At 40.9% G+C, this 71891-nt stretch overlaps 1 protein-coding gene and 1 pseudogene across 1 annotated transcript; both read right to left on the reverse strand.

Annotated features, from left to right (window-relative positions):
* Nucleotides 1–5728: 5728 nt before the first annotated feature.
* Nucleotides 5729–48942, reverse strand: LOC136174282 (fatty acid desaturase 2-like protein FADS2B). Its single transcript, XM_065944325.1, has 12 exons — nucleotides 48353–48942; nucleotides 33226–33336; nucleotides 26429–26626; nucleotides 23805–23906; nucleotides 20463–20588; nucleotides 16248–16308; nucleotides 13554–13630; nucleotides 13296–13393; nucleotides 11791–11887; nucleotides 9836–9915; nucleotides 8480–8605; nucleotides 5729–6192 (listed from the first exon to the last, which is right to left on the reverse strand). The coding sequence occupies exons 1-12, from the start codon at nucleotides 48671–48673 to the stop codon at nucleotides 6132–6134; spliced, it is 1458 nt and encodes a 485-aa protein (XP_065800397.1). The 5' UTR covers nucleotides 48674–48942; the 3' UTR covers nucleotides 5729–6131.
* Nucleotides 48943–52262: 3320 nt separating this feature from the next.
* Nucleotides 52263–54005, reverse strand: LOC136174635 (solute carrier family 25 member 3 pseudogene; annotated as a pseudogene).
* Nucleotides 54006–71891: the final 17886 nt, after the last annotated feature.

Below are 71891 nucleotides of genomic sequence, written 5' to 3' on the forward strand. Positions count from 1 at the left end.
GAACTCTATGCTTACATTAATAAAATGATAGAAATTTACTTTTATTATTTTTTTATTGAGATACAGTTTACTCATAATATTCTGTTAGTTTCAGGTGAACATCACAGTGCTTAAGCATTTTTATAGTTTTTTGTTGCTGTTGTTTAGTTGCTAAGTTGTATCTGGCTCTTTGTGACCCTGTGAACCTTAGCTTGCCAGGCTCCTTTGTCCATGGTATTTCTCAGGCAAGAATGCTTGAGTGGGTTGCCATTTCCTTCTCCAGGGGATCTTCCAAACCCAGGGATCAAATCTGCAACTCCTTCACAGGCAGGTGAATTCTTTACTGCTGAATCACCTGGGAAGCACTTTTATAGTTTATACTCCATTAAAAGTTATTACAAGATAATGGCTATGATTTCATGTGCTATGCAGTTTCCTTGTTCCTTATCTGGAAAATTGTTTTTGAATGCCTCTGAAGAGCCAAGGCAAAATACACTGAAGAAATGAAGTTGAAAAGTATATTATCAAGGGTGAAATAGATCACCAACCCAGGTTGGGTGTATGAGACAAGTGCTCAGGGGTGGTGCACTGGGAAGACCCAGAAGGATGGGATGGGGAGGGAGGTGGGAGGGGAGATCGGGATGGGGAACACATGTAAACCCATGGCTGATTCATGTCAATGTATGGTAAAAAACCACTACAATATTGTAAAGTAATTAGCCTCCAACTAATAAAAATAAATGAAAAAAAAAAAAGAAATGAAGTTGAAGTGACAGTGAGGGGAAAAACCTGGGACACTATTCCATAGTCATATGGGCAGCTGTGTTCTTTGAACAGAAGTTTGTTACCATCTCAAAGCCTTTGCACTTGCTTCTAATGATGCTGTTCATCCAGACCTCATGGCAGTCTTCTTCACATTCTTATAGTCACTTTTTCATATCCCCCTTATTGAAACTAGTCCCTGCTTATCACTCTCTCACACAGCCTTTTGTTTTCTTCATTTGTGATGATCTTGGTTTTTCTTCCATTTACCTTTTCTTAATGACTTTCCTCACCCACCCACCCCCAACTAGATTGTAAGCTCCAAGAGCCCAGGCTGCTGCAACTCTTTTTCATATCAACAAGTGACCAATAAATACTGCCAAGTGAGAGAGAATGAAGGAGTTACATATACATCAATAATCAAAAAATAGAGAAGGATAAATGCATGCACAAGAAGGTTTATTCTGTTTTGAGTTAATAATTTCTTTTGCACAATGTTAACCATGTTATATTCCCTTCACATAGCAAAATTCCCATAAAACTCCCTTAAAGATGAAACTGCTACACAATTCTTTATTGAAGATGAGAAATGAACTTTGTTGTTTGTATAATCTGAGGTTTAGTTTTAAAAATAAGCCTCTGGAAATTTACTTTGAAGCACATAAAAAGGATAGAGTAATGGATAGAGAGGTAGATGGATAGATATAAAATAAAACAAGTTTACTAAAAATGTAACTTCAAAATTTTGATTTTGGTTAGACAGATGTTCATTGTAAAATCCTTTCAATACTGCACATTTTCATAAATGAAGTTTAGGAAGAAAGGGTATCTGAGTGTTCCTTCTCTCAACAGAATTTATGTTTAATCTTTATTGATGTTAGTAAAGTACATTAAAATTTTTATATTTAATTTAGTACTTTCTGTATCTTTAGGGTAGATGATTAACAGGGAAAGAGTCAAGAAAATCCTTTACAATATACTGATTAAGCAACAAGTGGATATACTTCTCTTTGGTATGATTTCCAGTAGAGAATTGTACACTTATATGGATGACTAGAAGTTTGGAAAACTAGAACCCATGACTCTCTACTATTCTTCCAGCCTGAGATCTGCCTGCTGGTTCCAGGGGACTGAGTAAAGTTAGAAGTGGAAGGTGACTCCCAGGTGTTGTCTGTGGTAACAGGAGAAATCATTTTCTCACTTGTGACTCACAATCCTCTCATCTAAGGAAATGTGCCCTTGTCATCATTAAAATGGTTCAGTGTCTTTCTGTCCCATGAGCCTATTTGACTTTATGGCCGTTCTTGCTGTTGATGGGGCCAGGATGGAAGGAAACCTTGTTACATTAATAACAACAACCATGATCTGAATGGGTGTTCCTGGCTTATGAAAGTATTTTTATTTGCTTACTTTAGTTGGTTGCCCCAACAAAACTATGATGTAAATAGGCCAGGTAATATTATGTACCCATCTGTTTTACAGATCAAGGCAATGTGTAAGAGACATGGCCAATTTCATAGTAGAGTATTGAGGAGCTGAATTAGGACTGAGGTTCCTGCCTTCTAATCCAGTCAGTCATCCGTACTTAATGCCCAACTGAAAATACGATTTCTCACTGCCAAAATGTTTCACATTTGGAAAAAAGGGAAGCTTTTGAGGAAATAGGATATCAGAGAAAAGCCATGTGAAGGTAGTCACAGGTAAGTTGGACTTTCCCTGGGTTGAATTCATGCCATGTCACCACCAAAGCTCAGATCCATTTCTCCATTCCATTCTTCCATGTTTAATGCAGTGTCTCTCCCTTGAAAAGTTAAATCTCTGCTTGATTCTCCCCCAATGAAGAATCTGAGCTGGATAATACTCTTTTAGGATGGGGAGTAGTTGGTCAATGGGGACTGTTTCTATCTTGCCATATGTTCCTCCAGTCTTCCCCTCCTCACATGCCTGTTCTTACCAAGGTGGAAAGATAGCTACCTTTATGCTAATTCCACCAGCTCCTGGGAAGCTATTAGAGCCCAAATGTGTCCATTGCTCATGATTGTAATACCACTTAATTCCCCTTTATTTTTGGTTTCTTGGCATGAATGTTAATGAGTATTGACTATGGAGTCAGACATACCTGTGTCTGAAACTCTCCTCACCCCCTCCTACCTATGCCACTGGGCAAGTTGCTTGGCCTCCCAGAGTAACAGGTTTTTATCTATAAAATGAGATTAATTATAGGACTTGCCCTGTGGAGCTGTTGTGAGGGCTAAATGGAATAATACCCATTCCACACATGAAGGGTGCAACTCAGTACTTACTGCTTGGTAGATGCTCATAAGTATTGGTAAGCATTTTAATAATTCAGAGTTAAAATATAGAAGCACTCTTCGTATACTTGATAAAATTCTTCTTACCATCTGGGCTTCCCCAGTGGCTCACTGGTAAAGAACCCGCCTGCTAATGCAGGAGATACCGGTTCAATCTCTGGTGGGGAAAATCCCCTGGAGAAAGAAATCTTACTGTCCAATTAGAAGGAATAACATTTACACACAGCTTTTTCCTCCTCCTTCCTTCCATCCCTTCCTCCCTTTCCCTTCTCTCCCTCTTCTTTCCTTCATTTCTTCCCTCCCTCCCTCCTTCTCTCCTCCTCTCAGCCTTCCCTCTTTTCTTCCGTCCTGTAGACTGAAAAAAAGGCACAAATGAGAGCTGTGACTTAAGTTTTACTGGAGGCAAAATGAGGACTATTGCCCTGGAGACAGGATTTCAGGGAGCTCTAAGGAACTGTGCCAAAGAGGTAGCAGGGGAGTCAGTATACCTGTGACTTGAGTGAACAAGGGTAGATGCAATCAAGCACACCTTTTGGCAGAAGCTTGCTGCTAGTCACAAGGAGCAGATGTCACCATTAATGATCTTAGTGTTTTTCTCAGATGTGAGGAGTTGCAAGATTTGGGCTCATAAAATCTTCTCCTGGAAATATCTAACTATCTGAGTAACCCTTCTGCCAATTTTTTCCCAGAACACAGTGCCTCATTCCTTATCTCCTCCCTGAACTCATTTCAGAGGGTGTTGAAGGTCAGTGGCTGCAATGGCTCATGATTTATTGCTTGTAGAGGTAGCAGGCAAGTGCCAGTTTTAAGTTGACATTTCATTTTTCCCCTCCTTCCTATCCTCAGCCCACCCCCTTCCTTCCTTCCTTATTCACATCTTTACTGAGCATCTCTATCATGTGAGGCAGTCCCTACTCTCATGGATGCTGCAGGTTACTGTAGAAGACAAATTATTAATTACACAAATGGATGTAAAATTATATCTCTAGTAATTACTACAGAGCTACAGAGTATATCACAGGAGGTCTTGACTCAATAGGAAAGCTTCCCTGAAATTGTTACCAGGCAAAGGGCTCACTGCTTGATGTGCATAAAACCCAACACTATATTTACTCAGTTGTTCAGTCATGTCCAACTCTTTGTGATCCCATGGACTGTAGATGACCAGGCTTCTCTGTTCATGGGATTTTCTAAGCAAGAGTACTGGAGTGGGTTGCCATTTTGGTACCAGCTTTTGAGAAGCTTTATTTTTAGGCTAACTGGCAAAGAGATGGGGGGTAGGGCTCAAATCTATGTCTTTGATCTGGGGTCTGGTTAAACTTTTATGAATTAGTGGTGGCTGGGTTGGTCTGCAGAAATGCTGGTGGAGCAGGTTGCCATCAGTGAGCTTTGGAACATGGTCATCTATGGTAAAATATGGTTCAGGCTTCAACATGGGATCTTCAAGGACCATGGGCCCTTCACTTCTAAAAGTATTCTGGCATTCAAGTTCCAGCCATGCGCTGATCCTTTGGTTTCCTAGGGGTTGTGGTGGGACCTTTGGTTCTGGGCATTATTTGAGGTCAATGATTCTCTCCTCTGCACTCACCTTGGCTGCCTGGCTTGCATTTGGTTCTCTTGTCTTTGAAAAAGTGTCAGAGACTTGTTAGAAACAGAACCAGTTAGGGGTGGTTCTGTGGCTCCAGGATTGCAGGTAAGTGGCAACTAACCAGGTGAGGAGTGAAGGCAGGGCTGGTGACAGAGCAATTCAGACACTGGATTCAGAAGCCAAGACCCTTCAGCAGAAGAGTGTGTGAGCCTGGAAGGAAACCACCTGGGCTGAAGAAGAGGCAAGTAGTATAAGGTGGGGCAGGGCCCACGGGGAAGGACTGATATGTATAGTCTGTTGGCAGTCACCAGGTTTTCGTCTTCATTTCAAAAGCCACAGGAGTCTGTTGAAGAACTGCAGGTAGGGCTGCAACATAACTTTCATGAACCACTTGGTATACACGCATGTCAACACAAGTTCCTGTACCTGATGCCTAGTGAGGCCAAGGAAACTCAAATGGAGTTTGGAGCAGAGAAAGTTCATTGCAGGGCTGTGCCAGGAGAGGAGGTGGCTCAGGCCCTGAAAAGTTTAGACTTCCCAGAAGGATTTTGGCAAAGCAGTTTGTAAGGGCATGTGAGGGGGAGGTCCTGGGGTTTGGGATCAGCCTGTGTACAGTTCTCTGACTGGTTGATGGTGAGGCAAAGAGGTTCCCATCCTCAGTTCTTGGTCAAAAAGTAGTTCCTCCTTTTGGGGGGAGGGGGGAATAGTTTCCTATATGCAAAACAATTCAGGAAATTTGCATCAAGTACTATTTTCTGGCCCCTCAGAGAGGAGCTAAAGCAGAGGATGTGCCATGATTGCCTTTTGCGGGAAGCTGTTCCCAAGACGCCCCATAGGGTCCTGCTTGGTTACAGAGACAGAAGTCTGGCCAATCAAACCATGTTTATTCCTGTGGCCAAAGAGCGGAGGGTGGAAATGATCTGCAGCATGGATAATCTGAATTCTAACCCAGTGCTCAGTGATCTGGGGAGTCATGAAAGTTGCAGGCCTTGGGTCTCCTCCTCTGGGGAGATTATTGAACAAGCTGTTAGAAAACAAAAATTCAACTGAGTAAATTTGATGATTAAATTGGCTTTATTCAGTGACATGAATAAAGTTAATCAAATGGGGCTTTGAGAGGCTGGGCAAATGGAAGGCTTTTATTGGAAGAAGGGGGGGCAAGGAAGCTCTCAGCAAAGTATATTTAGGGCAGACACCATTTTTGGTGGTGGGGAGAGGATGACAAGGGTTTTATCCTCTTCTTCCTCTGGGCTGGGGGCAAGGATGGAGAAGGGACAAAACATAACCGATTACCTCCTAGATAACTGATCAAAAAAAATTACAGATAGTTGATCAGAAAATTACAGGCAGTTGATTAAAATTACACCTTGGGGAAGGTTGAAACTGCAAGTAAGTCAGGCGTTATAGAGGTTTGGTATCATGACCTTTAGCACAAGTGACACTTTGGGGCCTGAGGCTTCCTCTTTAACACAGACTCACGCACATCCACATCATATTTCTGGATGCCTGTAGTAAGCATCCATCCAGAGGGCTGCGGACTTCTTCAGGGCCCTGCGAGAGGAGCAGACAAAACTGTGAGTAGGTGAGACTCAGGTCAAAGGGGCTACTTGAGGGAACATTTGCTTTTTTACTTAATTCAGGGCAACATTGTCATTTTCAGCTGTATCTGAAAAATGTCTTTCTATTTTGCCAGTAGGGAGAGTCAAATACGCTGACTTATGTATTAGAATGTGAGTCCACCTTTTCTGGCTTCCCAGGTGGCTCATTGGTAAGAATCCGCCTGCCAATTCAGGAGATGCAAGAGATGCAGTTTCTATCCCTAGGTTGGGAAGATCCCCTGGAGAAGGAAATGTCAACCCATTCCAATATTCTTGCCTAGGAAATCCCTTGGAGAGAGGAGCCTGGCAGTCTACAGTCCATCACCATTTCTATATGGAAGAGATTGAATTTTTCTTTCAATTATTTTTCTTCTGTAGTCCAAAACATCACGTTTCTCCATATTAAAAGAAAAATCTCTACTGAGCCTCTACAAGATAAACCATATACCTATACCAACCTATCCTGTATCCACCTACCTCTCCTACTTTATAAAGTTAAAGACTTTTCTAGGCTCTGGTGATACAGCTGTGAGTAGGAGTGGTGAGAGTCTTTCCGCCTGGAGCTCTGGTCTACATTGAGAGATACATATCACATAATTTATTACCCAATATGCTATTAAATCATGATTGTAACAAGGATCAGAAATGAAAAGAAACAGGTGCTGTCAGAGCATGTGATAGGTTTAGTCTTGGGGGCAAGGGAGAACCACGATGGAGAAAAGACGTTTCAGGTGAGCTTTGGAGAGTGAACGGAACTTGAGAAGATGACAGGAGGTAGGTGGGGCAAGTCGGGAGATTAATTCTAGGTAGGAGAAAAGGTGACCAAGGATGCGTCATGGCAAGGGGCAGGGAGTTCTGTAGCAGCTGAAGGGAGGTCAGATATCTGGAGGGCAGGAGAGGAGGAGGGCAGAGGTAGAAAGTGAAGATGGGTCACTGCTCAGGGATCAGATCTGACCAGGTCTAGCCTTGATGGCTTGTTTATTTGTTTTAAAAAGATACTTTGGCTTTTCTTTTTCCTAATTTTAAGATAAATTATACAACCAAAGTTTTGGCTGTTAATTTGATGAGCACAGGATTCTCTAGGGAACTATGAATGCTTCAGGATGAGTATGGATTCTCAGTTCTTATAGAAAGAGTCACCCCTGCCTGTCCCACTGAAAGGTTGTTGCTGAACGATAAGACGCCGGGATTCTTGGCCTCCGGAGGAGACGAATTCAATCCGGGCCCAGAGACGAGACTGGATCGCTCAGAGGTTTTGTGTAATAAAGTTTTATTAAAGTATAAAGGAGATAGAGGAAGCTTCTGACACAGGCATCAGAAGGGGCCAGAAAGATTACCCCCTGCTACTCCTCAGCTGGATGTTATAGCAGTCTGCTAATGAAAAGAAAGGAATGTCTTAAAACTCAGAATGGCACCAGATAATTCATCCCAGGCCATAAAACGATTGACTTGAATCTTGTAGAAGGGCAGATTACCATACAAATAGTTTCACTTACATAGATTAGGGGAACAATATCTGAGTATAACATACCGGTTTGTCAAGTAGGTTGAGCCATTTGACGAACCAACTTGAAGACAGAGTCTGGGGTACATTAACAGAGTTTAAGACAAACATTTCCATAAGAAAAATGTATTGGTTAACTCAAGGTTTGAGAATAGTTAGCTTCAGGTGGAACCAGGTGTCATGGCAACACAGCATTTTAAGAGAAACCTCCTTTTAAATTTGTAGAGAAGGAAAAAAAATATCTAGTTTGTTTCCTCCTGCCGCTTAAGACAGATAAAAATGTCTGGCACTTGCAGCTTATTTCCTCCATTTGGAGACCCCTGCCTTCCTGCCTGTTACCCCCTCACCACCAGACCCTGCAAGCATCTTAGTCTGCAACCCTGGACCAGATAATTTGAGAGTCCCTCCCATCGGTTAAGTTCTAAAGCATGTCAAGGCTCTGTGGGTGATACAAAGGCAAATAATACAGAACCCTGATTTATAAGAAGCTTGAAATTTAGTAGGGCATCAAGGCATTTTCACTAAGAAGTACCCAGAAGGCAGCAGGTAAATGGTGGGAATTACTGTTATCATTTCTGTGTTAGTGTTGCTCTTTATAGAGCCTCATGTCCATGCTGGGCACACAGATGTTCCTTAATAAATAGCCATTGGTTGAATGATTCATAAATGCAGTGAAGAGTCTGGGGACCAGCAGTGAAGGGAAATGAGAGCTGTGGGTTGGAGGGACTGTTATTACCTGGCAATATCTCCAAATGCCTTCAACATGGGCTTATTCACATATGGCAGTCCATGCTTGGCACACAGTGACTTCACCAGAGGTGCCACCTTGTGGTAATTATGGCGTGGCATTGTGGGAAACAGACTAGGGAAACACAGAAAGGAGATATAAAACTTCTCAGACCTAAGGAGATACCCAAAGTTTGCATTCCCTTTTACAAAATAAAATGATATCAGCCACGCAGACCCAACCTTGACCTTGCACAATACTTTTGTTCTGGAATATTAAAAAACTTGCTGGCAGACTCATCTTATCCCTTAACCCACTACAAGCCTTTTGAGTGGCACATGTTTAGGAAGAACTAAGAGAATATGTTTTAGCTCCCTCAGCTGTTTATTTTTGGCCTGATCAAATGAAAGTATATCATTTAGAACTTTCTACCATTTAGAACTACCCAGAGAACTGGAGATACTGAACTGCCCACCCCGCCCCTACTGATCTCTGTCTTAGTCTCTGTCTTTCTAACTTCCTTAGCAAGAACAGATGAATGTATATTAAGTCATGGTAAATAGTTAAAAGTCCTAGGAAAGGAATAGAAGTGAGAAGAGATGGATTTTTAATCCAAAGTTTTCATTAGTCAACCAGATGGCCATCTTGGATATAAACCTCTCCTTTAATAAAACTATGAGGAGTAATTTTTTTTTTTTTTTTGCTGAAATTTTCAAGCCCTAATATGAGAAATAAAATGAAAAAAATTCCTTGAACAAATAAAGGTCTTGTTCCTTCTTTGACTATCATAGACTCACATGGCTTAGACAAAGAGAATGTGGAAACCCTCTTCCCTGATACTCTGGAGAAATTGCCTCTCAATGTTTTAACTTGCATCAAGGTGTGAACTACGCATTTCCTCTCTGTAACTGACCAATAGGTAAAGTACTTCCAGATACCATTTAGAAATTGCAGCAGGAACTCCACTTCATTTATTTTGTAAACTTGGCTCTAAAGACACAGATAAGTAAATATTTGAATTATAGCATAGTTAAGTTTGAACACAAGTTGGTTAGCCAAGTGTCCTGATATTTCTTAGGTTTTGCCAACAAAGCAAATGCAAAGAAATCACCAATTCCTAAGCCCATAGGAATCTGGGAACTGAGTCACTGATACTTTTCCAAGATTTCACTCCATTTACTCGCAATTGTGACACTTCCTTCATTTCTTTCTTCCTTTCTTTATCACTGTTGTTAATCCTTTAGAGAGCCCTGGTTCATTTTTTTCCCTTCAGATGGTGAGTCTACTGCTCTGCTCTGGAATATATGGAGGGCAGTTATTAGTGGTAGCCCTTGCCCTTTATCGTGAACTATTTCTCTTACTCACTGGTGCTCAATTTGGAAGTTCAAGTGCCCAGTGAACCAGTCATTGAAAAAGGACTGTTCGACATTACAGGTGGCCAAGACCTGCAAAGAAAAAACTTACGTTAGATGTAAATGAAACCATGTCAATCAAGAGATTTAGTTACTCTGTTATTCATCCATCATTCAGCAAGTGCTGATTGAGTGCACATTTTGTGTAACAAACCATGAGGGATAGAAATAAGTCCCAGGTCTCAGGGACCTGACAATTATAAAGGAAATAAGGCATTTTGCTAAGAAGTATAGATAAGGCAATAGATATGAAGAAGTGAATAGGATCTGAGAGGACTAAGTCACTATCAGCCCTCAAAATCGGAAGACTAAGGTGTCGTGAGTAAGGACTTTGGCAGATGGAAGTGGGATTGTAGGACTCTGGTAGAAATTATAGGAGTTTGAATGCTATTACCACAGAATAGATTTAAAGGACTTCTAAATGGGGAATAAAGCATGCAGGGGCTTTAATCAAGGGCTTTGTGCCTAGAAATACATTTATTAATATATGCAAGTAGCTTCCTTTTTAATCTAATGTATTTTATTTTATACAAAGACAGACTGAGAAGAAGTTCATGGGATTCTCCAGACTACTTAAAATGCTTATGAATGTGACTTTTATTCAGTGCCTTTCTAAGATTTAATTCCTGTTAGGGTTGTTGCCATTTTGAATGTTATTTTTGCAGTTGCTCTATGTCAGGGTTCCTCGAAGTGTACGTTAGAGTACTTGGGGTTCCCTAGGACACTTTCAGGGGAACTTCAAGGTCAAAATGATCCCCATAATACTTCTGAGACAGTATTTGCCTTTTTCATTCTCATTCATGCATGCTTATAGATGGGTTTTACCAGAGGCTATTAAACATAGGATGATGTCATCACTCTGATGTTAACCTTTATTGACTTTAAATTAATTAATAGATACTTTAAAACTCTGTTTCAATTTCAAATACAGTAAGTATCAGTGGATATATCCTCCACAAATGAAAGCTCTTTGATGTTCTCAGTAACTTTTAAGAGTGGTTTCTTGACCAAAATGATTGAGAACCACTACTGTGTGGAGTGTCCACTGAATCTGGAAATGGGCATGGAGAAGGAAGCAGTATGATGACTAGATTCTTCAGGTAATCACGGCACAGCCAGTGTCAGGCTTAAGAGGCAGTGGTATTCTGCATGGGTCACAAATCTTAATTGTTAACAGCAAGCTTGCAGAGAATGCAGAGTCTATTCTCTGGGCTATCTATACAATGAAATGAGGGGGATTCCAGGGTTCTTCCTTCTGTTATTCTAGGAGTGTGAGATTTGTTGAAAGACTGTATCATGTTGAGGCAGGTTTAGTAAACCTTGCCTGTAAAGTGCCACACAGTAAATGTTTTAATTCTGCATCACAGCTACACAGTCTGCTGTTTTAGAATGAAAGCTATCATAGAGAATATGTAATATATGAGTGTGGCTGTGTTCCAATAAGACTACAAAAACACAGACTGAACTAGATTGGCCCTCTGACTGTAGGTTATTAAGCCTTGGTTAAGAGCACAGTTTCTGAAATCAAACTGCTGAAGTTTAAAACCTGCTTCTAGGGAACTTCCACTAGTCCACTGGTTAAGACTGTATGCTTAACACAAGTTTGATCCCTGGTTGGAGAACTAAGACTTGCATGCCACACAGCGTGGCCATATAAATAAATAAAATCTGCTTCTACCACTTATCAGCTGTATGATATTACACAAGTTATGCAACTTCTTCATACCTCAATTTTCTCATTTGTAAAGTGGGAATACTCTGAGCATGTAGCTACATGTAGCTACATCTAATGTAACTACATGCAAAACAGTTGATGTGCCTGGCAAGCCTCCAATAAATATTATATGAGGTAAGCAGATGGTAATCAGGATGCTTTGGTGGATGCTTTCCCAAGAACATCATTATTACCTGAGTGCTGAACCAGTCCTGGTTCTCCTCTTTGCTCATTTTCATTGGTATGTGGCTCATCTGGGTAACATATGCAACCCAGGGACTCTCAAGAAAGCTTTAAGAGAACAAAAGGAAGATATGATCACTCCTTGGGGAGTTTCAGTTCCCGTCACTGGGCTTGCAAAACCACTGGCAGATCTGGCTGAGCATTAGAGCAAATGGCAGTGACTCAGAGGTTCCAATAAAGTGGTGGTTATTTGATTTTCATCTTTGCAGACCTTTTATATATAAAGATTACACTCTAGGTATCAGTCACACTCCCTGTCTTGCAGCCTACTGTACCAGAGCAGCGTCCCCAATATTTTCTGTAGGCATTGGTGCAAGGCTCAGAAGACCCTAGATAACTGAAGGTCAGGCTTCCCTGGTGGCTCAGTGGTCAAGATTCCATCTGCCAGTGCAGGAGATCTGGGTTTGATTCCTGGGTCAGGAAGATCCCCTTGACAAAGAAATGGCAACCGACTCCAGTATTCTTGCCTGTGAAACACCCAGAGCAGAGGAACCTGGCAAGTGACAGTCCATGGCGTTGCAAAAGAGTCAGACATGACTTAGCAACTAAAGCAACAACAACTTAAGGATATATGCAATGTGATTAACAGCTGTTGTCATCAGATAGAGCTGGGTACAAGTTGTGATTTGGCACTGCCACTGACCCTTATTAGCTCTTGAGTAAGTGATTTCATTTCTCTGAACTTTAGTTCTCTTACCAGAAAAATGAAATTGATACTATCTACATTGCCTGGCTGTGCATTTTTGATTACATCAAATAAGATAATGCATGTAAAGCCTTTAGCAAATTGCCTGATGCATAGTAGCTATTGTTATTGTTATGAATAGTAATGCAAATACATGATGAAGGAATATACTGGGAAGTTGAAGAGGGTTATTAAGTTTAAAGTCATTCTGATTTGGGGAAAATCTCTAGTCATAAAATAACTTTTTAAAAACTGGGCTCCTATTATCTTCGGTAAGAATTATGATGTCCAGCTGGATTACAGTTTGAAGGGCTCGGTGACCAGGCAGAATGCAGTTGTCCTTTGAGAAACACACAGGCCCACTTAAATGTGGATAGTTTTAAGTAAACACATACTCTACTACAAGATTAGTGGTTGCCTGAATTCTCAGTTGTGGAACCACATATATGGATAGATGACTATAGAGCTTGAACATCTTTGGGTTTCGGTAACTTAGGTAGGTCCAGGGACTAATCCTCTTCAGATGCTGAGGGATTACTATACTGCAATTGGGAATTAATCATGTGGGAAAAAAGGCAAGATTGGGCAAATTCAGTTTCCAAGAAACTCAACTATTTCATCTGTTTTATCCTACATTTTCTTGGAAATGTCTCAGCTACAAGAATGAGGTCTGGTGTCATAATCTGCTAATCATTGCTAATCATAAATATCAGAAAAAGGTAAGAGGACCATCCGGATAATAAGAGTAGGATAATATTATTGTTTTCTTACTTGACTAAGTATATGAGCACCATGGTTCCGAAGATTCCATAGAAAGGACCAAATGTGATGAAATACCGAATGTAAAAGCTGCTGACCCAGGCGATGTCCTGCGGAAAGAAGTGCTTGAAAGTTAAGCTAGTGAAATAAAACTGGCTAAATCTTATATCCTGGTACTCAAGGAAGCTACATCTGGAAAGGACCAAGCATTTACATTTTTCCCTTTCTACCAGCTTGATCTAGCTTTAGAGAAGGAATCGAGTTACTCACCTTCCAGTCCCTTCCGTGGTACATCTCTAGAATGGATTTCAGGTTGAAATAAACTGGCATGAGAAGGGGGACCGCAACTGGAAAAAAAACAAAAAACAAAAACAGAACAAGAAGATGGTCAACAAATGAGCGGATATGATTTCTGTGGAAGCTAGTGGGAGTTGATCTCCTTAGCATGCTACCCCTGGAATATTGCCCCTGAGAAGGGGTGGAAGGTGAAGATCCACAACCACATTCTGGATGCTGCTGGGCTTTTAGAGCCTCTGAGGCTCAACCAGGACTTTGGTTCAAGCTCCCTTAAGGAGACTAAGGAAGCTTTGAAGATCCGAGTCATTCTTGATGAAGGCATCCTGGAAGGGCTTCTGCTCTGAGCTTTCAAGTTTTCTCAAGGTCCCTGGAGTCCTTCAATCCTTCATGATCCTTTGTGTTGAACCCTGTCACAATATGTCAAGGTGGCAGATACAGAGCAGGCATACTGTGTCTGGCCAAATAGTTATTTACCTGTATCTCTCCCAGGACCAGTGAAGTTGCTTGGAGCACATAGGAGTCATATGGACAACCTTCAGATTTTGACAACTCTCTCCTTGATCAAACTTGAGTCGGATGCTCTGGACCCCCTTCCTGACTAGGCTTCACACTTGACCTGTAAACTTTCAAAGCCTGCGAACTGTCAGCACAGATGATTTTGTCCACCCTACACACTAAGAGACTTGCACAAATGCTATAAATAGTTTCTAAGAACAGTTCAAGGCCATGCTCCTGGGATGACTCCAGCCCCCTTAAAATTCTTGAGAAAGTTCAAGACTGTCCAAAGAACTTACTACTTGTTCAGTAGGCTTCTGACCTTCTTTTTATTCAATCATTTGTTAGAAAACTTATAAAATTCTTAATCTGTCCCCCTGGGATGAATTGTCCCTGATCCAGAAATGTCTTTCTCAAGGATATGGGAGTCATTTCTTTGAAGTACAATCTTGGAGGATCGGGCTCTGTTCTGCAGCCTTTGGGAGGGTAAGGAGTTTGACTTTGACAAGCACCAGTGAGAAGACACACATGGCTTAACCACATGACCAGCTTCCCCTCCCTTTATCCTCTTTCCCTAATTTCCTTTAGCATGTCCCAGTGTTTTAAAAGTCTCCCACCTTTCATTTCTGACAGTTGAATTCAGCTTATACTGAAGTACCTTTCCTTACTAAAGGTGTCTGCATGAAAGCTGTCTTACTACCTTTATGAAATGTTAAACTTCATCTCTCTTTGACGGGTTGAGTAGGACTCATATGTACCTGTCATACTAAGTTGAAGACATTGGAAAGAAAATGACAAAATGAAACATCTTCTGAGGAAGATGTGGTTTGTAAGCTGGGCATTCTGCAAGGAAGCTACAATATTCATCCATTCCTCATAAACTAAGGCTGTATTGTTTTACTACACACAGGGGGAGTTCAGACAAGAGACTCCAACACTTTTTTCTTATATGAATACACATCTGTCTGGGCTGGAATAGTTACCTTTCAAACAGGGGCACCAATGTCCTCCACACCCTTTTTGGTCATGAAAGAGAACAACCGCATTAGGAGGAGTCCTCAGAGTTCTAGCACTGGAAGAGGCTGCAGTGGTGGTTGAGCCTCCTGTCTTAAGAAATGGACTCACAGGCCACCCCGGTCAGGCAGGAGACAGATGACCACTGGTGGCCATTGTTTGGGCGAACCAGATCATCTGCAACCGTTTCTTAATCTTAACACTGTTGACATCTTATGGTCAGATAATTCTTTATTGTTCAGGGCTGTTCTGTGTCCTGTAAGACATTTCATAACATCCCTGGCTTCTGCCCCATGGATGTCAGTACTGTTCCTACGCTTTGTTGTGATAATCAAAAAAGTATCTATACGGTGTCAAATGTCCCACTGGGGGCAACTATGCTCTTAGGTGAGCACCACTGATTTACAGAAAATGTTTGGAATCTTCCCTCATTTGGGTTTCTTTTACAAATGAGTAAGCATGTTTTAGATGAGCATATTTTGGGGTCCTAAACTTTTCTTTGTGATCTATCATGAGTTTGACTTGGTTAAAAGTAGAACATTTTTGCTTCTAATATTTTCATTGGTATTAGCATTATTAAGCTACCCTATTTTCTCTCAAGCCTAGAACATGCACAGATCTAAGTTATATGTGTGTGTGTGTGTGTGTGTGTGTGTGTGTGTATCTGTCCACTAAAATACCTTCTCCAGCTGTATGTAAGCTGTGGGAACAGTCAACTTTCTTCCACACAGAAGCTCTGCAGGGGACTTTTATTCATGAGACTCTACCTAGAGTCAGTGCTTGAGCATTCTTTTCCTGTTTTTTCTCCCTATACATATACCACTATCCTTTCCTTATTGATAAGTATTGTATCTATCTAGAATCACAGATACCAGACCCCTTCATTGGCATCCTGCCTCCCATCCTTCTTGGAACATCTCCTTCCCTGTACAGTAGCCAGAGTGATGAGATGCCCATTAAGAATGCCTAATCGCTCTTCTATTTTCCTCTTCAGATTTCACCCAGGTAAGTCTGAAATAAAACATGTTGCTTTTTTGAGGCACAACTGGACATGAGATCGTCTCTCTGTGGGAGGATTTCAGTCATGCCTTCTGGTTTGACAACAGTTTGCTTCAAGGAAATGGGAAGATAAGGATTGTGGCTCCCTGTGTGACTCACCCATGTAGAAGTACAGGTGCTGCTTCTCGTAGTTGATGTATTTGATTTTGTTCTTCCCATACTGAATGAAGAGAGAATAAAACTAAAATAAGAACAATATAGATGTCTGTTATTATACTCAAGGTTGTGTGTGTGTGTGTGTGTGTGTGTGTGTGTGTGTGTAGAATCTCTATAGAAAGAGCCATCTAGTCAGAGTTCATTTACTGTCAAACTGAAGGCACTGAAGAAGCAGAACTGAAGGGGGAGGAAATATTGTGGTGCCTTTTTTCTTTACTTAAATATGGGCAATTCTTGCAGGGATGGTTTATTCCATTTGACTTCAGGGATTGTAATCATTTATTAGTATATCCATGGGAGCCATTTTGAAATTTTTGTCCTGGTGTGGAATGGAACAGCAATGGAGGAGAAATATTTCTGATAAGTTTTCAAGTTCTTCTTCAACCTATGTGCTTAGAATTCTGTTTGAAGCTCAGTTTGCTTGTATCCATTCATCCATTTAACAGATATTTGTTGAACGGTTATGTTATAAAACACATAGTCATAACCTCTAGTATCTACTTCATCTTTCCTCCTTTAATTCCATCGTGGATCTCATGCTGTGATTTACTCATTTTTAAGACATGATAATATATAATCTTACCACTGGAAATTTGAGTCATTTTCCAGGGGTCTTCTTAGTCTGTACCTAAATGCACAAGGGCAGCAAATATCTTGAGAGGAGGCATAGAAGTAATGGTTTATCTCTATTACCTAAGAGACACTTAATAAATGTCTAGCTGAAGGAATTAATGAATGATTGATATTTCAAATCTCTATAATTTTACCATATGTTCAGTCAGTTAAAACACTGTGAGCCAAAAAAAAAAAAACAAAAAAAAACAAACAAAAAAAACCCAACAACAACAACACCATGAGCCATGTTTGATTTTTGCCTTTCCTCTTCTTTTAATACTTTCCCTTCTACATATTTCTTCTGTTATTTGGATATTAGACTTGACCTTTCTTTCTCTTACTATCATGAATAAAAATAAATGTCATGGTGCTAAAATAATGATAGTTATTTACGTTACTCCCATCTGGATTTAAGTGGTAGGAAACTACAAACAAAGCTAGTCGAGGTGACGGAATTCCAGTTGAGGTATTTCAAATTCTAAAAGATGATGCTGTGAAAGTGCTGCACTCAATATGCCAGCAAATTTGGAAAACTCAGCAGTGGTCACAGGACTGGAAAAGGTCAGTTTTCATTCCAATCCCAAAGAAAGGAAATGCCAAAGAATGCTCAAACTACCACACAATTGCACTCATGTCACACACTAGTAAAGTAATGCTCAAATTCTCCAAGCCAGGCTTCAGCAATACGTGAAATGTGAACTTCCAGATGTTCAAGCTGGTTTTAGAGAAGGCAGGGGAACCAGAGATCAAATTGCCAATATCTGCTGGATCAATAAAAAAGCAAGAGAGTTCCAGAAAATCATCTATTTCTGATTTATTGACTGTGCCAAAGTCCTTGACTCTGTGGATCACAATAAACTGTGGAAAATTCTGAAAGAGATGGGAATACCAGACCACCTGACCTGCCTCTTGAGAAATCTGTATGCAGGTCAGGAAGCAACAGTTAGAACTGGACAAATAGGAAAAGGTTCCAAATAGGAAAAGGAGTACGCCAAGGCTATATATTGTCACACTGCTTATTTAACTTATATGCAGAGTACATCATGAGAAACGCTGGGCTGGAGGAAGCACAAACTGGAATCAAGATTTCCAGGAGAAATATCAATAACCTCAGATATGCAGATGACACCACCCTAATGGCAGTAAGTGAAGAGGAACTAAAGGGCCTCTTGATGAAAGTGAAAGAGGAGAGTGAAAAAGTTGACTGAAAGCTCAATATTCAGAAAACTAAGATCATGGCATCCTGTCCCATCCCTCCATGGCAAATAGATTGGGGAACAGTAGAAACAGTGTCAGACTTTATTTTTTGGAGCTCCAAAATCACTGCAGATGGTGATTGCAGTTATGAAATTTAAAGATGCTTACTCCTTGTAAGGAAAGTTATGACCAACCTAGGCAGCATATTAAAAAGCAGAGACATCAATTTGTCAACAAAAGTCTGTCTAGTCAAGGCTATGGTTTTTCCAGTGGTCATGTATGGATGTGAGAGTTGGATTAGACAGAAAGCTGAACACTGAAGAACTGACGCTTTTGAACTTTGGTGTTGGAGAAGACTCTTGAGAGTCCCTTGAACTGCAAGGAGATCCAACCAGTCCATCCTAAAGGAAATCAGTCCTGGGTGTTCATTGGAAGGACTGATGTTGAAGCTGAAACTCCAATACTTTGGCCACCTCATGCGAAGAGCTGACTTGTTTGAAAAGACCCTATTGCTGGGAAAGATTGAGGGAAGGAGAAGGGGACGACAGAGGATGTGATGGTTGGATGGCATCACCGACTCAATGGACATGGATTTGGGTGGACTCTGGGAGTTGGTGATGGACAGCGATGCCTGGCATGCTGTGGTTCATGTGGTCACAAAGAGTCAGCTGTGACTGAGCGACTGAGCTGAACTGAACTGAACTGAAACTTGAAAGAGGGAGTTGGTGGGAAATTTTGGAGGGTTGACTAATATAGGTGAAGGATTGATTTTTGAGTATTGTTCCAAAGGAGAAGTCTAACTTTTCCAGAGTATGAACACAGGACCTGGCCCCTACAGGATCTAATTAATACTTGTTGAAGGAATGAATATTTGAAGAATGTGGTACAAACTGACAGTAAAATGGGAAGAACAGAAATGTTTAGGTCTTATCCTTGTTAGTTTTGTTGTGAAACAACTGAATTTTAGAGATTAAATGATTTTAAGTAATGTGTTGTGCAGTTGCTTTGAAGTGAAAGTATACAGAAACCTAAGGCTCGAGGGATATGTCTCTAGAATGCTGGAGAAGTGATGATGTCTCCATCCTCTGTGAAGAGGCAGCATGTGAACTAGATACAGTTCTACAGAAGGCACTTCTGGAGGGAGTCAGGCTACCTCATGAACTCCAGTGAGACAAATCTCCATTGCTGTGAGGGAATGAGGAGAGAAGTCAAAATGTCATAAGTTTAGTGGTCAGCCGAGGAGTTCACAGGGATTCCCTGGTGGCACAGACTGTAAAGAGTCTGCCTGAAATGTGGGAGGCCCAGGTTGGATCCCTGGAGAAGGAAATGACAACCTACTCCAGTATTCTTGCCTGGAAAATCCCATGGGTGGAGGAGCCTGGTGGGCTACAGTCCACAGGGCCTCAGAGTCAGATACGACTGAGTGACTTCACTTCAGGAGTTTACAAACTTTAAAGAGTTCTGACTTGTTTGTGGAGTCGTTGTGAAGAACAACTGACTGAAGACTACAGTCAAGGTTTCTTTCTTTTTTTGTTTATATCTTGGCAGGAGACTTTTTCTCCTAATTTGAAGAAGGTTGTCTTCCAAAACTGGGAAAACCTATTTTGAGAAAGTTGCACAATTCTGGTTACCACAAAGTTGATGCAGCAACTGACCAAGCTACACTCCTTTCTTTTCAGAAAGCTCCTAAATTCTTCCAGAAGGAGATAGAGCCTCTGCCTAAGCCCTTAATTCTCAGGATTCATCATTTCCTCTCAAGGAAAGATACCTTTCTGTGGTTATCCTTATACCTTCTATGTTGAAAGCAGATTCAAAAAATCTTGGTAATAATCCTTACATGCTGGTTTTTAAGCTGAGGTTTAAGAAAGTCAACAGCTGAGACATTCTGGAGTTTGTCTTCCTTTTTCTGTTGCTTAAGAAGTTTGAGTTAGAGGTGAGGTCCTAAGTGTCTTATGAGGCATTTGAGCTGAGTTTCATGTGTAAATGAACCAAAATGAACATAGAAATAAAAATAACAGCTTAGTTTCTTCCAATAGCTAGAATTAGTTGACATATGTAGACGTTTTGTGATTTAGCACTTGTTGAGTGTTCTGCCATGCCTTCTATGAGTGATTTAGCTTGAAAGACTTTTAAGATCATTTAGTCATTCATTCCACATTTTGTTATTTTCTTTCAATACTAGATTCACTTATTTCAAATCTATATCCTGGACTTAAAAGAAGAGATGCTCTGAAATCATGCTTGAAGTCAAAATCTCCAGCCTGATGTCCTCAAGACAAAGGTGTAGACCTTTCCAAGAACCACTTCCTGAAACATTTCTCTAGTGCTTAGGATTTCTAAACATACCTTGACAGGTTGTAAATCTCCAATAACAAAAAGTGGGCCTACATCAATATCTGGGTCTTTGGGGTAGATGTTTGTTTTGACATGATGTTTGAAGTGCCGGTTATTCCACCATTTTGCAGATAGGCCCTGAGGAGAAGAGAACATTCATTAGCTGCAAGATTTCTCTCCTGAAATATCTTTCATTGTCAGAGTTTTCCAAAACTAAAGAAAATCAACCCTGAATATTCATTGGAAAGACTGATGCTGAAGCTGAAGCTGAAGCTCCAAAATACTGGCCACCTGATGTGAAGAGCCAACTCACTGGAAAAGACCCTGATGCTGGGAAACATTGAAGGCGGGAGGGAAAGGGGATGGCAGAACATGAGATAGTTGGATGGCATCACTGACTCAATGGACATGAGTCTGAGCAAACTTTATGTACTGGTGAAGGACAGGGAAGCCTGATGTGCTGCATTCATGGGGTCGGAATGAGTTGGACATGACTAGTGCATGAATAGTAACAATCAGTTTTCTGCCTACATCTCCAAAGTTTAATTAAGATATGGATTCCTGGAACATGCCATCCCTCATGCCTGGGTCACAGAATGATTCATTGGCTAGAGGTTTTAAAAGCAAATAATTATCTTATCCAGGAACACAAATTCCAGCGTAAAACAACTTTTGATAATGAAAAAGAATAAAAACTGTTGAAATGTCTTTCCATCTTTCTTTTTATTGTCCTCCTTTTAAAAAGAAATATGAAATAGGTAGAGCAGAGAGTACACTTCTTATTTTATAAATAAAGAATCTTCAGCTCTAAAACTAATTAATTCTGGGAGGGAAATGGCCCCAGGGTTCCTACTTCAATGAATATTTTAAAGAGTCATGGATCTGAAGTCATCTCCTATGGGGGCTTGCCTCTGATCATCACATGTTCAAGCTTCAATGATCTCATTATATATAAGTGACAATAAAAGTATTTTAGTTGATGCTGAGCTCACATCACCTCTAATTAAGTTGTTTGGGATTTTCTATCTTTCAGTGAATATCTGAACGTTTTAACAGAGAAAAGGATTTGGAAGCACATCAACTTAGTTGCATCCACTGGATGTATAAATGCTTCTGTGTGGTTTGGGAAAATTATCTACCCTTTGATGTTCAACTTCATCTTCAGTAAATATAGTATAATATAATGACATTTACCTGTATGGGTTGTGTGAGGAGACATGTGCTCTAAGTAGAATGCTGGCATATTGAGATATTCAATTTCTCTTCTCTTCCCCTATTATGTTAATCATTTATTGAAAAATAAGCAGTAGTCATAGTTTTTATTGCATATTTGACATCTCTCAAAAATTGATTAATACGTTTTTTAGATCTGCAGTGCTCAATAGAGTAGCCATTATCTATGTGTGGCCACTGAGCATCTGACCACTCAAATTGAGGCAGGCCGTGTAAGTATATAGTGCATACTAGATTCAAAGCCACAGAATGAAAAAAGAAATGTAAAATATATTAATAATTTTTATATTTCTTTCATGTTAAAGTGAAAATATTTGGAATATATTCAGGAGTAATAATGTTGGAAGAGGGTGTTTGCTGTGATCATTGTGTTCTCTTGGCAAAATTCTTTTGGCCTTTGCCCTGCTTTATTCTGTTCTCCAAGGCCAAAGTTGCGAGTTACTCCAGGTGTCTCTTGATTTCTTACTTTTGCATTCCAACCCGCTATAATGAAAAGGGCATCTTTTTTGGGTGTTAGTTCTAGAAGGTCTTATAGGTCTTCATAGAACCATTCAACTTCAGCTTCTTTGGCATTAGTGTTTGGGGCATAGACTTCGATTACTGTGATATTGAATGGTTTGCCTTGGAAATGAAGAGAGATCATTCTTTCATTTTTGAGAGTGCATCCAAGTACTGCATTTTGGACTCTTTTCTTGACTATGATGGCTACTTCATTTCTTCTAAGGGATTTTTGCCCATAGTAGTAGATACAATGGTCATCTGAATTAAATTCACCCATTCCAGTCCATTTTAGTTCACTGATTCCTAAAATGTCAATGTTCACTCTTGCCATCTTCTGTTTGACCACTTCCAATTCTCCTTGATTCATGGACCTAACATTCCAGGTTCCTATGCAATATCGCTCTTAACAGCTAGACTTTACTTCTAGCACTAGTCACATCCATAGCTTGGCATTGTTTTCACTTTGGTTCCATCTGTTCATTCTTGCTGGAGTTATTTCTCCACTCTTCTCCAGTAGCATATTGGATACCTATTGACCTGGGAGTTCATCTTTCACTGTCATATCTTTTTGCCTTTCATACTGTTCATGGGGTTATTAAGGCAAGGATACTGGATTACAAAACGAAGCAGGGCAAAGGCTAGCAGAGCTAACTAGACTTTGATTACTGTGATACTGAATGGTTTCCCTTGGAAATGAACAGACATCATTCTGTCATTTGGATTCTCACCAAATCGTAGAACATCATAGAAAAACTGAGATCCAGCTGAAGTCCTAATTTTAGAGATGAGAACTCTGAGAGCCAGAGATGGAATCTGACTTGTTCGGGGTTGCACAGTGAGCGTTATCAGAGCCAGGGCTGAAACCGACTTTCATCAATCCTTGTACTGTTATCAGGTTTCCATCCATCGTTCCATTCCTCCATCCATTCCTTCATGCATTCCACAAATGTTAATGGAAGGCCTACTGCGCGTTAGGCACTCTGCTAGGTGCTGCATTTCAGGGGTGCATAGGACAATGTGCATATGTCCTCCTGGAGCATATGTGAGGGGGATAAGACCAACTGCCCCTGCTTTTTCTGGCAGACTGGGTTTTGCAACCCTGAACTCTTAAACAGAGCCATCTAGCTTTCTGTGGTTTCTCTCTTTTGTTAAACTTTTCTCTATTCTGCATCTTTTCTTTTATTTATACATAGTCCTCCCAGGACTAAAACATTTGGGTCCAAGAAACATATGTCCAACCCCTACTCGTAACTTTATATCCCTACTCATGACTTTATAGGGTATATCTCCTGAGAGGTGGTTCTTTAGTGGTGTACCAGGGATTGGGCCAAATAGTTTATTGGCTAAGAAAAAAACAGAACTTCTTAATAAAAATAAACCTTTCCTCCTAAACAGTTAAAATTCTAATTTTAGCATATATGTTATAATGCTATGTTATATCTATATCTATATCTATATCTCTCTATATATATACTTATATATATAGTCACTACATTGTTTGTATATTTACATTTACTTTTGGGGTGTGTGCTAAAAATTTTTGCTGATAAGCGTATGTAGAAACCACTGCTTAGTGAAGTGACTTTCAGAATCCCATCATAGTCCTAGAACATGCTGTACCTGGATATGACACATCAGAAATTTTTGCATCAGGTGGTTCCACTTGGACTTCTTAAACATGGATAGGTGTCCCATGTCATGTTGCAGAAATGCACCCTGAACCTAGAAGAGACAGGGTTGCAGTCAGAGAAGTTGACAAGGAAAGAAGAAAGCAGTAAGTGGGCCCGCTGGTAGGTTCAGGACCCCATGAGAAAAGTGGAGATCTCTGTATCTGTCACACTTGCTGAGTGCTTTCCTGTCCCTGTACATTTGCACAAGTGGCTCTCTAAGCCTAGAATGTTCTTCTCTTTATTGTCAGAATCATCCAGTGTGGACTGGAAGGAGGATGCCTTTGGAGTCAGGCTGACTAGGGCTCTGAACTGTCCTTCACCACTTTACAAGTTATACAACTCTTGCCAAGCTAGTCAGTGGCTCTGAACTCAGTTCTTTGTCTGAGAAGCAGGGATTATAACATTATACCTTGCTCATTCAACTGTCTTGCAGGCAAAATACATGTAAAATTCCTGATAATCCTAAGCAGTCAAACAAGTATTTGTTTCCTTTCTTGACTCCAAAAGTTGCTTCTCAAAGAATAAAGCAGGTTGACTTTTCAAGAAAAAAATTAGCATATAAAATTTTGTAATTAACATTGATGTTAATTCTCCATGAAATCATCCCCAATTGCCTCAATTAGAATTAAATGCCTCTTTCTGCTCCAGCAGCACATACTTGTTTCTTTCCCTTCTGCCTTGTATTGTGTCTAGATATTTAAATGACCATCTTCTCTGCTGGATGACTGTTGCCCAAGTGCAGGGTTAGGTGTGTTTCCCTTTGTGTCCACAATACAGTGTTGTGGGCATAGATGGCCATTTTCAGAAGTCTGTGCTTCATTCAAAGGATTTATCAATTGCCCTGCTACACTCCAGTTGCTGATTGCCATTTCTGGCAGAATACATGATCCAATTATCATGTAATAATAAATAGATTCTCTTCATAGACTGATGTATTGATAAATATTGGTGAAATGAAGCTTTTGGCTAGGGTCTCAGGGAATTAAAAAAAATATATATATATATATAACATTTTTAGTAGAATCTTTTATTATGAAACAGCATGTATAAATAGTGAATACACACACACACACATAGATATATACATATAGGTATGAATTAATGCCAGGAGAAATATCAATAACCTCAGATATGCAGATGACACCACCCTTATGGCAGAAAGTGAAGAAGAACTAAAGGGCCTCTTGATGAAAGTGAAAGAGGAGAGTGAAAAAGTTGGCTTAAAGCTCAACATTCAGAAAACTAAGATCATGGCATCTGGTTCCATCACTTCATGGGAAATAGATGGGGAGACAGTGGAAACAGTGTCAGACTTTATTTTTTTGGGCTCCAAAATCACTGCAGATGGTGATTGCAGCCATGAAATTAAAAGACACTCCTTGGAAGGAAAGTGATGACCAACCTAGATAGCATATTAAAAAGCAGAGACATTACTTTGCCAGCAAAGGCCCATCTGGTCAAGGCTATGGTTTTTCCAGTGGTCATGTATGGATGTGAGAGTTGGACTGTGAGGAAAGCTGAGCACTGAAAAATTGATGCTTTTGAACTATGGTGTTGGAGAAGACCCTCGAGAGTCCCTGGGACTGCAAAGAGATCCAACCAGTCCATCCTAAAGGAGATCAGTCCTGGGTGTTCATTGGAAGGACTGTTGCTGAAGCTGAAACTCCAATACTTTGGCCACCTCATGCAAAGAGTTGACTCATTGGAAAAGACCCTGGTGCTGGGAGGGTTTGGGAGCAGGAGGAGAAGGGGATGACAGAGGATGAGATGGCTGGATTGCATCATCGACTTGATGGGCAAGAGTTTGAGTAAACTCCAGGAGTTGGTGATGGACAGGGAGCCCTGGCATGTTGTGATTCTTGGGGTCGCAAAGAGTCAGACACGACTGAGTGACTGAACTGAACTGAACTGAATGTGGGCCTTCCTTTCTTCATGGTGGCTAAGACGGTAAAGAATCTGCCTGTAATGTGGGAGATTCAAATTTGATCCCTGGGTCAGGAAGATTCCCTGGTAAAGGGAATGGCATCCTACTTCAGTATTCTTGCCTGAATAAATCCATGAACAGAGAAGCCTGGCAGGTTACAGTTCATGGGGTCTAAAAAAGTTGGAAACAACTGAGCGATTAAAAAGAAAACAAAATAAGTTCACGTATGTGCATATAGTCTTAATAAAATCATCGAACAACCATTAAAAATGTTGGTTTTTTAATGAATGAAAGATAAAGGTGAAGGTTACATGGCCCAGGACGGAACTTCAGTTGCTGACATCGTGTGGATGATATTGGGCAAAGAGTAGCAACTGTCAAGGATATTTACCACATGACAGTCTCTGTGCTAGGTACTCTACAAAGTAACTTGTTTAGTTCTCCTCAGAATATTTTCACAAAAAAATCATTACCCCGTGTTACAGATGAGAGAACTGGGGCCCAGTGGGTTTTGATAACTTGCTGGTGTCAGACACTGATGAGTAACTTGCCAGGAAGTGCCAGGCAACCACTGACACCAGTGTAAAGAGGGAAGAAAAATTCTGAGGCTTCCCACAGAGCTGCTGCCTGGGCTTAGGACACCTACTTACCTGAGCAACTGTGAGAAGAAGAGAAATGAACATTGTGATAAGCCAGCCATTGCCAAAATGCCACACTATTACCCAAGCCAGGGCTTCCAAAATCAAGATCTGGGCGAGGTGAAGGAAGAAGAACCCCAGGTTGGCATTGAACAAATTCATGGTCTCTAATGTCCTCCTCAGTTCTTGGAAATCTTCCACCAACTGGGACTGTGAGATAAACATGCAAGAAAGGAGTTAGTTCCTTCAGTGGGGAGGAGGTACAGATGAGCATAATTATTAATCTATTTTAATAATTTAATCTATGATGCCTTAATTTTATGAATATACATTTATTTATTTAATAAATATAATTAGGCATAATTTAAACAAAAAAACAAATATTAAAAAATTAACATAGAGCAAAATGCTTAAAACAAGTTACAAATTTTTTTTTCTGGAGAAGAGGCAGATGAGTAGTCATTTGTAAAGTGTCCTCAAATTGTTATGGGACTTATACTTACTTCTTTTTTTGGGGGTGTGTGGGGGGTTTCAATGAAGAGATACATAGCTCTAACAATTCTCTTTTTAAAACTGATTAATTAAAAAAATTTTGATGCAAATCATTTCTTTGGAAGTCTTTATTGAATTTGTGACAATGTTGATTTTATTTTATGTTTTTTTTTTTTTTTGGCTGTGAGGCATGTGAGATCTTGGTTCCCTGATGAGGGATCAAACCTGCACCCACTGCATTGAAAGGAGAAGTCTTAATGACTGGGCTGCCAGGGAAACCCCCTAAAGTCATTTTCTACTTTTCAAAACAAAAGAATTTATTGAACCTTCATTGATTAACAATGTTGTATTGGTTTCAGGTGTGCAGCAATATATATATATAGTTCATATACACATATTGTTTCTTCAGTCTATTTCACTGTAGACCATTATGAGATACTGAATATAGATTCCTGCCAAACAGTAGGTCTTTGTTTGTCTGTTTTATATGTAGAAGTGTGTATCTATTAATAATAGTTGCCTTTTTAAATTAACGTGTTGTTTGATCTCTGATTATACTTTGTGGAACTTTGCTATCTACATGGATCTGTGTTACTTTCTATGTTATCAGCTGATAACATAGATAAGTGGCTGGCTTATCACAATATTCATTTCTTTTCTTCTCACGGTTGCTCAGGTAAGTAGGTACCCTAAGCCCAGGCAGTGACTTTATGACTGGCATATCAATATGCCAGTCTTTAGCATGTGCAAAAGACTTCTTTATGAATGACAGAGTTCACTTAGATTAGCTCAAAGGATGTGTGTCCTGTGAGATGCTCAGAAGCTCTACAGGAATAAGACAGGGTCACCTGTGGTATTAGTGTGTGTGTCCACTGGTTGGAGTAGTCCTGATTCTGTGTAGATACACTGTGCTTTTGTGTGTAGGTAAAGTTCTAGTACTGACTTACAAACTTGCACATCAAACTTGAGAGTCAGTGAAAGACTTGGGAAGATATGTCTCCTTAGTTTAATGACTATAAAGGGCTTGAAACAGACTGTTGAGACAGTGACAAGGGTATAACGAAAACTGGATTGTTCAGATGTAAAAAAGAAGAGAACTTTGAAATAATAATAAAAAACAGCTATGAATATAATCCTAGAAGCAAGAAAATTCATTTAAAAATTCACTGATAAAACTTTTAAATGATCCAATCCCTGGGAAAAGTCTGGATGGTCTCATCTCTAGAGGCCCCATGAACATCAGAATTCTGGTGGCCATAGATAACTTTAATAGATCACACAAGTGTGCTAGTCAACAAAAGAGTCCAAAATACAGTACTTGGGTGCAAAATAAAAAATGAAAGATGATTTCTGTTCTTTCCCAAGGGAAACCATTCAATATCAGAGTAACCCAAGTCTGTGCCCTGACCACTAATGCTGAAGAAGTTGAAGTTGGATGGTTCTCTGAAGACCTACAAGATCTTCTAGAATTAATAGCAAAAAAGATGTCCTTTTCATTGTCAGTTCAGTTCAGTCAATCAGTTGTGTCCGACTCTGCGACCCAATGGACTGCTACACGCTAGGCTTTCCTGTCCATCACCAACTCCTGGAGCTTAATCAAGCTCATGTCCATTTATTAAGTGATGTCATCCAATCATCTCATCCTCTCTTGTCCTCTTCTCCTCCGCCTTCAATCTATCCCAGCATCAGGGTCTTTTCAAATAAGTCAGTTCTTTGCATCAGGTGGCCAAAGTATTGTACTTTCAGCTTCAGCATCAGTCCTTCCAATGAATATTCAGGACTGATCTCCTTTAGGATGAACTTGTTGGATCTCCTTGCAGTCCAAGAGACTCTCAAGAGTCTTCTCCAACACTGCAGTTCAAACGCATCAATTCTTCAGTGCTTAGCATTCTTTCATCATAGGGATTGGAATGCAAAAGTAGGAAGTCAAAAGGTACCTGGAGTAACACGTATGCCTGTTACAAAGTAACAAGCTTTGCCTTGGAGTACAAAAGGAAGCTGGGCAAAGGCTAACAGAGTTTTTCCAAGAGAACTAACTGGTCATGCAAACACCTTCTTCCAACAACATAATAGATGACTCTACACATGGACATCACCAGATGACCAATACCGAAATCAGATTGATTATATTCTTTGCAGCCAAAGATGGAGAAGCTCTATATAGTCAGCAAAAACATGACTGGGAGCTGATTGTGGTTCAGATCATGAATTCCTTATTGCAAAATTCAGACTTAAATTGAACAAAGTAGGGACAACCACTAGGCCATTCAGGTATGACTTGAAGTAAATCCCTTGCAGTTATACAGTGGAAGTGAGAAATAGATTCAAGGTATAAGATCTGACAGACAGTGCCTGAAGAACTATGGACAGAGGTTCATAACATTGTACTGGAGGTAGTGATTAAAATCATCCCCCTGGAAAATAAATGCAAAATGGCAAAGTGGTATCTGAGGAGGCCTTACAAATAGCTGAGAAAAGAAGAGAAGTGAAAGGCAAAGGAGAAAAGGAAAGATATACACATCTGAATGCAGAGTTTCAGAGAATAGCAAGGAGAGATAAGAAAGCCTTCCTCAGTGATCAGTGCAATGAAATAGAAGAAAACAATAGAATGGGAAAGACTGGAGATCTCTTCACAAAAATTAGAGATACCAAGGGAAAATTTCATACAAAGATGGGCACAATAAAGGACAGAAACCATATGGACCTAACAGAAGCAGAAGATATCAAGAAGAGGTGGCAAGAATACACAGTAGAATAGTAGCAAGAATGCACACATACAAAAAAGATCTTAATGACCCAGATAACCACGATGGTGTTGTGATTACTCACCAAGAGCCAGACATGCTGGAGTGTGAAGTCAAGTGGGTCTTATGAAGCATCACTATCAACAAAGCTAGTGGAGGTGATGGAATTCCACCTGAGCTATTTCAAATCCTAAAAGATGATGCTGTGAAAGTGCTGTGCTCAATATGCCAGCAAATTTAGGAAACTCAGCAGTGGCCACAGGGCTTGAAAAATCAATTTTCATTCCAATCCAAAAGAAAGGCAGTGCCAAAGGATGTTCAGGCTTCTGCACAATTGCAATCATTCCACACGCTAACAAAGTGATGCTTAAAATTCTCCAAGCTAGGCTTAACAGTATGTGAACTGAGAACTTCCAGATGTACAAGCTCGATTTAGAAAAGGCAGAGGAACCAGCAATCAAATTACTAACATCTGTTGTATCAAAGAGAAAGCAAGAGAATTCCAAAAGACATCTACTTCTGCTTCATTGACTACGCTAAAGCCTTCGACCAAGTGGATCACAACAAACTGAGGAAAATTCTTCAATAGGTGGGAATACCAGAATGCCTTATCTGCCTCCTGAGCAACCTGTATGCAGGTCAAGAAGCAACAGTTAGAACTGGACATGGAACAATGGGGTGATTCCAAATTCGGAAAGGAGTACATCAAGGCTGTATGTAATCACCCTGCTTATTTAACTTCTATGCAGAGTATATAATGCAAAATGTCAGGCTGGATGAAGCAGAAGCTGGAGCCAAGATTGCTGGGGGAAATATCAATAACCTCAGATATGCAGATGACACCACCCTTATGGTAGAAAGTGAAGAGGACTTGAAGAGCCTCTTGTTGAAGGTGAAAGAGAAGAGTGAAAAAGCTGGTGTAAAATTCTATGCTCAAAAAATGAAGATCATGGCCTTCGGTCCCATGATTTCATGACAAATCACAGTAACATTATACTGGAGGTGGTGATCAAAATCATCTCCAAGGAAAAGAAATGCAAAAAGACAAAATGGTGTCTGAGGAGGCCTTACAAATAGCTGAGAAAAGAAGAGAAGTGAAAAGCAAAGGAGAAACAGAAAGGTATACCCAACTGAATGCAGATTTCCAGAGAGTTGCAAGTAGAGATAAGAAAGCATTCTTATGCAAACAAAGCAAGAAGTAGAGGAAAATGATAGATTGGAAAAAGCTAGAGATCTCTTCAACAAAATTGCAAATGTCAAGGGAACAATTCTTTCTAAGATGGGCATTGTAAAGACCTAACACAAAAGAAAATGTTAAGAAGATGTGGCAAGAATAAACAGAATTATACAAAAAAACTCTAATGACCCAGATAACCAGGATAGTATGGTCATTCACCTAGAGCCAGACATTTTGGAGTGTGAAGTCAAGTGGGCCTTAGAAAGCATTGATATGAACAATGCTAATGGAGGTGATTTAATGCTAATGGAGGTGATAGAATTCCAGCTGAGCTATATCAAATCCCAAAAAGATAATGCTACTATAGTGCTACATTTGGTATGCAAATTTGGGAAACTCAGCAGTGGCCACAGGACTTGAAAAATCAATTTTCATTCTAATCCCAAAGAAAGGCAATGCCAAAGAACATTCAAATTACCATATAATTGTTCTCACTTCACATTCTAGCAAGGTAATGCTCAAAATCCTTCAAACTAGAGCTCAATAGTACATGAACTGAGAACTTCCAGATATACAAGTTGGATTTAGAAAAGGCAGAGGAACCAAAAATCAAATTGCCAACATCTGTTGGATTATAGAATAAACAAGAGAATTCCAAACAAAACAAAACAAAACAAAAAACCTGCTTCACTGACTACTCTAATATTCCTCTGGGTTTAGTGTTTCTTCTGATCCTTTGTGGATCACAACATGCTGTGGAAAATTCTTAACGAGATGGGAGAACTAGACCTGCCTCCTGAGAAACCTGTATGCAGGTCAAGCAGCTACAGTTTGAACCAGACTTGGAACAATGGACTGGTTTAAAATTGGGAAAGGAGTATGTCAAGGCTGTATATTGTCACCTGCTTATTTAATTTATATGCAGAGTACTTCATGTGAAATGCTGAACTGGATGAAGCAGAAGCTGGAATCAAGATTGCTGGGAGAAATATCAACAACTTCAGATAAGAAGATCATACCACTCTGATGGCAGAAAGTGAAGAGGAACTAAAGCGTCTGTGGATGACGGTGAAAGAGGAGGGTAAAAAAGCTGGCTTCAAACTCAACATTCAAAAAATGAAGACCATGGCATTCAGTTCAATCACTTCATGGCAAATAGATGGGGAATTAATAGAAACAGTGACAGACTTTATTTTCTTGGGCTCCAAAATCACTGCAGCTGGTGACTGCAGCCATGAAATTAAAAAATGCTTGCTCCTTGGAAGAAAAGCAGTGACAAACCTAGACAGCAAAGTAAAAAGCAGAGACGTTACTTTGCCAACAAAGGTCCATATAGTCAAAGCTGTGGGTTTTCCAGTAGTCATGTATACCGGGCTCTGTGTCCAGGCTGTCTGCCCGAGGGTGCACTCATTTCAAAACAGTGCATTGCTTCCTGACACACAGCCTTGAGGGATGTACATGGGCCTAAGGAGTCAGCCTAAGTATTCCTCTTCATCCTGCACATAACCAGTCCTCTTTCTCAGATTCCTCCTATCCCCTTGTGAGTTTGTTTCTTCATTTCTTAAAGTGGAAATGTAATTCTTATTCTTTCTGCCTCACAGTGATATCTAGATCACCATTTTGTACAAAGTATTTCAAAAGAATGGTACAATTGTAAGTTGTTTTAAAACATGAAGTGCAAAAAAAAAAAAAAAAATGCTGTGCTTAATATTAGCTAAAATCCCTTTAAGCTTTATGTGCAACCATTCTAGTGAATTCTAGTTTTATGGAGGCCCTGCCCTCTGAAGACAGCTTTTCAGTCAACCAAAGTCTTGGCAAAAGAAAAGTGGTGATTTTCTTGGGGAATACCCAAAGGTTTGGAGCCAGGAAGAGGTGAACTGGAGTTCCCGTTCTTTGCTTTTCAGAAGGTAGTTTATTCTCCTGGAACTGTAATTTCTCCAGTTGTAAAAAGAACTATAGTTAGGCTATAGTCACATCATTGATTCAATAGCTACTTATGGAATTCCTACTACAAGTCCAATCCTGCGCCGGTAGGTATTGAGGACACACAGTCTCTGCTCTCATGGTTTAACAGGGAGCATCAAACAGTTATAAGCAGTCATGGAAAAAGCAAAGCTATGTGTAAGTTGCGTGGCAAGAAGTAGGTAGTTAGACACATGGAATTACTGTTTGGCACAGGGCCAAGCATTCCATTCCTTTGTTTCTCAGAGGTTTAACAATTCTGAGGATCTCAGGAGGATGACATTGCTTTGAAATACTCGGAATCTACTCATTTATGCTAGTGCAGGCCCTCCCAGGCAGGATGGCTGGCTTCCCACAGAAAAAGATAAGTTGGCCCTGAAATATACCCCTTCCCCATCCCTCTGCATACTCTTGAGTCCCAAGACCTCACTCACATTTTTGTTTCTCTCCTGATTGGGCTCTTCTTGAGCAAGCTCTCCGATGAGCAGTGGTTTAAGGTACAACCGAACAATGTCAGGGTCTGGATGCATGGCTCTGAAGACGTCCTGTGAATCAGAGAGAACAGTTAGAGGCTTAAAAATTACATGCTTACACACAGATATCTCCGCTTCCTTACTTTGTTCTGTATTGATCTTAGGAATTATAACAAACCATGTTATAGAGCATTTACTTCTAACTCTAGGTTGACACTTGAAGTTCACTGATCAGAATTACCCTTGGAATTCCTCTATGAAAGCCTCACACTGGAGATCCACGCACTGAATGCATGGCTTACTAGGCAAGTCCTGGGTAGAAAGTTGATCCCCAAGCATTGGAAGAGAACATTGTTTATTTTATTAAGCACCAGAAGTAGTTGGCTTTGAGATTATGGGCCAAGGTGAATCTTTAGAGTCAAACCTCAGGCTTGGTGTGGAAGTTGCCCACATTATTTGGGGCATGCAGCAACCAAGACTGCCTATGCAAATCACATCTATCAGAGTTTCCCTTTTAGTTCTTGGTCAAGGACTAGGGGAGAGAGGCTCTTGAATTAAGTTATTTCCAAGGAAAGACAAGTTAAAGTTGATGATGATAACAAGTCTAAGAGAGCATGGGAGCAAAGCCCTCGAACCCTTAGTTGTCTAAAGTGGCACTTTCTTGGCTAAGTTTATCACTGAAGAAGCCTTAGCACTCTTCCTAAAAGAAAACACTATAGCATTCTCTGTAGGGGCTTGAGACAGGCATAAAATAGAGCTGACCCACTATATGTTTCCAACTCCATTCCCATGTTAAGTAGTAACTCCAAGTAGCTATGAGAAGCAGTGTTGGTTCCCATGTCCTGCTTAAGTTTGGAAATAAGAGACAGTCTTTTTTTTTTTTTTTTTTCCTGCAGGGATTTAAACTGCTTTGGCGGGGGGAAGGAGGCTTCTCCAAGAGAAAGATAATGGACTTCTTGCTATTATGGCTTTGAGAATAGAAATGACTAAGTATGAAGAAAAATAACCAAGGTATTAATTTGAATGTGTGGAATCCATACACAATACTTCGGAGTGGTGGTGTTGCATAGTGCTGATTAAGACACTGGATCCCCGAGCAGCCTTCCTCCACCTAAGTTCGATACTTGCGGTGTAATTGTGGACAAATCTCTTGACCAGTCCATGCTCCTGTTTTCTCTTCTTCCCTAACATGGGAGTGACATTAATAGCTACCCCATTTATAAAGTTATTATAAAAATTAAGTGAACTGATTAAAATCTGAGTGGCATATAGTAAATTCTCAGACATATTAGTTCTCTTTCCTATGTGTATATCTCTGGGCTTCCTTGGCAGCTCAGATGGTAAAGAATCTGCCTGCAATGTGGGTGAGCCCAGTTAGATCCCTGGGTTGGGAAGATCCCCTGGAGAAGGGAAAGGCTACCCACTCCAGTATTCTTGCCTGCAGAATTCCATGGACAGAGGAGCCTGGTGGGCTACAGTCCATGGGGTTGCAAAGAGTTGTACATGACTAAGCGACTAAGATAGAGGGATAAGAGTTACCTTCCTTCCTTCTCTTCAATAAAGTATAACAGTTCAGAGATTTTCTTTCCATACTCCAATGTCTAATGTGGAGTAAACTTGGTATTATTTTAGTGAATAAAATGAACCCTCCATCTTTAAAATCTAAAGCAACTTTAGATATATCTAGAACTACATACAAGCCTACACATAAAGCACTTTCATATGTGTAGGTTGTATGTGTGTGTGTATAAATATATAATGGATGAGGTTATTCAGAGGGGTGCAATAGCAACTCTTTATACTCACTTTTCTAGATTCACTGATGTAAGAAGGGATTTGCATCTGCTAGAACCAGTCCAGGCTCTACTGTTCATTCTGTCTTTGCACACTTTCTCTGACCCCCCTGGGAAATGCTCCTTTCAAAGATGTGTTTTCATTGTCACATTCAATGACTCTAAAGTTCATTTACCTAACAGGATGAGAGTCATTCGGTGATTACCAATGTGACTAAACGTTTCAGGGTGGTCCATACTGAAAAATCACATTCTGCCTGTTGTTAAGCAACAGATGAGGGTGAGAAACACTCTGAGGGATCAAGATCAGCGTGTCGAGGCGGGGTGAGGCCCTGGATTTGCATCTTACTCTGAGCAGTCATCTGGAGCCCTGGGACAGGGTGCTGATGCCAGTGTTCCTCTGGGTTCACTGCTTCTTCTGATCTTCAGCAAGATTCACAGGTCAGTACTGTGACAGCAGAGCCTGAAGACCCACAGAGTTTTCCAGAATAGTAAGAACTGCCCTGCTGTGTGGAACTCTTTTCATTGTATTATTGGGCAGTACAAAAGTGGCTTAGGTGGTCTTAGAATATTCAGTTTGAAGGAATTCCCTATTAGAGTCTGGATACTGAGTAAGTTGTATAATCTCCTCCTCGAAAGACCTTCAATAATGAATTATTTTTTAAAAAATTAACATTATTTATCAAGTATGCTCCTCCTGAAGAAAGTCTGGGCTAAATGAATGGGAGAGGGAGTAACACCTTATTTCTGTGAGGTTCCATCATTTTTGTTATACATATAAAAACCCCAAATCTCAGGGCATTTCCACAGTAAGTGGGAGAGTCAGGATTTGAACTCAAGGCTTCAGTTCAGTTCAGTTCAGTTCAGCCTCTCAGTTGCGTCTGACTCTTTGTGACCCCATGAATCGCAGCACGCCAGGCCTGCCTGTCCATCACCAACACCTGGAGTTTACTCAAACTCATGTCCATCGAGTCGGTGATGCCATCCAGCCATCTCATCCTCTGGTGTCCCCTTCTCCTCCTGCCCCCAATCCCTCCCAGCATCAGGGTCTTTTCCAATGAGCCAACTCTTCACATGAGGTGGCCAAAGTATTGGAGTTTCAGCTTCAGCATCAGTCCCTCCAATGAACACCCAGGACTGGTCTCTTTTAGGATGAACTGGTTGGATCTCCTTGCAGTCCAAGGGACTCTCAAGAGTCTCCTCCAACACCACAGTTCAAAAGCATCAATTTTTCAGTGTTCAGCTTTCTTCACAGTCCAAGTCTCACATCCATACATGAGCACTGGAAAAACCATAACCTGAACTTGAAGGCTATGTGGCTTTAAAGCCAGGAAGCCATAAGGTCCATTCCAGCCTTAACATGAACAGTTCTTTTCTTGAAAGAAGGGGGGCACGAGATTGCTTTTGGAGGATGTTAAGATAACTATACGCATGCTAGGCAGTTAGTAAAGGTGTTTCCCACCCTAGGTCTTAATCATGTGCATCACTTTGTCTGTGGCCCCAACCTGCTTCTCCAGGTTTGCCTCTCACCATACCCTTCAGGCCTCATTCTGCCCGATGTAAGTCTCCCTGTTTATAAACATTCCGTGACCCTGTGTAGTTCTGAAGCTTCGTGATACATACGGCTCCCCTTGCCTTGACTGCTTCCTCCATTTTTTTTTTTTTCTACTTAAAAGTTCCTTCTCATTGTTCACCAACCAGATGAAATATGCCTTCCTAACATAATCAGGAAAGTTATTTATGATCTCTTCTGGGCTCCCATGACACTGTGTTCCCAAAACTTTTCAAATGATGTTGCAGTGAACTTGTGTATTCACAAAGGCCTTCTTAGTGGCTTTTGACTTTTTTGAAGACTGAGACCATGCACTATTGATTAAATTATACCTGATATTTTTCGCTGCACCAAGAATATGATATGTGACCAAGAGATGTCTCATGAATAAGGGAAAGGGTGAATGAATAGAGCAGTATATGATTTCTCTAACAAGGAGAAAGTTGAGAAGTATTGAGTTCAAAGGATATGGGTCTTAAGCACTGCAGTCTGTTCCCCACTCTCAGCATCTCTATTTTCTGACCTCTTAACTACTTCACCATCTCTCATTTTTGCCTGTTATCTTTTGATTCACTTCTCAACCATCATCTCTATTTCCTAACCTACTCATAAATTTACACTGTAGTTCCTCTTAAGACTGATCATTTCCCAAACAGTATCAACACAGAGGAAAGATGTGATTGTATTTGCTTTCACAAGTGACTTTGGAAATCCTGCTGATTTTTTGCAGTTATTTAATGGGAGAGAGAAAGCTGTCCTTTATTGGAAGAGCAGTATGATCCCTAGTGGGAGAGACAAGTGTGTAAAGTGAGAAGGCCTGAGAAGGATCATGTCCTTACAATTTATCTACTGTATACAGGCTGTGCCCTGCATCAAGGCACTTGGCCTAGAGGGCATGTGTGGGTTGAAATTCAGGAGACACTCCATTTGCCAAATCTTGTTCTGCAATCAATCAAATTGTGTGCCTATTAAATTTACACCAAAATACAGCATAGGGAGCAGTGCAGTGTGTTGTTTATATTGGGGAAATGCTTATTCTCTCAAGATTCAATTTGTTTTCTAACTGTGGATACTGCTTATTCTCCCACATGGGCTCATTTATTCCTTTATTCAGTCATTACAAAACCTTGCTGAAGACTTAGCCTAGCAACAAAAAGCTGAAGCTTTGGAATCACATGCCATTAAATGATGATATTTTTATATTATTATTATTTGGTTCATCTGAAGTGGGTTGAAATTTCCCCAAATTCAGAAAAAAAACCCACCCATTGTGAATATATGTATATAGTTACAAAACAATGTAACTAGAACATAGATTTTGATTTATTTAGCTCAAAAAGCTCACTCAGGGACTTCCCTGTCAGTCTGGTGGTTAAACTCCATGCTTCCAATTTAGGTTGTGGGTTCAATCCCTTTTGGGCAACTAAGGTCCCACATGCCTTGCAGCACAATCCCCCCCCCCCAAATAAAAAAACTCCCCGGAATACTCAATACCCAACCACGGACACCGAGTCCTGGCATAGTTCCTCTTCTTGTTTCTTCTCAGATCTCACCTGTTTCAAGGCAAATGCTAAATCAAGGTCCCTCGTATTTCTGGAAGATCACAAGTTTTGAGTATGCTGATTTATAGGGAGAATATTGTCTTTGCCTTTGTTGTGGAAAAGAGCCACTTTGGAGTGGAGAATGTTTACATGAAGTCACCAAGATTTCCCTCCACCCACAGGATAAACAGAGGGTTATTATTATTATTATTATTATTATTATTATTTTGCCATAACTCACTCTATTATTTGACAACTTTCATCATTTGAGACTTTTTCCTATGATATACTTAACTGAGCTCCAGGCCAGATTCTCTCTCTCTCTCTCCAGTGTCCCCACCAAACTTGTTCATCTTCCTGGCTTCATTACCTCGTAATGGCAACTACCACACACTTACCTACATAAATCATCCATCAGGCAGTTTAGACTCCTTACTCCTGCTTACTTACCCAGCCACTTATCCCCTATTATAAATTATGTCTCCTCACATACAGAATAAAAGTGAAGGGCTGGAAAAAAAAAATTCATGCAAACGGAGAACAAAAGAAAGCAGGAGTCACAATACTCATATCAGATAAACTAGACTTTCAAATAAAGGATGTGAAAAGAGACAAAGAAGGACACTACATAATGATCAAAGGATCAATCCAAGAAGAAGATATAACAATTATAAATATATATGCACCCAACATAGGAGCACCACAATATGTATGGCAAACGCTAATGAGTATGAAAAAGGAAATTAGTAGTAACACAATAATAGTGGGAGACTTTAATACCCCACTCACACTTATGGATAGATCAACTAAACAGAAAATTAACAAGAAAACACAAACTTTAAATGACACAATGGACCAGCTAGACCTAATTGATATCTATAGGACATTTCACCCCAAAACAATCAACTTCACCTTTTTCTCAAGTGCACGCGGAACCTTCTCCAGAATAGATCACATTCTGGGCCATAAATCTAGTCTTGGAAAATTCAAAAAAATTGAAATCATTCCAGTCATCTTTTCTGACCACAGTGCAGTAAGATTAGATATCAATTACAGGAAAAAAATTGTTAAAAATTCCAGCATATGGAGGCTAAATAACACGCTTCTGAATAACCAACAAATCATAGAAGAAATCAAAAATGAAATCAAAATATGCATAGAAATGAATGAAAATGAAAACACAACAACCCAAAACCTATGGAACACTGTAAAAGCAGTGCTAGGGGAAGGTTCATAGCATTACAGGCTTACCTCAAGAAACAAGATAAAAGTCAAATAAATAACCTAACTCTACACCTAAAGCAACTAGAGAAGGAAGAAATGAAGAACCCCAGGGTTAGTAGAAGGAAAGAAATTTAAAAATTAGGGCAGAAATAAATGCAAAAGAAACTAAAGAGACCATAGCAAAAATAAAAAAGCTAAAAGCTGTTTTTTTGACAAAATAAACAAAATTGACAAACCATTAGCAAGATTCATTAAGAAACAAAGAGAGAAGAACAAAATTAACAAAATTAGAAATGACAATGGAGAGATCACAACAGACAACACTGAAATACAAAGGATCATAAGAAACTACTACTAGTAGTTCTATGCCAATAAAATGGACAACTTGGAAGAAATGGACAAATTCTTAGAAAAGTATAACTTTCCAAAACTGAACCAGGAAGAAATAGAAGATCTTAACAGACCCATCACAAGCAAGGAAATCGAAACTGCAAACAGAAATCTTCCAGCAAACAAAAAGCCAGGACTAGATGGCTTCACAGTTGAATTCTACCAAAAATTGAGAGAAGAGCTAGCATCTATCTTACTCAAACTCTTCCAGAAAATTGCAGAAGAAGGCAAACTTCCAAAGTCATTCTATGAGGCCACCTTCACCCTAATTCCAAAACCAGACAAAGATGCCACAATAAAAGAAAACTACAGGCCAATATCACTGATGAACATAGATGCAAAAATCCTTAACAAAATTCTAGCAAACAGAATCCAACAACATATTGAACAAATCATACACCATGACCAAGTAGGCTTTATCCCAGGAATGCAAGGATTCTTTAATATCCGCAAATCAATCAATGTAATACACCACATTAACAAATTGAAAGATAAAAACCATATGATTATCTCAATAGATGCAAAGAAAGCCTTTGACAAAATTCAACACTCATTTATGATTAAAACTCTCCAGAAAGCAGGAATAGAAGGAACATACCTCAACATAATAAAAGCTATATATGACAAACCCACAGCAAACATTACCCTCAATGGTGAAAAAATGAAAGCATTTCCCTTAATGTCAGGAACAAGAAAGGGTGCCCATTCTCAGCACTACTATTCAACATAGTTTTGGAAGGTTTGGCCACAGCAATCAGAGCAGAAAAAGACGTAAAAGCAATCCAGATAGGAAAAGAAGAAGTGAAACTCTCGCTGTTTGCAGATGACATGATCCTCTACATAGAAAACCCCGAAGACTCTACCAGAAAATTACTAGAGCTAATCAACGAACATAGTAAAGTTGCAGGATATAAAATTAACACACACACACACACACACACACACACAAATTAACACACAGAAATCCCTTGCATTCCTATACACTAACAATGAGAAAATAGAAAGAGAAATTAAGGAAACAATACCATTCACCATTGCAACAAAAAGAATAAAATACTTAGGAGTATATCTACCTAAAGAAACAAAAGACCTATACATAGAAAACTATAAAACACTGATGAAAGAAATCAAAGAGGACACAAACAGATGGAGAAACATACCATGTTCACGGATTGGAAGAATCAATATTGTCAAAATGGCTATACTACCTAAAGCAATCTATAGATTCAATGCAATCCCTATCAAGCTACCAACGATATTTTTGACAGAACTAGAACAAATAATGTCACAATTTGTATGGAAATACAAAAAACCTCGAATAGCCAAAGTAATCTAGAGAAAAAAGAATGGAACTGGAGGAATCAACCTGCCTGACTTCAGGCTCTACTACAAAGCCACAGTGATCAAGACAGTATGGTACTGGCACAAAGACAGAAATATAGATCAATGGAACAGAATAGAAAGCCCAGAGATAAATCCACATATCTATGGACACCTTATCTTCGACAAAGGAGGCGAGGATATACAATGGAAAAAAGACAACCTCTTTAACAAGTGGTGCTGGGAAAACTGGTCAACCACTTGTAAAAGAATGAAACTAGAATACTTTCTAACACCATACACAAAAATAAACTCAAAATGGATTAAAGATCTAAATGTAAGACCAGAAACTATAAAACTCCTAGAGGAGAACATAGGCAAAACACTCTCCGACATAAATCACAGCAGGATCCTCTATGACCAACCTCCCAGAATATTGGAAATAAAATCAAAAATAAACAAATGGGACCTAATGAAACTTAAAAGCTTTTGCACAGCAAAGGAAACTATAAGTAAGGTGAAAAGACAGCCCTCAGATTGGGAGAAAATAATAGCAAATGAAGCAACAGACAAAGGATTCATCTCAAAAATATGCAAGCATCACCTGAAGTTCAATTCCAGAAAAATAAATGACCCAATCAAAAAATGGGCCAAAGAACTAAACAGACATTTCTCCAAAGAAGACATGCAGATGGCTAACAAACACATGAAAAGATGCTCAACATCACTCATTATCAGAGAAATGCAAATCAAAACCACAATGAGGTACCATTACATGCCAGTCAGTATGGCTGCTATCCAAAAGTCTACAAGCAATAAATGCTGGAGAGGGTGTGGAGAAAAGGGAACCCTCTTACACTGTTGGTGGGAATGCAAACTAGTACAGCCACTATGGAGAACACTGTGAAGATTTCTTTAAAAACTGGAAATAAAACTGCCATATGACCCAGAAATCCCACTCCTGGGCATACACACCGAGGAAACCAGATCTGAAAGAGACACGTGCACCCCAGTGTTCATTGCAGCACTGTTTACAATAGCCAGGACACGGAGGCAACCTAGATGCCCATTAGGAGATGAATGGAAAAGGAAGCTGTGGTATATATACACTATGGAATATTACTCAGCCGTTAAAATGAATTCATTTGAATCAGTTCTAATGAGATGGATGAAACTGGAGTCCAGAGTGAAGTAAGCCAGAAAGTTAAAGAACATTACAGCATACTAACACATATATATGGAATTTAGAAAGATGGTAATGATAATCCTATGTGCAAAACAGACAAAGAGACACAGATGTCCAGAACAGACTTTTGGACTCTGTGGGAGAAGGCGAGGGTGGGATGTTTTAAGAGAATAGCATGTATATTATCTATAGTGAAACAGATCACCAGCCCAGGTGGGATGCATGAGACAAGTGCTCGGGCCTGGTGCACTGGGAAGACCCAGAGGAATCGGGTGGAGAGGAAGGTGGGAGGGGGGATCGGGATGGGGAATACATGTAACTCCATGGCTGATTCATGTCAGTGTATGACAAAACCCACTGCAATGTTGTGAAGTAATTAGCCTCCAACTAATAAAAATAAATGAAAAAATAAATAAATAAATTATGTCTTCTGGTTATCCATCCTCTTGCCCTCATTCCTGTTGTCAGTGCCTTGTTCAGGACTTCAGCATGTTCCCTGGACTCCTTCCTTCATTTTGACTCTTTTTATTTTATTTCACATGGGACCATAGCCTATTAACAAAGTTGTGATAGTTTCAGGCAGACAGCAAAGGGACTCAGCCATTTGGATACCTGTACCCATTCTGCCTTGACTTACCCTTCTTGATCTTCAACCTTTACTTAACCACCAGGCTGACGTTTGAAAAAGAATCCCTCTTCATGGCCATTGTCACCTATTAGCACTTTAAGTGCACTTGTCTCTTTCCTCTCATACCTATTTTTCAACCTGAACCATCATTCAAATGAGAAACAAATTAAATTTTAATTTTAAAGTAAAAAAAAAATGCTGACATCCCACAAAAGATGCAGTTATTACTCATGACAACTTTCCTTTTATAAATAGCTGGAATCCTGGTTGGTTTCCTTGTAGGACTGGGTCTAGGGAGGGAGGCTGGGCTAGAGAAGTGTCATTGCCTGCAGCAGGAGGAGAGGAAGACCTACAGTGATGGTAAAATCCAGGGTCCTTCGCTCAGGACTCAAGACCCTTTCTCCCCCTCCTCCTTCTCTTTTCTCTTTCTTTACCTCCTACAGCCTTCATCCTCTTTTCCTCCTTCTCTTCTCATCCTCAAGCCATCATGTTGCCCGGGGTTGTGCTAAGCAAAGGATTTGGCCAAGCCAGGACACCTATTCTGCTGGTGCTTACTCACGATGTGAACCTGATCTGTATCCCACCTCTGTACACATCCTCTCTTGCCCTGCCCTAGCCTTGCCTCTGTGATTCCACATGACTCTTTTGGACTTTCACACAACTTGTTCCTCTTCCACCTTGCATTCTTCCAAGCAGTGAAATAAATTTTTCTATATTTCCTCTAGGCTTTTGTCATCTCTTTCCTGTCATATTGGATTTTTACTCTGATGAAGAATTTGAGTTCCTCAGTGTCCCTCTCAGAGCGTGATGTTCAGACACAAGGAGGTGGCTGACCATGCATATTGGGTGATAACACTGGCTTGTTTGTTCTGAACATGCTACTCTTGTGTACACCACACAAGATTGTGTTTACTTCTTTTGTGGAGCCCAGAAATATTGCTGACTTACTGATATAAAATTTGGGGCTTCCCAGGTGGTGTTAGTGGTAAAGAACCCACCTGCCAATGCAGGAGACATAAGAGATGCAGGTTTGATCCCTGGGTAAGGAAGATTCCCCTGGAGGAAGACAACCCATTCCAGTATTCTTGCCTGGAGAATCACCGAGGACAGAGGAGCCTAGTGGGCTATAGTCCATAGGGTTCCCCAGAGTCAGACAGGACTGAAGCCACTTATCATGCAGCATGCTTCATATGGACATATTGTAATCTGTCTAATTAACTCTTCTTGTTGGACTTATAGATTGTTTCTGGCTTTTCCTAGGTAAGCTATCCTAGGTGAGAAGATCTGAGCCTCGACTTTAGTTATGAACATTGTGCATTAGTTTTAAATCATATAATTTGAAAACATCAGATTAATATGTGCAATAACAGGAATTGATGTGCCTGTGTTCTGTATAATAGACTTACTTTTCTTAATAATATTCCTTGGACAAAATGACAACTTATCTCAGAATAACTAAGTAATAATAAACACCATTTTTTGAGTGTTTGATCTGTGCCAGGTATAAGAAGAAAACCTTTATTATTATTTTTTTTTTCTGTCTACCCTTTTATTTTTTTTATTTTTATTATTTTTTTTATTAGTTGGAGGCTAATTACTTCACAACATTTCAGTGGGTTTTGTCATACATTGACACGAATCAGCCATAGAGTTACACATATTCCCCATCCCGATCCTGCCTCCCACCTCCCTCTCCACCCGACTCCTCTGGGTCCTCCCAGTGCACCAGGCTCGAGCACTTGTCTCATGCATCCCACCTGGGCTGGTGATCTGTTTCACCATAGATAATATACATGCTGTTCTTTCAAAACATCCCACCCTCACCTTCTCCCACAGAGTCCAAAAGTCTGTTCTGTACTTCTGTGTCTCTTTTTCTTTTTTGCATATAGGGTTATCTTACCATCTTTCTATATTCCATATATATGCGTTAGTATGCTGTAATGTTCTTTATCTTTCTGGCTTACTACACTCTGTATAATGGGCTCCAGTTTCATCCATCTCATTAGAACTGATTCAAATGAATTCTTTTTAACAGCTGAGTAATATTCCATGGTGTATATGTACCACAGCTTCCTTATCCATTCTGCTGATGGGCATCTAGGTTGCTTCCATGTCCTGGCTATTATAAACAGCGCTGCAATGAACATTGGGGTGCACGTGTCTCTATTTTATCTCTGCCAACTTTGACAACCATAGTAATATAAAAGTATCATTATCCCACTTTCTAAACAAAGGAGCTGAGGTTACAAGAGCTTCAGCAAGCTCCTCAGGACATTCCTAGTAAGTGGTGCAGCCCACATGCAAACCACACCTCTTTCATTCCCAAATTTGTACTCTTAATCATTAGACTGGACACCTCAAAAAGTTTTAGAATGACTGACCATATGAATGAATGAATGAATGAATGAGTGAGTGACCCTGTGGAACAAACTACCTTGGTATCATTATGTACTTTTGATGAGGAGGTTGGAGGCTTGGGGAAGAGTTTCTATGTAAATAAGGAAAGATGCCCCCTCTGGGCAGGTGCAGCTATGGTCCAGGGCTTGTGCACAGAGACCATATTTGGTGCACATTTGCCTTTCAGGGCACAGCCTGCAAACATTTTTTAGGCTGTAGAGAGAGAGCATTTGACCTCAGGTTTTCTGACTTAATGTCCTCCTCTCCTTCCCTAGAGAACATGCCATTTCTCCACCAAGTATTCCTCTGTTCCCAGTTGGCAACAAGCAATCAGGACTTCTAAGCAGGTGGTAAACAGGAAATGTGAATCACATCTCTGAGCCTATGGATGCTGTGATATGGATAACAATAGCTAGGCTTTAATGAAAAGTGTATCTGGCATTATGCTAAACACTTTACAAGCTTTAGTCTCATTTTCTAATTAGATGGGTAAGGTCCTTCCCATTATGCAGGTGATGAAGCTGAGTTCCAGAGCATTCCAGTGACTTTCTCAGGCTTATATAACCAGAATACCGCACCTCAGGCTCCATGTACTCTGAGTGGCCCTGGAATACCGTGGTTGTCAGAGTTCTCCTGGCACGCTTCTGTTCTTCTCTAGCCATCATCCCCTGGAGACTTTTCTCTGAACATTCTGGATCTGCCTTCTAAAAGTGTGGGGCACATGACTGACCATGCTCAGGGTGTTCATCCTCAAGACACACATCCTAAGGTGTCATGCATATTTTCCCATAAGGTTCTGGTTGTTTCTATTTTATTAATCAATTCTTCCTTCTTGACTAGAATTAGATGCAGAATCATGGTCTTTCTCTAACTTCTGGGAGAGAAAAACTCGCCAGAAAATTACAAATTCATCAGCTGGGCTGCTTGCTGCAAGCTACGTCTACTAGTTATATTTAAGGTGGTTGAAGGTACATATTTTTCTAACACATCCTCTGAGCTGATTCTGTGACTTGTGTTAGAAAAGCATTGTCCATATTTACTTTGTGTTGTGGAGATGAGATCTGTGGTATTTTCTTCCTCTTTTTTGCCACTTTAGTTTTTTAAGTGAAGTATGATTGCTTTACAGGATTTTGTGGTTTTCTGTCATACATCAGCAAGTATTTTTTCCCTTTATTTTTGTTAATCTTTCCCCTGATTCTTGCACAAATGCCTGTCACTTGGCTTCTTCTATCCTCAGCTCTCTGGCTTCCTAGGGTCTTCCTGACACATGTGAGACTCCCATTATGGGCCACAAGCTCATGCGCACTTTCTCAGGAAAAGGTTGAGCTTTGTTTTAAAAATAACACATCAGACCAGAGTGGTGGGGGTGTGGAAGCGTCTGCTCAGAGAGGCATTCCTCTGATTGCAGAATCAAGATGAGAAGATTGCAGAAGACCCTGATGAGACAGAGAAGTTGAGAAATTGGGGGAAATGAGAATTGGGGAAAGATGTTGCTAGTGTCAAAAAACAAAATCTTTCTTACTTTGCAGACTTGCCGCATGCTTGTGTATTCTGTTTTCATCAGTCAGGTAACACTCACAGAGCAGAGCTTCATGAATCAATATTTTTAATCCTATGCTTTGACAACAGTTGGAAGAATTATATACTAACATGAAAACAACAAGGGTAATGTAAAACAATCTGTTTAAATTTCTACTCTATAATATGCTAATTTTCTGATCTTGAATTAGTTTATTTAACACCTTTTATTCTCCATTTCTTCATGTGTATAATATGGAGGAAAAGTCCCTGATTGGGCTAAAGCCAACTTTCTTATAGAATATTTTAGAAGGGTTTCCTAAATGCTTTTAAGGATTGAGAAACCTCCCTCTTCAATATTAAATGGAAATTTTATTTTTAATATCAGCTATAAAGGGCTTTATGGTATAAAACCTATCTGATTTAAAAATGTGTCACTGTTATTTGTGGACTGTGAGATACATTATTTTCATGTTTTAGCATTAGTTTTTCTTTTTTTCCTCTTTAATATGGGAATACTATTCACTTTCCTTATGGTGAGGTTTAATTGAGGTCATGCATTTGAATGTGTCTATGGTATCTTCGGGCTTCCCACGTGGTGCAGATGGTAAAGAACGCTCCTGCCATTGCTGGAGAGGTAAGAGATACAGGTTCGATCCCTGGGTCAGGGAGATCCCCTGGAAAAGAGCATGGCAACCCACTCCAGCATTCACGCCTGGAGAATCCCGAGGACAGAGGTGCCTGGCCGGATGTGGTCCATAGGGTTGCAGAGAGTTGAATGTGGCTGAAGTGACTTAACATGCATGATGTGTGGTACTTTAGGCATCCATTGAAAGTCTATTTTTTTTCAGCTATTTTGGTGAAGGAAAGTGGTTAAGATTGAAAGTTAAGAAAGATAAGTGTTTTGAATCTGAGATCTCCTGGCTGGGTGAACTTGGGTCAGTCACTTGACCACCCTGATTTCAGTTACTTCTTCCAGAAAAGTGGGTTGTATTACCTGTATCACACTGAATGAACTACACGACAGAAAAGAACTCTACAAAGTCTAAATTCCTGTGTCACCGTACGCTTTAAACATTGTTCAACGTTTTGATTCTCGCCAGATGAATTGCTGTCTATTTCACGCACTCCAGTTGCAGGAGTCTGAGAAGTTTCTACTTGGGTGAAGTTGTTTTTTCCAGATTTTACTCACCTATTTGTAACGTTCTTCTTATAAGACAATGATTCCATTTCAAAACAAAACAAATAAAACAAAACAAAATCATAATGCCAAGAGCAAAAATCAAAACCTGAAATACACATAGTATCTACTGTCAGCATCTGAGCCCATCCAAAACCTAGTGTAAATAATAGTTAGACCTTGAGGCTTAATTAACTTTCAAGTTTTTCCAGATGGGAATCCTGAAAAATTGCTTTGGAGGGAGATGAGTGATCATGGAACTTGAACACGTACTTGAAATGCTTTTGGAAAGACGGCCAAGCTCCCAGCCACCCAGCAGCTGGAAGAGAGAGAGAGAGGGCAGACTTCGAGTTGCTTACCGTGGCGTCTTCCCCAGCGTAGTAACTGAGGATCTTGCGCCCACCGGGATGCCTGTCCGCCCAGCCAGTAACATCGTAGACCTTGCGATTGATCACCAGCCACTGGTCAGTCTCCTGACTGTGTCTCTGGATCTCCTGCCAGGTGTACCTGTTGAGGCTTTTTCTGGGCAAGTCGCACTTGTCATTTGCCTCCTGCCTTGCAGAGAGTCTGGCTTTCCCACCCGCTCCTGGTTTCCCATTTGCCTGATGCCTCGCACCTAGGTACAGCTGGTTCTTGTCTACAAGGCTCCCATTGCCCTCAGGCTTTTCTTCAAACATCATTGCCTTTGTACTTTTAGAATCTCTGGCTTGACACCGAGAATTTCTATTTCTCACCTGATTCAACTACAGAATGACCTTTTCCCTCTCCTTTTATTCCATGAATTAAGAAGCCTACACAGAAAACTTCTTAGACTACTTGACTCTTGGCAAACCTGATAGTGAGCTCCTTCCAAGCCTCTCACTTCTCTGTCCTGAGTCTTTTCTGTCCTGATGAAGACTGTACTACCTTTTCCCACACCCAAGATTAGTCTACCATTCTCTCTTCTCTCTCTCTGCTGGCTGATCTTTTAGCAGCGTTCTTATTCATCATTTAATGCCCCTTAGTCAAGAGCTGGAGCCAATCACAGCCCAGAGGATGGTGTGGCCTGACCCCTGGGAGGAGGGGCTGGGCTCCCTCTCTGCTGACTGCCTACACTGGATCATGCTGGGTCAGGTGCATTAGCTCACCCCTGTGTCTCTGAAAGGAATAGTTATTTTAATTCAACACACGAGCAGAAAATTTCAAAACCTTTAGGAGGATATGAATGCCTCCTGGAATTGGGAAATGTTCTTTCTTTGTTGTTGTTAAAATTGGAAATTTTCTTTTTGTTCTGGTTTTCTCAGATTACTTAATTTTTTTTTTTCAAACTGAAGGATAATTGCTTTACAGAATTTTGTGGCCTTCTGTCATACATCAACAAGAATCAGCCACAGGTACGACCATATCCCTTGTATCTCCCTCCCCCTCTTCCCCTTCTAGATTGTCATAGAACCCTGTTTGAATTCGCTGAGTCACACAGCAAATAGTTCTTTTGACAGCGGTTATTTCTCCCTAAGGGTTTTAAATTTCTGAAAAGAGCATTTTTTACTTTAAAATGTTTGTAACACCCTATTGAGGTTACATTGGTTTATAGCATTATATAAACTTCAGGTGTGGAAAATTATAATTCAACTTCTAAAATACTACAGCGTGCTCACCACCAAAAGTTTTATTTTCTATCAGTCACCATACAGTTGACTTTCTTTACCCATTTTACCATCCTCCCAACACTTCCACTAGAGTAGCCACTTCACTGTTCTGTACGTTTGTTTTTAACATTTCAAGTTTATATTCCAGAAAGGAGTGAAATCATATGGCAGCTGTCTTTCTCTGCTTGATTTTTTTCACTTAGTATAATATTCTCAAGAAAGTGAAGTTGCTCAGTCATGTCCAAGTCCATGCAACCCCATGGACTGTAGCCTACCAGGGTCCTCTGTCCATGGGATTTTCCAGGCAAGAATACTGGAGTGGGTTGCTGTTTCCTTCTCCAGGGGATCTTCCCAATCCAGGGGTTGAACCTGGGTCTCCCCCACATTGCAGGCAGATGCTTTGCCATCTGAGCCACCAGGGAAGTCCAAATTCTCAAGGGCCTTCGCTATTTCCAAAAGGGTTAAGATTTCATCTTTCAATCATTTTAATTATCTTTTAATGATTTCTGATCATTTTTATCTGTTTTGTTTTCTTTGCTTTATTCTTCAGTTAGCACTCTGCTTTGATTTTGTTTTATTTATTTATTTTAGCTTTTTAAAAATTGTTTGGTTTCCTTTTTATCTTCTTTAGTTTGTCTGGTTGTTCTCTTGTGTTTTGTTTTGGTTTTCATTCTGTCTTCATTTCTTTTGTGTGTATGTGTTACTTTGTTCTTGTTTCTATTTACAATTTGGGGCTTTGTCTTTTCTTTCTTTTTTCTTTTTCTTTAATCCTCATTAAAGGATTTTGATTTGCATTTCCCTGATGACTAACAGGAGAGGGCAATGGCACCCCACTCCAGTGCTCTTGCCTGGAAAATCCCATGGACGGAGGAGCCCGGTAAACTGCAGTCCATGGGGTCGCGAAGAGTCGGACACAACTGAGCGACTTCGCTTTCATTTTGCACATTCATGCATTGGAGAAGGAAATGGCAACCCACTCCAGTGTTCTTGCCTGGAGAATCCCAGGGACGGGGGAGCCTGGCGGGCTGCCGTCTGTGGGGCCGCATAGAGTCGGACATGATTGAAGCGACTTGGCGGTGGTGGATGACTAACAATGTTGATCATCTTTTCATATATCTGTTGGTCATCTGCATATCTTCTCTGGAAATATGTCTATTCGTTTCTTCTGCCCATATTTTAACTGTGTTGTCTGTTTTTTGGAGGTTGAGTTCTATGAGCCGTTCATGTTGTTTGGACCCCAAATGTTATGCCCGATGTCCGAATCCCCGAGTGGGAAGAGAGAAGGCCTCCGAGACAATGCAACTCGCAGGAAGGGAAGTTTATTACTGACTCGAGCCAGGACTCCCTGCCGCAACAACACAGTGGTGCGGGTCAGAGACCCCGAGCCCAAGCTGTTACACAGATTTATAGGGTGAGAAGCGGATTGGTTACACGTTTGCAAAACAATTTCATTGGTCAATACTTTTGCGCACGTGGGACTTTCCTGGGGGTTTCCGTCCCGTTCCTAATTTCCTAACTGGTAAACGTCCGTCAGTGTTAAGTGAAATCTAATTGGTCCTAATTGGCAAACAGTGGTCAGTGTTATGCGAAAGCTACCTGATAATCTTACCAAGTAGGAAGGCCTACTCCTCATCTAAGTTGCATTACTTCTGCTCGCCTCACGTTCCCCCCTGTCTGTTGTTCAAGTAGAGGAATCTTCCTCTTTTCCATCTTGGGCCACTGACACTATAAGTGGACCCAGGAGGGTGGAGTCAGCCAGGGGGAGTGTTGAAACCAAGACTCAAACCATCTCTGCTGGGCTTCCCGTTCTCTCTTTCTCCTTGCAGAGACAGTGAAACTTGGTTAAATTGCACCCATATCTGAAGTACTTGGCCCTGCGGATTGCGCCACACTCGGGACTACCAAATCTGTTTCCTACATCCCATTCCCGGGGCCCATCACAAGAGGTTACACAGCCCCAGCTCCTGCAATAAGCTTTCCATGCCACCACAGGTTTGCCCGGGCACTCGAAGCTCCCGGTCCCCACAGCTCCCCATGGCCCGAATTGTGGGTATTTCCACCGGGGTCCTTAATTAGGAGACCTCCTGGCGGGATTGCAGTGAACCCAGGGTCCAATCCTGTAGGAGTGGTAAGGAGAAGGGCCTTTCCATACAGAATCTAAAAAGGGCAGCTTATAAGGGGTGTTACGTGCCTGAAAGAGTGGGAAGGGAAGGAGGGTCACCCAGTCCCCGCCAGTCTCTATTGCCAACTTTGTATTCATTCTCTCAACCTGTCCTGAGCTCTGGGGATTATATTTCCATTTCATCCCCAGAGCTTGGGCCAGCCCTTGTACAATCTGACTCACAAAGGCAGGTCCGTTATCAGAGCCCATAGTCACTGGCAGCCTGTACCTAGGCACTATCTCCTCTAAGCTCTCCCTTCCACTCACCCCGAGAAGGTATCTACCAGACTTGCCTGGTCTTACCTCAGTGAAATCTATCTCCCAGTGTTGTCCGGCTCTTCCCCTTGGTACCTTGTTCCCGTGTGCTGCTTTTTCCCTGTGCTCATCAGCTGGCATGCTTTGCAAGCCTGGATTATCTCTTGTCCAGTTGCATTTTCCTCAAACCCTGATCAACACGCAGATTCAGTCCATATTTGCTTTCTACTGAGTATATCCAATCTTCTTCTTCAGAGACTCTGGCATCTCAGGGGGAGGAGGGCGAGGGAGCCTGAAGTAGACCTTCACAGAATCATAGATAAACCACTGCAGTGCAGTCAGAGTGCCGATCATGATGATGCGGGCAAAGCGTCCCTTCCATACACCTCTAAATCCAAGTCTCTTGAGGACCTGAGAGGCACTGCTACCCTTCTCTTTATTCAACACAAACACCACGGAATCGGCAACAGTTCAAAGCAGGCAAACTTCATGGTATCTGTCTCATCCAAAGAGGAGCAATCCCCTTGTATACATTTTTGGGAGCTACATCCCTCAGAGTGTTAGCATAACCTGGTTGGGTTTGAATTCGAACCTTAGCAGCTTCCATAGGAGCCAGAGCAATGTCAGCAAAGAATTCAGCACTGGCAGAGGCAGCCAAATACAGTGATGTGCACCACAGATAGGCATTCTCCTCTCCAAGCATGTTGTTGTAAGACTTCATAAAAGCCAAACTTTCAGAGCCCCTGCAGGGAGTAGCCAATGAAGGTCAGGGCCCATCTTTTGGCCAAACCACGGAAACCATAACTGAAAATCCATTAAAAATGCCCTTGTACTTCTGTGGGTCCACCTGCAAAAGGCATTTCACTAAATCCAGAGGAACAACAGCAGTGTGTGTCAGACCACAACTTAAGACCCCACCAAAGCCACACAGTGCATAAAACTTCACGGAGCCATATTCACAACTGTACTCTTCTACCGCGGTGGCTCCTGCTTTCCTTTGTCCATCTTTTACATAGCTGCTCCCATCGGTGAAACATACTAGCTCACTGTTGTCTAGGGGTACTTCAGTTAAGTCTTTTCGTGCTGCCAGGGCCTCAGCCAGTATCTCGCTGCAATCATGGAGCTACAAACATCTGGAATGGCTTATTTGGGTTAGGCAGGGCATGGGCTGGGGCTTCTAGTAGGGCCCGTCTGAGTGTCTGGAAAGCCTGTTTCATTGGCTCAGTCCAAGTCCAGTTTGGGGTCTCTTTACTTCCCTCATACAAGGGCCAGGCCTTCTCAGCAAACCCCATGATCCACAGTCTGCAATATCCAACAGTCCCCAGAAACTCTCTCACCTGGCGGGGGGTCTTGGGCTCTGGTCCTTCATGGCCTGGGTTAGCCACCTTTGCCCCTGCCTGATCTTATACCCCGAACAGGTGACCTCTTGCCGGGCTCTTTGTGTAGCAGAAGTACCTCTGGGTGGCAAGTCCGATATTCGTAGAGGTCCTCACTCAGAGCCTCATTCAACAAGGTAGGGGAGTTCTTGAACCCCTGTGGGATTACCGGTTGGCCTTCCCCCTCAGTCCACTCAAAGGCAAATGTCTCCTGGCTCTGGGACGCCAGGGGTAGTCTGAAAAAGCATCTTTCAAGTACTCAGGCAGCAAACTGCTCAGGAGGGTATATGGGTTAGAGACAGTGGGGTGTATGTCACTCACCCGTTTGTTGACTTCTCACAGGTAATCTGTCCCCCCTGGCTTCTTCAGCTGCAGTAAGGGGGTGTTCCAAGGGGATTGACACTGCTTGAGAATTCCAGCATCCATGAGATGTCGAATGTGGGGAGTGATCCCCCGCCGAGCTTCCTGGCTCATGGGGTACTATCTCACCCTCACAGGAGTTGCCTAGGCCTTTAGCTCGATGACGACCGGATGTCTGTTTGGCCAGTCCCATCCCTGCTGTTTCAGCCCAGACCAACGGGTATTTATTCATCTCTTAAGGTTAGGGATAAGACATGTATCAGCTATCCAAGTCCATCCATGACTGTCATTCTCCCAGCTCTGTAGGCTTAACTGAATAAAACCCAATGGCCTCTCCTTTCTCCCACAGAATCTTAGCATAATCAGTACTGCTATGACACAGGAATGGGATCTCATTTCTCTCCATTTCCTGCTTTAACCATTCTCTCCCCAAGAGTTCTCACTTGCTTAAGCCCCTCTCTAGAAGGGACAGATGTTTTCACAATATCATCAATAGCCCACCACTGATCAGCAAGGTAAAGTGCCACAGCTGTGAGTGAGTCCTCAGGTGCAAAAAGAGCAAGAACTTTCTGGGTCTGTTCTCCACCATAGAGAGGTACAAAGCCTACATTTGACAGGCTAATACGAAAACATTCCAGATTTTCAGGGTCCCCATACCTCAGATCTAGCATGTAATCTTCAGCAGAATTTTCCAGTTCCTCATTACTGCAATTATCCAACATATCCACAGGGAATGCCATCGGCCACAAGTCTCTTCCAAGTAGAGGGGCTGGGCATTCTGGTATCACCAAAAACGAATGGGACACCTGGTGGGTCCCCAGATCTACTTTTCGTTACCCAGGACATGGGGTGGGGTGCCGAGTCTTGACTCCCCTAGTCACTGTCTTCCCCCGCATATAGAACTCGAGTTCCAGGGGAGATTCTCTCTCTCTGGGTCGTACCTCTCCTCAGGTCCCTCTTAGGGCACTCGCTTTTCCAGTGCCCCTGTTCTTTGCAGTAGGCGCACTGATCTTTCTTTAGGGCCTGCCTTTTTGGTTTCTGTTTTCTCCCGTCCAGGGGTCTCAAGGTTCCCTCAATTCTGTTCTGGCTTTTATCCCCACAAAAAGAATCTGGGCTAGCTCCCTCTGGTTCTTCTGCTTTTCCCTTGTTCTATATTCTCTATCTTCCTTCCTGATCTTCTCAGCTAATTCCCTTTCCTCCCATCGAATTCGTTCTTCCCTTTCTTCTGGGGTCTCCCTATTATTAAATACCTTTTCAGGTGCTTTCAATAAATCCTGTATCATCTGTTCTCCCAATCCCTCTATCTTTTGTAGTTTCCTCCTAATATCTGGGGCTGCCTGATTTACAAACGCTAGTAGAACTGCAGCGCGTGACTCCTCAGCCTGGGGGTCCATAGGTGTATATTGCCTGAAAGCTTCCATCAGCCTCTCTAGGAAGGCTGCCGGGCTCTCAGTGGGTTCTTGCCTTACTAAATTTACCTTTGCCAAATTTGTCAGCTTTCTTGCTGCGGCTCGCAGGTCAGTCATCAGAATCTGGCAGTACACTCGGAGATGCTCCCTACCTTCCACTCGCTCAAAATCCCAGTTAGGCCGCAACAGAGGAAACCCCTCGTCCACGAGATGAGGCTGGTCGGTTGGCCTCCCGTCGGCTCTGGGACCCGATTCCACGCTTCAGCCAGAATTCGCTCCTGCAATAGCTGCTGACAATTGTAGTGAAAGGAGAGTTTCACCTGGTCGGGCTTCTAGTTACTGAGGCTCACTTATTGTAGGGCCTTCAGAGTCCGCCAGGGTGTAGCCCTGGCCGGGACTCATCAATTGCCCCCACAACCATTTGCCTGTTCACTGAAACTCCTGAAAAGAGTAGGAACGAGACCAGAGACAATGCCGGCACACACACACAGACACGGACCAACACGGAGAGCCGAAGACAAACACACGGACAGACAAACGTCAGCCGACAACACAGCGCTGGGTTTTCGGGCCCCCTGACCAGACTCGGGATCAGGAGAGGAACTCTCCTTCCCACAGAGCCAGCTGCCTTCCAGTGCGCTCGCTGGCCTCGGCCTTACTCCGGCTGGAGAAAGCTTTCTCCTGTGCCAGATACCTTCCTGCTTCACAGCAGGGCCCCGGATTTACTCTGGACTTCCTGAGACAATGCCGGCACACACACAAACACAGAGAGCCATGACAAACACACAGACAGCTGACAACACAGCGCTGGGTTTTTGGGCCCCCTGAGTTTTCCTGAGCACCGGTGCTATTATCTATCCTTCCCCTCTGTCCTGGAAGTGTTCTCTTCCCCCGGTCAAGGGATCCCAGACGAGCCCCCAAATGTTATGCCCAATGTCCGAATCCCCGAGCAGGAAGAGAGAAGGCTTCCAAGACAATGCAACTCGCAGGAAGGGAAGTTTATTACTGACTCGAGTCAGGACTCCCTGCCTGCAACCAACACAGTGGTGTGGGTCAGAGAGCCCCGAGCCCAAGCTGTTACACTAATTTATAGGGTGAGAAGCAGATTGGTTACACGTTTGCAAAACAGTTTCATTGGTCAATACTTTCGCGCACGTGGGACTTTCCTGGGGGTTTCCATCCCGTTCCTAATTTCCTAATTGGTAAACGTCCGTCAGTGTTAAGTGAAATCTAATTGGTCCTAATTGGCAAACAGTGGTCAGTGTTAAGCGAAAGTTACCTGATAATCTTACCAAGTAGGAAGGCCTACTCCTAATCTAAGTTGCGTTACTTCTGCTTGCCTCACACCTTTTTGCTCATATCATTTGCAAATATTTTCTTCCATTCAGTAAGTTGTCTTTCTTGTTCTGTTGGTGGTTTCCTTTGTAGTGGAAAGCTTTTAAGTAGGTCCCATTTGCTTATTTTTATTTATTTATTTTATTTGTCACTGTGCTTGGGCTTCATTGCTGAGCACAGGCTTTCTCTAGTTGCAGTGAACAAGGGGTGCTCTTTGTTGAAGTGGCTTCCTTGCTGTGCAGTGTGGACTCTAGACTCTTTGCTGAGCATGGGCTTTCTCGACTTGCAGTGAGCAAGGGGCACTCTTTGTTGAAGTGGCTTCCTTGCTGGGCAGTGTGGACTCTAGGCTCATTGCTGAGCATGGGCTTTCTCGACTTGCAGTGAGCGAGGGGCACTCTTTGTTGAAGTGGCTTCCTTGCTGGGCAGTGTGGACTCTAGGCTCATTGCTGAGCATGGACTTTCTCGAGTTGCAGTAGCAAGGGGTGCTCTTTGTTGAAGTGGCTGCTTGCTGTGCAGTGTGGACTCTAGGCTCATTGCTGAGCATGGACTTTCTCGAGTTGCAGTGAGCGAGGGGCACTCTTTGTTGAAGTGGCCTCCTTGCTGTGCAGTATGTTCTCTAGGCTCATTGCTGAGCATGGACTTTCTCGAGTTGCAGTGAGCAAGGGGTGCTCTTTGTTGAAGTGGCCTCCTTGCTGTGCAGTGTGGACTCCAGGCTCACAGGCTTCAGCAGGTGTCTTGTTGGCCCTAGAGTGTGGGCTCAGTGGTTGTGTGGAGTTGTGGCTTAGTTATTCCATGGCACGTGGGATCCTCCTTGACAAGGGATTGAATTTGCGTCCCCTGCATCGGCAGGTGAACCCTTAACTGCTAGACCACCAGGGAAGTCTCTTATGTGTTTACTTTTGCTTTTATTTCTTTTATTTTATGCTGTTCAGTCGCTCAGTCATGTCCAACTCTTTGTGACCCCATGGACTGCAGCACACCAGGCTTCCTTGTCCTTCAACATCTCCCAGAGCTTGCTCAAACTCCTGTCCATTGTACATGTGTGTACATGTGTACATGTATGTTCACCCAAGTTCATGCCCAAGTTCAAGAAGAATGAAAGTGGAGAAGCCACTTAAGAAGCTCTTGCAGTACTCCAAGGGAGAGGTGATGATGGATTACACATGAGAGTGGCAGTAAAAGGGGAGAGATTGTGCAAATGAAGTTATTCTTTAAGATTCTCTCTGATATATTGCTTTTCTAACAAGGAAAAAAAAAAGTTGAATTTAAAAAGCCAGGTCTTTAGTCCATGTAGGTATTTCCCCATGCTCCAACAATACCCAGTGATTAATCCCATCAGAACTCTCATTTGCTGGAAACACATATAATTGCTGCTTTTTAAATGTCAAGCCAAATATAATTAGTGTCTTATGGCTCAGTGTAGGAAACAAAATTCATCTGAACATGCTCATGTTGAGCGTCTATTTTGTGCCAGCATTGTGCTGGTTCCTACAACCTTGTATGTGTTCATTTTAATCATCTGACTTTCACCCAGGGACACTTACTAAGGACCATGACCTTTATATCTATATTTCTAACCACCTATACAGTGACTGGCAAATTTTAATAGAAAGAGCCCTATTTGTACAGAAGAAGCAAGGTTTGGGTCCTTGGCAAAGCTAGAAATAAAAGAATCAACAAAGATAGTGGTTTGGGGATGGATTTTTCCGGTTCCAAATGATATTGTCCTCATGGTTGGCAATTTACTGAAGAGATAAATGATTGGCAGGGATAGAAACAATTTTCTAACTCCTATTAAAACCTAAGGGAACTTTGATCTCATCCCTTGAGCCAAAGTCCTGAGAATATGCAGGAACTAATTCTGAAGTTGGAATTTAGCTGTCTCTGTGGTGTGGTGTTATGTTTTTGAGATTGGTTCATGCTTTGGAACATTATTCTGAAATAATGAAGTTGGATCCTGGTTTATAAACTCCATGGTGGGGACCGGGCTGAATGACAGGTATCGTCAGTAAAAATCTTTTATGAAACCAAGTAGAATTGGTAATTCATGGTGGGAGTATATGATTATGTAAAAAGAGCATGTGGTTTTTTGAAGAATGGAATTTCCTCTGCTTAGTCTATGGCATCTACCATGACCTTGTCAGGAACTTAATGTACATGATCTTTGAACTTACTCCTTTGCACCTGGGCCACATCCAAATCACAATATTTGTGCTATGATGATAAACAAAATGGGCTCTCCTCTCACAAGTAAGAGAAACACTCCCAGGAACAGTACATTTCTTCAAAATGATGGTGATAATGATTTGACAGTGGTAACAATAATAAAACATTGATTAAGCACCAAAGATATACCAGCAGTATTCTAAACCCTTCACATGCATCAGAAAAATTTATCTTCACAATAGTCCTATGGGCCAAGCACTAAAAGCTTTAGTAACTTACTTTTATTTACACAGCTCACAGTGGCAGGAATGGCACATCACTTACACAATGACTAGTCTTCTAGCCGTAGTTACACTTCTCAACCGTGAAACTTCTTTCTGCTGCACAAAAACTTTGTTTCTGCAGTAGGATTTGTTTGGGAACCTTCTCTCTTTACCTGGCCAGGAAAACGTCTATATATCCATTAAGACTCATTTAAGGAAATGTGAAGATTTCTTTAATCTCTTGTGTTTTATTCGTACTTAGTATATTTTGCTACATACTAATGTTCATTAAGTTCCTGTCCGGGGGCTCACACGGTAAAGCGTCTGCCTGCAATGCAGGTGACCTTGTTTTGATCCCTGGGTTGGGAAGATCCTCTGGAGAAGGAAATGGCTACTTCAGTAGTCTTGCCTGGAAAACTCCATGGACAGAGGAGCCTTGTAGGCTACAGTCCATGTCGTTGCAAAAGAGTCAGACACGACTGAGCGACTTCACTTCACTTTGCCTTCACTGCTAATCTCTACACAATTCTTGATTCTTTTTATCCTTGGGACCAGGTCAATGCATACTAAATGCTTTATGAGTGAATAATGAAAAAGTGACTATAAGAGCTTGATTATTTGCGTAGAGCCAAAATTCAGACAGTAAGCAGCATAAATGAATTCTCCTGAGAAGTATTTATGTCTATCCATCATCTCTTTCTAGTAGAATTGCCCAGCCTCTGATGGTGTAGTTCAATTGGAGCAACTATGTCTCTGTAACGTGACCCTTCTCCTCTAAACCACAGAGGCTGATTTAGGAGAGTTACTCCGCTCCAGCTGAGCCAGAGAACTTCTTTTGGAATTAGCTATTATCTTGAATGGAGGATATGTAAATTTAAGAGCTATTGACCACAGTTGCTCTCCAGCACTTGGGCCAGGAAGCCCAAAGGCTTCTCTGTAGCATGTGGGAAAATTGAGGAAATACATGTAAAAAAAAAGTCAAGATTCTAAATTCAGGAAAATTTCCTGAATAGATTTCTTGTAGTATTCCAGTGACTGAGAGCAATAGGCTCCATGAGAAAATAATCATTTTTATCGTGTCCACTATCATATTATCAGTTCTAGCAGAATAGGCATTTAAGAATTATTTGTTCAATGAATAAAGAGGCAGGGTCCTGAGAAGAAGGAATACCTGGAGCAAGGAAAGGGAGAGCAGGTCTAGTCCTCATGTCTCGTGTGGGGTTATAATCGATTGCCACAGTTGGTGCCATCATTCGAACTTAGAATCTCCTGTTCTGAAAAATGTTGCAAAAATTTACCTGGGTGGATTAGATAAGTATGAGTTATCTGGAAAGCTTTTGTAAATGTAGAATTCTGGGTGTCAGCCTGTGGAAATTCTGATTCAGTTAGTTCAAGGTGGTGTTTCCAGAGTCTGCATTTTCTGAAAGTTCCCCAGATGATTCTATTGAACAAATGGGTTTTTAGAGTTTCTTGAATTCCCACACCCTATGGTTCATTCATCTCCCAGTTCTACTACTAGACTTTTTATTCCATTAAGTGTGTTTTAGATAACATCAAATTGCCATTCATCAGGGACTACTGATGAAATGATCAAATGTAGGTAAAGAACAGCACAAACTGATTGCTCTGCTTTTAAAATTCCCTGGTGAAAATTCAGTTATCACCATCCTTCAATGAAGAAAACAACAATTCTTACTTTTGGCTTAGAATTTTCAAGGTACCATCTAATCAGAATGTAAGACAAACCCCTCTTTTACATGTGAAGGCACCAATCAGTAATATGACAAGGCCAGACAATGTGGGTTTTTTTGAAAGCCCTCTGTTTATCATTGTAAGCTGTCCTCATTTATCCTGACCCTTTCTGTTTGCTTTCCACAGACTTAGTTTTAGTTCAAGATAAACTGGAAGCTGAAACTCTGATCATAAACATAAATTGCACCATTGTGAATTGTGAATGGGTCTGTACTTAGAGATCCTGTGAGTCATGGTGCTGGTGGCTGTCTTTTCAAACAGGTGGTGCCTAAACTGTGATAAAGCAACTATTACTCAAGGCATCTGGGTTCTAACCCTCATTATTGATTGCTGTTGTTGTTGTTCACTCGGTCATGTCCAACTCTTTGTGACCCCACTGACTGCAACAACTCCGGCTTCCTATACTTCATCATCTCCTGGAATTTGCTCCAACTCATGGCCATTGGGTCAGTGATGCTATCCAAACATCTCATCCTCTGTCATCCCCTTCTCCTTCTGCCTTCCATCTCTCCCAGCATCAGGATCTTTTCTAATGAGTCAGCTCTTCACATCAGGTGGCCAAAGTGTTGGAGCTTCAACTTCAGCATCAGTCTTTCCAATGCATATTCAAGGTTGATTTCCTTTAGCATTGACTGGTTTGATCTCCTTGCTGTACAAGGGACTCTCAAGAGGCTTCTCTAAAACCACAGTTCAAAAAAATCAATTCTTGGTGCTCAGCCTTCTTTATGGTCCAACACTCACATCCATACATGACTATTGGGAAAACCATACTTTGACTATATGGACCTTTGTTGGCAAAGTGATGTCTTTGCTTTTTAAGACACTGTCTAGGTTTGTCATAGCTATTCTTCCAAGGAACAAGTATCTTAATTTTGTGGCTGCAGTCATCATTTGCAGTGATTTTGGAGCCCAAGGAAATAAAATCTGTCACTGTTTCTAATTTTCCTCCTCTATTTACCATGAAGTGATGAAACTGTATGCCATGATCTTTATTTTTTGAATGTGGAGTTTTAAGCTAGCTTTTTCACTTTCTTCTTTCACTTTCATCAAGAGGGTCTTTAGTTCCTCTTCACTTTCTGCCATTAGAGTGATATCATCCGCATACATGAGGTTGTTATTTCTCATGGCAATCTTGCTTCTGGCTTGTCATTCATCCAGCCTGACATTTTACATGATGTACTCTGCATAGAAGTTAAATAAGCAGGGTGAAAATATACAGCCTTGATGTACTCATTTCCTTATTTTGAACCAGTTCATTTTCCCATCCCATTCTATTATTTCTTGTCCTACATACAGGAGGCAGGTAAAATGGTCTAGTATTCTGATCTCTTTAAGAATTACCCACAGTTATGATCCACACATCAAACACTTCAGTGTAGTCAATGAAGCAGAAGTAGATGTTTTTCTGGAATTCCCTTGCTTTATCTATGATCCAACAAATTTTGATAATTTGATCTCTAGTTCCTCTGCCTTTTCTAATTCCAGCTTGTACATTTGGAATTTCTTGGTTCACATACTACTGAAGACTTGCTTGAAGGATTTTGTGCATTACCTTGCTAGCATGTGAAATGAGTGCAATTGCACGGTAGTTTGAACATTACTGATTGGATGCATTGCACAGCCATTTTTCTTTTTGGGGTCTCCGTGTCATCATCTCTCATTGAGTGATGCTTTAATGTTGTTCTCAAGGACTCCGTGATCCCAAAGGATACTGAATTAGGAATCAAAAGCAATTTTTGGCTGATCATTGAACACTGCATTGGATAATATCTGAGATTCCTTCCAGCTCTTAGATAAAAAGAAGCCCTGTTTTCCTTGCACTGGTAAAGTTAGGTCTTCGTTGTTCTTGCTTAACCATAGACAAAGTATACTTCTGATTCTGCTCTATTGTTTATGGGATTAAATATTCAGATAATATGACATTTCATAATAAATATTTAAATCCTGTGAACATATGTGCCAAACAGCCTGCAAGGCATTCTCAGGTACACACAGGAAAGGCCACGTGTGTGACCTCTGCTCACAGTGGTTTCCCGTCCCCACCCACTCACTCCTTCTGCACTCCTGTTAAGGTCTATGTGTGACGTCACAGAGTCACCATGCCTAGGTTAGTCCACACCACCCTGCCTTTCTAGGGTACTCCTGCTCATTCTTCAGAATTCAGTTTAAGCAAACACTTGCATTGTTTCATGCTCAATCTTGATAGAGAGGAACTCCTTCTTTGAGTTCTCACGATTCCTTCGGCACAGTGAGATTATTGCTTTGATCACGTCTTGTTTGTGTTTCTGTTGCCACTGTTGTCTCTTTCCTCCTCTAGATCATCAATTGTTTGGAGGCAGGTAGCATGCCTTTTTCACTTCTGCATTTTTCAAATCAGGCACTAACTCATGTTCAGTATTTGCTTACAGAGTGAATGACTGGTTCAGTGGATGGCTAAGGCCCAGGGTTGTGCACACTCTTTTCTCTCATATATGCTTTCTGCGATGGAGGTGAGGGGGTGAGTGCAAGCCCCACTCAAACCCCCGGCTCCTGTCTCACCTTAGCGGTGCCAAGCCTTGTGACTGACTTCAGTGAGATCCCTGCCTGCTCTTTCTCACCTGGTCAGAGTGTCCTTAGGGCTTTAATTCTTGGTGCACTCATTTATCTTTGGATGTGCTGTTTGCATTCTTGTATCATTTACATAATCTTTAAGTCTGATGATAATTGCTAAGTCTACTAAGCAAATTCTCATGAAGGGCAAAAGGTGATTTCTGAAGGCCTAACAAACTCTTCAGGTGATAAACTAAAGACCCAAACTGTGGTTTTCTAAGAAGCATTTCCTGTTGCAAGTGGCAGATTCATGCCTTTGCATTCAGTACTGCAGTTGATCTGATTCTTATGGTTGTTTTTACCTTTTATAGCACAACTGCTGTGTTCCAAAATGTTAATTACAATTTCTCAGTCAGTCTTAACAGCTGATCCTTAGCCCCATTTTGCAGATGAGTTTCAGAATAGATATGAACTTCTCAAAGTCACATAGCTGGAAAGTGACTCAATTAGGATTTGAACTTGGTTGTGGTTGGCTTCATAGCTGAAGCTCTTTTTGTTTAACACAGTGTTAGTCCACTATGACTAATTTGGTTACATACCAGTTTATTGTCAATCTGCATCCTAGTGAACCTCCAATTTTCCCCCTGAGTTTGAGTAGAGCCATTGGGTATTTCAGAAAGGAATCTTTCTTTAATTTCTGACATTTATGGGGAAAAAAAGAAAAAGTAAAAGTAGAACTACCACATTAACTATCTGTTTTACTCCTGGGTATATATCCAAGGAAAACAAAAACACTTTCAGAAAGGATATATGCTCCGGAATGCTCACTGCAACCTTGTTTATAATTGCCAAGCTATGGAAGCAACCTACGTGCCCATCCATACATAGATGAATAAATAAAGATGCAGCATATAGGGGGAGCTTTATAATCACAGTTTCAATTTCAACACTGGTGATTAGTCTGTTTATATTTTCTGTTTCTTCATGCTTCAGTCTTGGGAGATTGTTCATGTCTAAGAATTTGTCCAGTTATTCTAGGTTGTTGATTTTATTGGCAAGTTGTTTGTAGTTGCTTGTAATAGTCTCTTGTGATTCTTTTTATTTCTAGGGTGTCTGTTGTAACTTCTTTTTCATTTATCTCTTTATCAATTTGAGCCCCTTCCTTTTCTTCTTGATGACTCTGGCTAAAGGTTTATCAAATTTGTTTATCTTCTAAAAGAACCACTTTTAGTTTCATTGATTTTTTTCTATTGTTTTCTTCATTTCTATTTCATTTATTTTTGTCCTGATGTTTTTGATTTCTTCCCTTCTGCTAACTTTGAGTTTTGCTTGTTCTTTCTCTAGTCCTTTAAGAATAATGTCAGGTTTTCTTAGGTTTGTGATTTTTCTTCCTTCCTGACATAGATTGTGTCACTATAGACTTTCCTCTTAGGACTGCATTTGCTGCATCCTACAGGTTTTGCATGATTGTGCTTTCATTTTCATTTGTCTCCAAGTGATTTTTTATTTTCTGTTTTATTTCTTCTGTGATCCACTGGTTGTTTAGTAGCATGTTATTTAACCTCCATCTATTTTATAGTTTGTTTTTTTTTTTCTCTTGTGGTTGATTTCTAATCTCATAGTGATGTGGTTGGGGAAGATGCTTGATGTGATTTTGATTTTTCTTAAATTTACTGAGGTTTTCTTTGTGGCCCAGCATGTGGTGAATCTTGGAGAATGTTCCCTTGTGCACATGAGAAGAATGTGTATTCTGCTACTCTTGAATGGAATGCTCTATAAATATCAACTAAGTTTATCTGGCTTACCATGTTATTGAAGGTCTGTGTTTCCTTATTTGTTTTCTGGATGATCTGTCCATTAATGTTTTACTGTCATTTACCCTTCTTTTTTTGGCTGTATTTGACTTTTGTATTGGGATGCTCTTTAAAAAAAAATTTTTTTTAATTATTTTTATTAGTTGGAGGCTAATTACTTCACAACATTGCAGTGGGTTTTATCATACATTGACATGAGTCAGCCATGGATTTACATGTATTCCCCATCCCGATCCCCCCTCCCACCTCCCTCTCCACCCGATTCCTCTGGGATGCTCTTATGATGGGTACATATATGTTTGCAATTATTGTATCTTCTTCTTGGGTTGATCACTTGATCATTATATAGTGTCCTTCTTTGTCTTTTTTAATGGTCTTTATTCTAAAGTCTATTTTGTCTCATATGAGTATTACTACTGCAACTTTCCTTTGATTCACATTTGCACGGACTACCCTTTTCCAGCTCTTCACTTTCAGTCTGTATTTGTCCCTAGGTCTGAAGTGGATCTCTTAAAGACAACATACATACAGATCTTGTGTTTTTATCCATTCAGCCAGTCTGTGTTTTGGTTGGAGCAGGTAATCCATTTATGTTTAAAGTAATTATTAATATGCATGTTCTTATTGCCATTATTGGTAACTGCTTTGGATTTGTTTCTGTAGGCCTTTTTTCTTCCTTTCCTCTTTTGTCTTCTTCTCTTGTGATTTGATGGCTAACTTTAGTGTTGTGTTTGAGTTCCTTTTGCTTTATTTGTGTGTGTATCTTTTGTATTGGGTTGGCCAAAGTGTTCATGTGGGTTTCTCTGAAGACCTGAATGAACTCTTTGGCCAACCCAATAGATTTTTGATTTCAGGTTACCATGAGGTTTTGATATAGCAGTCTGTATATAAACAAGCTTGCTTTAAGCTGTTGGTTTTTTAATTCTAAATGTATTTCCAATATACTGCATTTTTGCTCTCCTCTATCACAGTTGCTGATTTTGATATTATATTTCTGTGCAAATGATTTCACACTTTTCCAGTTGTCATGCAGAAATGCAGAGTTGGACCATAATGCAGGTTGAGCACCAAAGAATTGATGTTTTCAAACTGTGGTGTTGGAGAAGACTCTTGAGAGTCCCTTGAACATCAAGTAGATCAAACCAGTCAATCCTAAAGGAAATCAACTAATTGGAGGGGAATGGAGAGGAAATTCTTAAGGAAATCCCTCATTGGAGGGACTGATGCTGAAGCCTAAGTTCCAATACTTTGGCCACCTGATGCAAAAAGCCAAGTCGTTGGAAAAGACCCTGGTGTTGGGAAAGATTGAGGGCAGGAGAAGAAGTGGGAACAGAGGACAAGATGGTTGGATGCCATCATTGACAATGGACAGGAGTTTGAGCAAACTCTGACAGATAGTGAAGGACAGGGAAGCCTGGCATTCTGCAGTCCATGAGGTCACAAAGAATCAGGCACAACTTGGCAACTAAAGAATGGCGGCAACTCTATGTTTGCTTTTACTGGTGAGCTTTTCCATTTGCAATTTTCTTGTTTCTGGTTGTGGTCCTTTTTGTGTGTGTGTGCTTAGAGAAATTCCTTTAACATTTGTCTGCAAAGCTGTTCTGGTGCTGCTGAATTGCCATAGCTCTTGCTTGTCTGTAAATCTTTTGATTTCTCCATCAAACTTGAGTGTGAGCTTTGCTGGTTAGAGGATTCTTTCTTCTAGGGCCTTTCATTTCATTATTTTAATATGTCGTGCCACTCCCTTTTGGCCTATAGAATTTCTGCTGATAATCCTATGGTGTTTCCCTTGTATATTATTTGTTGCTTTTCCCTTGTTGCTTTTAGTAATTTTTCTTTGTCTTTAATTTTGGTCTATTTGCTTGCTATGTGTCTCAGTGTGTTTCTATTTGGGTTTATTCTGCCGGGGACTCTGCCGCCGGGACATAGGCGAATGTTTCCTTTCTCATGTTAGGGAAGTTTTCAGCTATTATCTCTTCAAATACGCTTTTCAGGTCCTTTCTTAGGTTATTTGTTTAACCTTAGCAGCATGACTTACCTCATATAGGAAGCATTTGGGGTTGTTGTTCAGTTGCTTTTGAAGAAAGAATTAAATACAATTTCAAGACTTTTTCAAAGAAAGGCCACTTTCCTGCTCCCTAGATTGACCTTCTACATTTAATAAGACGTTCAGTGTCTCCCAGTCGCATTACAATCTCACTCTGGTTTTGTTCCACAGCAGACAGAAACCAAAGAGCCGTGTCCTCTCTGAGGCGCAAGCTCAGGGGAAAGCAGCTCTGCCGTTGCCTGCTCCTTGGTGTCGGATGGTCGCTCACAGTCCATCTGCATCTGGTCAGAAAGGAGGCTAGGTATCTTCTCCCTCTGCAAATTCTCCGGAGAGAAAGCTTTCCCCCTCCCTAAGAAAAGTACTACCTTCGAGCTTAATTTCACTTGGGGAAGCAGAAAAGAGAGAGAGGAAAAAAAGTGTAATTTTTCTTTATTCATGTAAATAGCTGTTTTTTTTTAAAACCCTGGTTTTCTGATTTTATAGATAAATATTTAAAGTACTTAGCCCCTAAACACAATATGCTATCAGGGAAGCTAAATATGTGTGCAGTGGTATAAATTAAACTCTAATTTACATATTTCTTCTGTTGCACTCCATTTCTCCCCTTCTAAGCTGACTGGGGCCATGGGGAGGCTTAACTTAAGTTGTATATTATGATGTCATATTAGATAACATTTCATGCGTGTGTTTGTGTGTAGCTTTAACATAATGAGGTGGAGAGAAGAGTTTTTCCCAATCACTTTTCCTAATGTCACCAGCTTAGATGAGTAATTCAGGCCTCTCAGTGGCAAATTTTCAGGTGTTCATTATCTGGTTGATTACTTCAGTTTCCCACTGCACAGATGTAGACTAAATCAATGAGGTGTACAAGCTGGGAAATTTATATACAATATTGCAGATATTGTACAAGGAAATCTTTAAAGATTCTGCTTTGCACTTAAGACCTTACCAGAAATGTCCAAGGTGTGAGTTTGGAGAGACATTTGCTTTCTGTGAGATCCATTTCCATCCCCATGCGTGTGTTATATTTCTCATCTACCTGGTGTTTCGTGCAGGTGCTGCTTTCATGGGTCAGGTTATTGCAGATGATCAAATGATTCATTTCAAGGTAAGAGACTGAAATCAAACCCTGTGATTGTCCTCAATTGGAATCTTTTCTTTCCCCCAGCATGAAGAAAACTGATTTCTGATAAGCCAGGGCAGTAAGCAGAGAGTAAGTCAGGAGAACCTGGAGCACTGCTGCATCAGCTTGTTAAAAGCACACGGCAGGCAATGTGCCTTGTTCAAATCTGTACCTTGCAGTACCATACAGTGGACAATCAACTGATGGTATTATTCAGTATCTATATAGCAAAGACTTCAGCTTAAAAAGCACTTTGAAATGCACCAGTGTCTTTAATATTTATTACTTATTACAAATGCTAGTAGATCAAAGCTTGGTATATGGTCCATATTTTACAAATAAAGAAACAGACCCTGATAATTTAAGAAATTGCTCCAAGTCACAGATCGGTTCAGTTCAATTGCTCAGTTGTGTCTGACTATTTGCGACCCGAAAGACTGCAGCATGCCCGACTTTCCTGTCCATCCCCAACTCGTGGAGCTTGCTCAAATTCATGTCCAAGTCAGTGATGCAATCCAACCATCTCATCCTCTGTCGTTCCCTACTCTTCCTACCTTCAAAGTTTCCCAGCATCAGGGTCTTTTCCAATGAGTCAGTTCTTCACATCAGATGGCCAAAGGATTGGAGTTCAGCTTCAACATCAGTCCTTCCAATGAATATTCAGGACTGATTTCCTTTAGGATTGACTAGTTGAATCTCCGTGCAGTCCAAGGTACTCTCAAGAGTCTTCTCCACCACCACAGTTCAAAACCATCAATTCTTCATGACTACTGGAAAAACCATAGTATGACTATATGGGACTTTGCTGGCAAAGTAATGTCTCTGGTTTTTAATATGCTCCCTAGGTTGGGCATTTCTTTTCTTTTAAGTAGCAAGCATCTTTTAATTTCATGGCTACAGTCACCATCTCCAGTGATTTTGCGGCCCAAAATGTAAAGCCCTTCACTGTTTCCATTATTTCTCCATCTATTTGCCATGAAGTGATAGGACTGGATGCCATCACCTTAGTTTTTTGAATGTTGAGTTTTAAGTCAAGTTTTTCACTCTCCTCTTTCACTTTCATCAAGAGGCTCTTTAGCGCTTCTTCACTTTCTACCATAAGGGTGATGTGCTCTGCATTTCTGAGGTTATTGATATTTCTTCCAGCAATCTTGATTCCAGCTTGTTTTTCCTCCAGCCTGGCATTTCACATGATGTACTCTGTGTATAAGTTAAATAAGCATTGTGACAGTATACAAATAAGCAGCCTTGATGAACTATCCTAAATTGAAACCAGTCTGTTGTTCCATGTCCAGTTCTAACTTGTTTCTTGACTTGCATACAGATTTCCCAGGAGGCAGGTCAGGTGGTCTTGTATTCCCATCTCTTCAAGAATTTTCCAGTTTATTATGATCCACACAGAAAAAGACTTTGGCGTAGTCAATAAAGTAAAAGTAGTTGTTTTTCTGGAACTCTCTTGCTTTCTCAATGACCAATAGATATTTGCAATTGGATCCCTGGTTCTTCTCCCATTTCTAAATCCAGCTTGCACATCTGGATGTTCACAGTTCACATACTATTTAAGCCTCTCTTGCAGAATGTTGAGCATTACTTTGCTAGCATGTGAGATCAGTGCAATTGTGCAGTAGATTGAACATTCTTAGGCACTGCCTTTCTTTGGGGTTGGAATGAAAATTGACCTTTACCATTCCTGTGGCTACTGCTCAGTTTTCCAAGGCACAGAGTAGGTATTTATTAGTGCCTCTGAGGGCTGGCAACAGCTCTTCCATATTTCAATTTATTCTTTTTGTTCTGCCTCTGCTGCTTTCATTTTTCCTAATGTTTGAAAGAAACATGAGTGAATGAATGAATGATGGATGGGGTAATATACCGTGTCTCCAGATTGGAGAGATTACCCTGGCAACCTTATTTAGCTTCTGCTTAATTATTAACACCCTGCTTATCACTTCATGGGAAATAGATGGAGCGACAGTGGAAACAGCAGATGACCTTATTCTTTTGGGCTCCAAAATCACTGCAGATGGTGACTGCAGCCATGAAATTAAAAGATGCTCCCTCCTTGGAAGGAAAGTTATGACTAACCTAGACGGCATATTAAAAAGCAGAGACATTACTTTGCCAACAAAGGTCCGTCTAGTCAAGGCTATGGTTTTTCCAGTGGTCATGTATGGATGTGAGAGTTGGACTGTGAAGAAAGCTGAGCACTGAAAAATTGATGCTTTTGAACTGGTGTTGGAGAAGACTCTTGAGAGTCCTTTGGACTGCAAGGAGATCCAACAAGTCCATCCTGAAGGAGATCAGTCCTGGGTGTTCATTGGAAGGACTGATGCTGAAGCTGAAACTCCAGTACTTTGGCCACCTCATGCGATGAGTTGACTCATTGGAAAATACCCTGATGCTGGGAGGGATTGGAGGCAGGAGGAGAAGGGGACAATAGAGGATGAGATGGCTGGACAGCATCACCAACTCGATGGACATGAGTTTGAGTAAACTCCGGGAGTTGGTGATGGACAGGGAGGCCTGTTGTGCTGCGATCCATGGGGTAACAAAGAGTCAGACACAACTGAGTGGCTGAACTGAACTGCTTATCTAATTCTATGCAAAGTACATCATGTGAAATGCTAGGCTGTACCTTTCACCGTCCTTATTTGACTTCTATACAGAGTGCATTAAGTAATATGCCAGGCTGGATGACTCACAAGCTGAAATAATGTTTGCCAGGAGAAATAATAACAGCTTCAGATATGCAAACGATACCACTTATATGGCAGAAGGTGAAGAGGAACCAAAGATCCTCTTGATGAAGGTGAAAAAGGAAAGTCAAAAAGCTGCCTTAAAACGCAGCATTCAAGAAATAAAGATCATGCCATCTGATCCTATCAGTTTCTGTTCAGTTGCCCAGTCATGTCTGACTCTTTGTGACACCATGGACTGCAGCATGCCAGGACTCCCTGTCCATCACCAAATCCCGGAGTTTACTCAAACTCATGTCCATTGAGTCTGGGATGCTATCCAACCATCTCATCCTCTATCTTCCCCTTCTTCTCTAGCCTTCAATCTTACCTAGCATCATGGTCTTTTCAAATAAGTCAGCTCTTCTCATCAAGTAACCGAAGTTTTTGAGTTTTAGCTTCAGCATCAGTCCTTCCAATGAACATTCAGGACTGATATCCTTTAGGATGTACTGGTTGGATTGCCTTGTAGCCCAAGGGACTCTCAAGATTCTTTCCCAACACCACAGTTCAAAAGCATAATTTCTTCAGTGCTCAGTGTTCTTTATAGTACAACTCTCACATCCATACAAAACCACTGGAAGACCATAGCGTTGACAAGACGGACTTATAGAAATATGTACTCATTAAATACATGATCAAAGAAACGAATGAATTAACAAATAGCTCTTTAGAGAGAAAAGAGTTCCTTCACTTTGAAAAGTTACTGAGTGTTTACTGACTGGTAGGAATTTCCCAGGTGTATTTGCATTCCAAATGTAGTAGGCGAATAAAACCTTAAGTTAAATTCATGCTACTTAAAATATGCCATATCAGATATTGCCAGTGTGTAGGTGAGTCAAGTGAGTAAGTGTTTGCATATTTTGTTAAGTTGGGGTACCAAGAACGTTCACAGAGAGGTCAAATAATACCCTGTGAATGACTGTGACTGTGAATACACTTTGGAAC

The sequence above is a fragment of the Muntiacus reevesi genome, chromosome 9, assembly GCF_963930625.1.
Source record: "Muntiacus reevesi chromosome 9, mMunRee1.1, whole genome shotgun sequence".
NCBI lineage: Eukaryota > Metazoa > Chordata > Mammalia > Artiodactyla > Cervidae > Muntiacus > Muntiacus reevesi.

Excerpts from the sequence above, each read along its gene's own strand:
- LOC136174282 (XM_065944325.1), bottom strand. The coding sequence starts at position 48,673 with ATGATGTTTGAAGAAAAGCCTGAGGGCAATGGGAGCCTTGTAGACAAG. Across the intron at positions 16,309-20,462 it reads GAGATTTACAACCTGTCAAG|TATGGGAAGAACAAAATCAA; the intron begins GTATGTTTAGAA and ends CTCTTCATTCAG. Across the intron at positions 11,888-13,295 it reads GTGCTCATATACTTAGTCAA|CTTTCTTGAGAGTCCCTGGG; the intron begins GTAAGAAAACAA and ends GTTCTCTTAAAG.